The sequence below is a fragment of the Argopecten irradians genome, chromosome 15 (genome assembly GCF_041381155.1).
Source record: "Argopecten irradians isolate NY chromosome 15, Ai_NY, whole genome shotgun sequence".
NCBI lineage: Eukaryota > Metazoa > Mollusca > Bivalvia > Pectinida > Pectinidae > Argopecten > Argopecten irradians.
Window position 1 is genome coordinate 16,897,164 of NC_091148.1, and position 60,948 is coordinate 16,958,111.

Below are 60,948 nucleotides of genomic sequence, written 5' to 3' on the forward strand. Positions count from 1 at the left end.
ACGTGTCCTTTCTCGTACCGATTGAAGTGGTGACCGTGAAATGGTTCTTTGCATCAACTGGGCTCTTTTTATATCATAACTCGTTTATGATTCGATTGTCTATAGGTCGGCTCGCAGCTCCTTGTTACAGATGTTTGACCCTGTCCATAATTAAGCATTACATCTTGTAGCTTTTCGAATTACACCTGTAAAAGGTTTCCATATATAATCCAATGAGCCATTTCCATATGATGGACTGAAGCATAGCCTTACAGTATGTTACGCAATTAAAGTCCTACTCATACATCTAGCCTTATATCTATTCGACCTTTGGCACCAGAATATCAAACTTTCTATAAAATTTCTAAATTTAAGACACCATAGCAGAGTATACGAACACTGTATCGGATGTACCGCCATGGTTCGTTCAAAAACCTGAGACATCAGATGAAAACACCAAGTTCTCTTCTCGAAGACATTAAATTTATCCTTTCGGGAGGACATTAGCATTTCCTTGATCACGTTCAGATCTGCTCTGACGGTTCAAAAGATGTTTTTTTTTCATTTTACATAGTAGTATGATTTTGTATTTCTTTTAACTGTAATATAATACAATTCACAATATGTATAAGAGAAACATCGAAAACTGTAGATTAGTCAAGATAATGGACAATGCGAGGCCCTAAGGGCCGAGCATTGTTCATTATCTTGAGTAATCTACAGTTTGAGGTGATTCTCTTTTTTAAAACATGGCACTCTGACATACAGTGCTAATAATGGCTAATGTGTAACTAATCTACAGCTACAGGTAAGGTATAAAACCACCTCCCACACTAAACATGTCAATGCAGTAATAATCTGTCTACTCTGGTAATGCATGCATTACATGATTTTTTCATGACATTTCGTACTAATGTTATGACCAGAGAATTTTTTTTGTGAGTTTGAATTCTCTTCATTCTGAGTGGGGCATTACAAGAGGCAACATGGTAGACAATGCAGATAAGATCTTTATGAAGTCAAACTATCTAAAATGATTATAAAATTTCCATCAAGGGAGTTTATTTTGTGATATGTTAATTTAACTGCTGTTTGTGTCAGAAGCAGACCATTGAATTTCATATACTTATCGGAAATTCCCAAAATATGGGGGATTATCATGGAAACGTATTAATTTTGAATATACCGCTCTACGTTATGGAATGAAGCAATAACAACAGTTAAAGAATATGATTGGTCGTTTTAAAAACCATAATATCAAAATTTAGTGAATTCTAAAGGAAACTACATTGAAATTCAGTGAAAACGGCGAAGTGGTGAAAAAAAAAAGAGCTTTATTTTTTCTTTATTGCTTTAAACAAGTGGTGAAAAAAAAGAGCTTTATACAACGACATCTGTCCGTTACATAATAAAATCTAATTATCAGTAAAAATCTTTGGTCAACGTAGCGATTGCATTCATGAAATTCAGATTATTTTATATTACAAAGTTTCCGTACAGCACCGTGCCAAACGTGTAAGGTCTACTAATTTTCCCCCAATATATCATGTATTATTACTTACTTTTCTTTATATTATTTTCCATCTTCATAAACCAAAATGTTTTGCATGAAGATATAGAAAAATATCTGCCGTATCAAGCTGAAAAGTATTCACAAATGTTCCCAATGTAAAATTTAAAAAATAACAATTTTTGCGTACCGTTAAATAATTTTATCTCTTTTTATCTCTAACGTTAATACAAATATGATGTTGCATGAGGTAAACAATTTTCCCCAATTTGACAATACACAACGGAAAGTTTGGGCGTTTAACACACCCATACAATTTTGTGCAGATCAGTATGTTAAAGACCCCACTACCTTTCCGAAACGGTTTTTTTAATTTTTAAAAATGGGAAAGTAAAACGAGATCGATATTTTTGTATAGTCGGCTTAAAATATTAACTTACCGTTAATACTATACGTGTCATCACATTCTGAACCAATTTGATTAAAATAAATAAAATATTAATTTTATCATAACGAGGGTCGTCTTATTTGATCCCGCCCGTCATCGTAAATACCGCGCGGTAGTTGAACTATAACAGCGCCAGACAGCAAAACAGCGAAATAACCTCTCCACTGTATTATCAAACAATCACGCAGGAAATCTTTGCATAATGTTTGGTGTTGTAACTTCAATCTTAGGCCATTTGTATATATTTTCTGATGTTATTTAATTGTTTTAAGAAACCATCGTGTTTTCCTCCGGAAAGGTAGCGGGCCTTTTGTAAACGTATTGATCAATTCGATTTAATATGAACAAGAGTTTATTTTAACAAAGAACATACAAATCTGACTCCTAACTGTCGGTATGGTAGTTTAGTATGTACCATTTACCTATCATGAGAATTAGGATACGTTTCCAACATTTGATATGAAGTGTTGGAATAACAATTATGGTTTCCTACTATACAACCAAATTTCCGTTAGTTAACCTTAAGCTATTGTTTCATGCTAGAGAATCCCGGATGCATTGATTCTAACATTTTCCCGGCAACACTGACCGCTGATCCGTGTGGACGATATCCAACAACTGGTCAAGTGATAGCGGCGAATATATGTTAAAAACAACACTCAAAGAATTCCCGAATAAAAAAAATTTGAGTCGAACGAAGTCAGATTTATCTACTTTTTTGGTAGACTTTCTGATATATCACGATGTCGAAATTCAGTAAAGAGTATGTTCTACTGTCTTATGGGGACAGGGGCTAGCCTTGACAGCGTTAACATTGATCTTCATCACGATAGCATATGGTCGCCATCGCCATTTGAGTACCCGGATGTCTTGGTGGATAACGTACACAGTAACTACTCAGGTGTAAATTAAAGTATATGTGCCATATTTTTCATACTTCGACATCAAAAAGAGCTTTTAATATGCTTATGTATTACAAAAAAGTTACACAACATAGTTGATAATAACAGTATTTTCAATGGCAATCGTTTTAATATAACGGGTACGAAAAAAAGAGTTGAAAAATGATTTTGGCAGTTCTGCCATTAAATTATTATATTAACATCTACAGTGAGTTGTAATGAGTACATACGGGCCGGAACATGAAGTCACATTGGTGGTCTTCAATTTTCATTTAACATTCATAATTGCGTTTGATTTCTATATAAACATACATAATGCATGAAAAGACATACAATTTCTACAGTGTAATGTTTTATCAGTACATATGGAGCATTTTGAATAATTTTCGACAGCTTCAATCATCAAAAATTAAAGGTTATCAATAGATTATTGTGAAAAAAACAATAACGTTTAAAATTTTTACCAAGTTTAGGGCATATATAATTTACAAGATGTTCCGCCGCAGACAGAGCATATACATGTACAATAACCTGATAGTATAATAGATGGTTTTAAACGTGTCAAATTAACACATAAAATACATATAAAAATAATTCTTTTTGATTTTGCTTACATGTGCTATCAGTACTTCATTATATAAAGGACATACAATGGTTTTAGGACGCAATTAATTATTTTTTATATTTTCATCTTATAGTGAAATAATAAGCGTTCCTTTTCTAGTAATTCAATTGTGCTAAAAGTAATGGACTTTTGCTGAAGAAAGATTAGAGAAATCGCATGATCCTGTATTTGATAATGAATATATTTTTTAACCGAGGCGGTACATTAAAGATGGTAGCCCAAGGAAGAGGTTTTATCATGTATCGACCCTTATGGTAAATCGTGCATCGTAGAACAACAGCGTCTCGAATCGTGCATCCGGGTAGGCTCCTTGAAGGTGAAATCTTCTCTACAAAAAGGTAGTGGGTTGGGTGAAGGATTCTGAGTAAGAAGAGAGCTTGTCAGGAAGATATCTTGAAGTGTAGATTCTTTGTAAACATGGAGGAAGCATCAGCTTGGCTGGACCTGTTGAGGACTTTTGGATCACCGTAAGATAGTTTGAAGATACGCCGGGAGGAGGTTCGTATTCTAAGTAAATCAGAAAGTTGTACGGTATAGGGTAGCTGGACCTCACAGGTTTTCACCATAATGCAACATTATCTAAGAGCCTCGGATTGGATGTAGTCGAATAAAAATTGTCTAAACACCGGACTGTGTCTGCAACCTGGCTACAGTAAGGTTAAGATTGATCATAAGGGAGCAAATAGGCTGGGCCGACATCAGGACCATGTTTTGAAGGTCTGCACCATTTATAGAATGCTTCTTCAATGTCTCCGCTTTGAAGGCTTTCTGGATTTTTTGGAAGATAATTGTGCAAAGTTCTGATAGTCCTGTTCCAGCGTTGAAAGTTTCCGGGTACCTGCGGTCCCTTTCTGTGTTCCACGTGTGGTTTCCATTTCGTTGTTGCTCCCCCTGTTGTGCTGATTTTCCATGTGGGCGCCAATATGCGAGTGGATGTTCTGTGGAGGTTCGTCGAGCTGAGTTTTGTTGTTCTCTGGGCGGAGGGAGTTCTTGCCGATCGGGGTTGATGACGGTAAGCAATGGAGTTTCTCTGGCGATGAAGTTGATTGAATTCCAGAGGTGACAAGGGAGGAGGAGTATCCCTGGGGGGAGCTTGTCTAGGGAGTCAGTACACAGATACATAATTAGGACTCTGCACATGGATCAGCCCTGGGACCTCGACGGTATGTCAGACTAATGTACATTGTACGCATAAATGACTTTACTCCAGACATTGAAGGAGGGACCGAGGCTTTAATGTGGGTAGGCATAGTATCATTCTCGCAGTTCTTGAAGGGTGGTACAGGTACCCATGTGATGTAGGGGACAAAGTTTTCGAGTTGTTTGGATGTCAGAGGTTTGGAACGGTGCCTTTAGAGATGATTCAAACCGGGGCATTTGGCGTTGTGGTATGTGAGGTCATTGGGGCGAGAATGGGGTTCCAAGAAGTTAGGTTTCCACCTATTCGGTGATTATCGACGTAGTTTACACACTGGCCAAACTTAGTATTCAGAAGCATCATAAGAACTTGTACTGGCATGTGAGACTTTAGACAACGAACTGCTTAAATCGGCACAATATGATGATGATAATGATATGATAAATAATAATTGATGATGATGATATGATGATGATATGATGATGATAATGATGGTGATTCGGAAAATGATTATCATTTGTATTCCCCCCCCCCCCCCCCCCCCCCAATAAAATACAAATATATCTTAATATGTAAAATTTGTCCGTAAACTAAAGTTGATAAATGCATAAAGTGAACGAACGTGTTTAAAGTTCACATCGATGAGTACATGTATATCCAATGTATGCTCTGAGCTGGCGAGTGGAGCATCTTTAGAAGATTTATCTTTCTCGGTGTTTATTTCAGACCCATTAATATATACAGTACCAAATATTTAATTCCATATTTTAATTATACAAATCGTGTCTCATTAGCCAATTATTGGCTGGGCATTTTTTAATCACTGAGGAATATTCTTTAATTTGTAACATGTTGTATAAAAAACTGTATGACACGTTAAAAAATATAGTATAGTGAATATTAATAATGATTATAATTAACACAATCTAAAACACAAAGTACAAAATCGAATTACATTCATTATAGATTTGATGAGTGTTTTTTTTCTCTTTTATTTTAACAGCATGTGACGAAGAAGCGTCTCCTACTCACTTAATCGAATCAATTGCGACGGCCGGACAGCTTATGATGGCTTGTTTTGACACTGCACTGGTGGTGTACCACAAACAAGATCGAATAATCACCTGTAAACTGTGGTCTGCTATCACATGAAGTGACATCGACTAATCTTATATTCTTTGGGGTAGTTGTTTTATATCCACGCTGGCCGATGTGTTACGTGACAGACTAGTATGTGGTTTGAAAATTGAAAATATTCAAAGAAAACTTTTATCAGAGGCAGATCACACATCAGATGATAGAGCTGTGGAACTTTCGGTTGCCATGGAGACTGCTGCAAAGGATGCTATAGAGCTTTGAGGAAACACAGTAACAGCTAACGTTAACAAAATTTACAAGGTACAGAAAGACCAAAGACCAGGAAAAACACATTAAATACACACTCAAACAGTTACTCAAACAACAGAAAATCATGTCATCGGTGTAAAGGAAATCATTATCAGAAACACTGTAAACTTCGAAATGATACATGTTACAATTGTGGTAAACGTGGACACATTAAGAAAGCTTGTAGAAGTAAAGTTCAGAAGACACACTCATAAGAAACTGAATATGAAGGTGATGATGAGTATGAGGACTATATTGTTCACATTGAGTTGTTGAATGTAAACTCTACAAAAGCCGCTGGTCGAGATTCGATTTGGGTCATGCCGAAAATAAAGGGACGGGAACTGACGATTGAATTAGATACAGGTTCCGGCATTCCAGTCATTACAGAGGGTGTGTACAGGAAAAAAAGCACTTGTCAAATACAGACATTCGGTTGAAAACTAACTCCGGTGAACAACTCAACATGCTGGGAGTAGCCAAGGTCATGGTCGACTTCAATGGACAGTCAAAAATGTTGGACCTTTATGTTGTCGCAGATGGAGGAAGACCTTTATTTGGACGTGAATGGCTGCGGAACATCACGCTAGACTGGCTGAACATCCACAGTATATGTGCTTTACAGAAAGATTCAACTCGGGGGTACATGTACAACAGAAAAAACTGAGGAAATTATGTGTGCACATTCCTCAATATTTCAGAACGACTGGGGAACATTTAAAGACATTAAGGCCAGACTTAACATCAAACCGGGTTCTAATCCGAAATTCTGAAAAGCTAGGCCTGTGCCCTATGCCATTAAGCCAAAGGGTGACGAGGAATTAGATCGATTGGTAAATGTTTATGTAACAGGAGGTGTATGGATGGGTTCTTTGTTTTTATATATTTTTGTGTTGTGCTGACATGGGTTGCCGGTCATATGCAGTATCTAACCAGTATAATTAAGGGCTCGCCAGTTCTCTACAGTGCTTTTCATACTTAGCAAATAGTAGAACTTCACTGCAGACCTCATTTATGACCTCAAAGAATCCACCTATGCCATCTTTGGTCACTGGGGGTTCACAAGAATGAGAAATTGTGCTTCATACGAATTAAGGAGAACCAGCTCAACCGTACGCAGAATGTGGATCTGGTGTCTTTTCCATCAAGCCGGGGAAATCTGGACCATCGTATACGATATGCGAATCACTAGGTTGGAAACAGGAAGAGCTCTAACATCCCTGAAGCCTATGTTTCTCATGTTAACTCTGGCCATGGACGGTTGACAAGTTAGAATCACAATGTTAACCCGGTAATGTAATGTCACATCAGCTCATCTATTAGTTGGCGTTTTGCTGTAATAATTCAGTTTGAGACGCTACTAGGCTACACAATTTCGAACATAAAAATGGATTATTTTGACGTCCCACTTAGATATCCAGCCAACTTAAATTCAAATTGGTTAAGATCTAAGTCGCAAATATCCAATCTTAGATACTGTAGCGTCGGCGGTTTGAAAAAAAAACAATCATATGCTCTGTATACCTCCGATGATGTTTGGTAAACCAAATGATGGTATAACAATAATTCTTTTTTGCTTTTCTATATATTTTTGTTGCTGTTTTTACTGCTTGACAAGAGATAAGATAACTGATTACGAATGATCATTTGTTGTTAGGAAACATTTTTGCTGCGTCAAGCAAACTATGGAAAAAAAATCTGTAAATTTATCATTTTTGAGCTTAAATTTTTTTTTTCATTTCCTGCGTAAAAATCACTACATATATTGGATTATTTGGTCCTGCTATGTATTTGTTGTTCTATTGTGGTCATTTTGATACCTCATTTGTCTATTTCGGTCAAAGATGTCAATGCTATGACTATTTTTCATTTTTTAGTGAAATTCGAGATAGCGGCCAGTTTGATGACGTCATAACCGGAAGTTCATCCCAATTTATGCAATGTTCACATTTTAATTTGTGATCAGTGGGTCATAAGGGCTTAGAAAAAAATATTGGTTCGGAGTTTTGGGGAGAGGGTGCATGTGGGACCCTCCTAGACCATGGCCTTTAAATTTAGATTTTATTCGGTTACGAAAATCAAGGACGATGTTTACGGTTTTTTTTTTTTTTTTTTTTTTTTTACATGATAACCGTGTTTCATTTTCCTATTGGTGTGTTGTGATAAAGCTGGAAACATAATTCTATAATAATATTCTTCATCATTCCTTTTGGATTTTTTTTCATTTTTTTTTTTAACACATTAGACAATAAAAACATTTCTCTCTACCAATACACACATGGCCATACAGAAAATGAATATCATGACACGATACGTATTCGAATCACTGACACCAATACTTATAATAAAATAAAATTTTGATTACCAACAAAATGTTCACTTAAAAGAAAAGCTCGTACGAGTTATCGTTCCTGAACCGGAAAACCGGTGATGTCACACGGGGTCACCGGATATGTAAATGCAAATGTTGAATTAATTTTTGTGCGATTTACGATTTAGGATTTTTATCACATTTAACACCCATCATGAATAGAAAAATACATGTAACATACTCTACTCTATTAATGTTTACAGGTGCAGTGATTTTCATGGGCACCATGATATATGGGATCAGGAACATAGATAAAATACGTTATTCTTTCTGGCTTGCCCTAGCTTCCGGGTTCTTTGCCTTGTCCAACGCACTGATGTGGCTTTTGACCCAGCAGACCAAGCGTTTCCTCAAAGAGGCCGGAGTCAACGTTAAACATCTGGAGAAGGGCAAAAAACACGATTGTACAGACTTACAATAGAAGACAGAATTGAGAGAATACCGGCCCGATCGCCATAGGCATGAGCAGGTTTTGTTAGTACAATTAGTAAACTAACATTATTTGGTTAAGGGAGGTCCGTATGCATACCATGTGACAAACCCATTTTATGGAAAGCTATGTTTATCGAAAAAAACTTTTTCTGATAATTAGAGGAACTTTTGAAGAAAAAATCAATTTCCAACTAGAAGAGTCAAATATGAATTAGGTAAAAAAAAATAAGACAAAAAAAGGGAGAAAAATTTTAAAGAGCATTTTTTTCCATCAATGACACCATTTATTATGATATTGTTTTTGTTTTGTCTTCTTGTATTTTCTATTGCTAATTATATGCTAATCATATGTGACCGTGTTTTTTTATACATGAGGACTTCCTTGGAAATTCTACAATCTATTTCCTTAACAAGGTTAGTATTACTTCATTGTCCCATAGCTATCATTTGAAGTAATTCGTACATATCAGTTGTATACGTTTTCTAGGATCTAGTGACCACCGAACATACCGTTGATATTACTGCTTTGACACATACAACTTAATATTAACTCAAGATATGTTATTATCATTATAACCATTCCATTCACGGATACCTTTTGATATTTAAAAGTTTTATCTTTTTTAGATTATTAAGTATATATATTTTTTATCTATTCATTTTAATAATCGGTCTAAGACATTCAAATGATTTTTTTTAAGTTTATATTGTCTGCATACATTTGTATTTCTATACTTTTATACAAAAGTTTTGTGTTCTTTTTCCGACTTTAAATCATCATGAAAAGCGACTGGAAATTATATCTTATAATTTCTTTTCTTTACCACATTTTTTTTCTTTTTTTCTCTCTAATATACTTTTACCCATTCACTGCCTTATCCTAATCGGTCATCCACCCGCCCCTTTTGCCACATCCAGATCGATGACAGCAGAAGTTTCGTCTCCTATTTATTACAGCATAAAGTAAAAATGTAACCCTCAAAAGTTGACTAACCTAATATTCTGAAATTTGATAATTCAGATCCTATACAAACTATTGTATATTTTTCTTTTGCTAGCGGCCTTTTGAGTTGTTCTCAATATACATGAAAGATAAATAATTGCAATTTCTAACCTAATTACATGCTTTAAACATCGAGTAATTAAGCTTGACTTGTGTCCTCTATTTTATTTTTACATTATGATGTTTCAATATGATTAAAATACAGATCCTTATCATCACTACGTTTGATAAAAGGATCTGACAACATCCCAGATGACCTTTAGAAAATGCCAATTAAATCGGCACTGCCAAAATCTTGACTGGGGACGAAATAGTTTGAAAAAACTGTCCGAATTAATTTCGTGTATGTAGTCATCTCGCCCAAAGTGCACAAGAAATCTAAAGGTACATATATACTGGGACGAAATGGCGATATCAATTGACGTAGTAATGTATAAAAAAATGTATGTGATCAGAAGTACACATGGTAAAAAGGTCATCCAAACATAACCCCTTATGGGATGTTCTCAGATCCTCAGATCCGCTATTGGAGTGGTTATAAGGATTAGTATTTTAATCAGATTGATGATGTTTCGTTTTGAAATCGTCTCACTATTGTAAAGGAGTTCATCTCTGTGTGGAGAACTAAAGTGTAGATCATTGCTTTATAGCTGTTGCCAAATGCATGCATGGATGTTTTTTCGTCCAAATAACAGTTCAGACTAAAGTTATATAGTGACAAAGTTAGGACACCTGTTAAATTCTTTAAAAGGCTTTATACATGTCAATAACTACAGTTACTAAAGGAAAACTTTCTTTTATGTAATGTATCAGACCTGTGTTTGGGGGATTACATGTTGTTTGTTTCCACGTGCCGTAGTGTGCAGCAACGTATGTTTCAGGGAGATAAAATTATAAAGTTAAAAAAGTATAGTAATTGTTTAGCTAATAACACAAATACAACGCACCTAGATTCATCCGTTCTTAGTTAATGAATCTTGCAGAGCAATCGCAATAATTCGGAAAAATATCCGTCAATCGTCGGATGTTACCGATAATTTCCGAAGATTGCCGAATTTTTTTTCCGAAATGTTGCGTGTGTTTACAAGAGGTTATGTTCGATGTCTTCTAAGTACAATCTTAAAAAATCTTCAACGTCAAAGTATGATGTTAGATATCTTATAAGATACAGAAGACTGAAGATATTTCTGTTGTACATAGACGTGGGGGCGACCGGAAGCGAGTCATTCATGTTCCGGTGTGGGTACATCCTGGTACTTGGTGTATTGCCATCAGAGAGATAGTTTCATATTGATTGACTTACTGATATAAACAAAAGCTTACCAAGCAGTAACTCCGGATATAGACCAGTGATTCACACATTATCAGTTCGGTATCACTTGATGTGGTGTATAATTAACATCAAAGCTTTTCATCGCGAGTACGGTAATGGCTAGAAAATAAATTTCCTTATTAATAGTGGTTTTATTAAAACTTGTAGGTGTACTGTTGCCATAGGCAATATTTATTCAGCACATATTTGATACTCATTAAGTAACTGTCATGTTATATCCACCTCTGGATTTTATCATATAAAACTGAAGGCAACTTTGGAGAGAAAAAATGACCAATCGCTAGCCTGCAAAGTCTTCCTTTGAAAATTTTAGAAAGAGCGACGCCCAAATTCAAAACAGTAAACAATAGTGCACCATTATTTGATTTTTATGTAGAGTACACCAAAGGACCAAATTACCTGTGTCTTTTGTTGCAGTCAGTTTTGCCATGGCATATTGCAGGGATAGATTTAACGACAGTAATACTCTATAGCAGTTTAAACAACTGCAACGCTACTGATTGGTCATCTCTAACCTATCTTGATTCCGATTGGTTTTCAACTTTGGACTACTTTTTATAGCGCACTAAGTTACATTTATATCATGTAGTTGTTTATTGAACGTATAAACAACATAATATTGGTTCTGTATATTTTGGCACTATATTTTATGGCGAAATGATATTATGTTGCAATCTGTGGTGGTAGGCATCCTGGAATATGACGAGAAACAAATGTTCACAATGGTTTAAAGATAGAGATACAATTATGGGATGAACAAGTTCCCCTACGCTTGACTGTTACTAAGTATTGATTATGTTAATCGAAACTCTCGTTAGTTAGATTTCAAATTTTTAAAAGCACTCGCTAAAACTCGTGGATTTTCAATATTTGAAAATTAACTAACGAGATTTAGCTTGTTGATAGACAAAGTAATCAACAGTCACTCGTTAAGGAACCTCTATTCCAATTGTTTATGTTTGTATAGATGCATATTTAATGCATTTATTTACATTTTTATTAATATATTTCCACAAATAGTGTTCATATATATATTTTTTGCCACAGCGACCACTTCTTTATTGACTCTAGATTAGATTTTCGACCATACCGTTAGGCAATATTCAGGGAGACTTTAAAAAAAAAAAAAAATATATATATAGCTTAAAACATCAAGAGATCTAGGGATAACAAAGAGGCAGCGTTGGCCATGAGGTAAAGATGTGCTGACTTATTATCACAAACCATCCACCTCTATATCATGAAGAGTTTTATGTATATGTTATTGATATACCAAAAGTTATCCCTATTTTGATAATATTATAATAACAATGTACAGGGTTTCATTTTACAGAGACAAATAAGAATTCAAAATGAATCATGGCAGAATTTCCAACATAAATGATATATATGCCTATTTCGTTGCATCCTCGATAGTCCATGGGTTACTATCACTTGCGTTATATCCACTAATAGACTATTTCATTGTAAAATTGAAGGCACCAGAAGATATGTTACAAGTAAATTGATCTTGTGTTCTACAACAAATGAATTATATAACTGTATTCTGTGGTTGACTGTGTTTCTTTGAAGTTTTGCGTCGTCACTGATTTTCTCCTGAAGTGCCTCTAGTTTCTCTATGAGATAGTTCAGGGGTGGATATAACGTCAGTGATAGTAACACCTGGAGTGTCGAGGATGGCTGTGTAGTAAAGTGAGTATAAACGGTAAAACACATAAGAAAGGTGTACAAAATCATTGTCCCTTATTACCTGTTATGTTTGTATCATTTCTTATTACGTGCCTTCTTTAACACGTTTTTATTTTGACATTTAAAGACCATCGAGAGGAAAAAATCTATATTGCTACTAAGACGTTGTACATGTTTGTTGCTGACTTTTTAATTCCTACGGATAAGTTCATCAAAACTTGAGGATTTCAATACATGAATGAAAAAAGTAACCTGTCAAAATTTTTGACCAGATACACAAAGTACAGTTTATTTTCCTCTTAACTTATGATTAAATCAGTTTCTTGATGTGTCATGATGTTATGGTTTAGAACGGTAAAGCTTTTATTAAATCTCTATTCTGTATTTACATATGACAAAGTTATCTGCAATGCCTGATAGGTATTGATTGTGAGGTCATGTGTGTGTGAAATAAACGTCATGCTTTCCGGAGAAAACCAAATGAATTGCGCCCACAAAATAATGACGTAACAATCGATATCTAGCCGCAAGGGAGCTAACTCTGTAATATGCAAAGACAGAATAATCTGAATAATTCACTACTATCTTCAATGTTTTCTGGGATTGTTTGATTTAGTTTTACATACCAATAAAATAAGTAAAGAATACACTCCATCGCCTATTTATGGTGTCTTTTTGTGATAACGGAACTCCTATCCACCCTACGACACTGCTAAGTAGGACATCTAGGTCCCTACCTAAACTGGTCAGTTAATACAGCATTTTCTAAGCTAAATTTTAATACTCAATGAACCCTGCCTAGTCTATAACCTATCATAGAATCACACATGTCAAAGAGAAAAAAATATCAAAACAAATTTTAATGACGATTTTAATATTTTTAGAAACATGTGGCCAGCTAATATTACTCTACCTGATCAACTGCAAATTTTCTTGTTTCTCGACGGAAGGGATATAACTCCGATACAATGTCCATCTCAGTATAACATCAAAACGCATGATTGCATTGGTAAGTCATCACCATTCTTAATATAAGCAATGACCATTTCTCCATGTTTTCAATGTAAGCCGTGGTGTATGACAAATGAATTCCCTTTTTATGTTTTCATCTGTATTGAACTTATGAAAATATGAAGCATCTTGTTAAATGTGAATTATGATTATGTGAATACACTATAAGGAAGAAAAAAAAGTCTGTTGAGGGTTACCCGACCGACCCTAATTTTTTACCCCCGACCCTAATATTTTTTTCACTTTTCAACGAAAAAGAAATTACAAAGTCGGAATTTCGATCCTAGACTCCGGCCATCATTTTAGAGTGAAAGACACTAAAAAAATCCTCCCGACCGACCCTATAATTTTTGTTTTGGCCTATTTATATGGAACACCGTAAAGCCGGTAATTTTTGCGATTCCATTTGAAATTTTTTGGGTCACAAACATAAATTAACGTAACGTAATTAACCTGTCCACATCGACATCTTGTCTATATCAACACCCTACATACAACGACAGTAGCCTATTTACTTATGACTAAAAAGATGAATGCGTAATTCACACTAAACATGGGCATATATCGACACGGACCATAACCACTGAGGAGTTGATGAAATATTTTTAGACAAGAACATGCATCTAATAATGTTACCACAACTGTAAGAGCGATTTGAGTAGTCTATCTAGACAAAAAATGCTTTACTACACAGGCAAGGGTCAGGGTTCGGCATACAAGGCTATGTGTAATGGCGATTGAACATTTCACATACATTTGACTGCAGTGTTTTTTTTTTTTGACATATCACAGTAAAACCAACTAATCTAATTTCCATTAGAACTGGTGTGTTTCCGAAATATGTGCAAGTTTTAATGAAGTCTTAGAGCGAATTGTCCCTTTAAAGGTAAATACATTTTTTTCTCTCCTTTTCGGATGTTGACAGCAGAAGTACACACTAAACACTTCCCAATGCTTTCTGCTATCATTGTCCATCACATTCCTTGCCAAAGGCATCAATCTCCGTTCGCTCCTTGCGTCCTTGAACATACCTTATCACTTTTGCCATCAACATCCGAGAAGATACTGGTATAAAATAGTTCCATAATTGCTGCAAAAGGTTTGTAAATCCGACGTATGAAGTACGTTTATTCAGCGATAAGAAGACATTAATTAGTGCTTTAACTATGCGTCCCCGTTAATATGTAATGGACGTACCTGTTCATCAATAATAATTTATATGAAGTAAAATTCTGACCATCGGGGACAGATTAAAGGCCATAAATATTGGTTTTTTTTATTGTGAGTGCTACGGATAGGTCTTCGTAGATAAAAAAAGTGGCGTGTGACCAAACATAATAGGATATCTTATCCTCTACATATTCAAATAGGAAAATCATAACTTGTGTTTACAATACACATCGATTTCCTTTTAACAAATCTTTTACAAGTAAATGTATATACAAATGTAGGTTTGGATATCATTACACTGTGACGTGATGTTTGATATCTAGCATATCTACTCGATGTTTCCATATTCAGAAACATCGAGTCAATATTTCTATTGGGATGTCACAATATCCCGATATAGAACTACTTAGGAAGACATACTCGAGCAATTTTTCACGAATTCCATATTTAGCATTCGCAATAAAAAGAAGCTGATTTAAAAAAAAAACTAAAAATTAATTACTTTTTATTCGGTTCATGCAGTGTTATATCGCCTCGGTAGAATTAAATAACAACCGAGGGCGTAACCCACGGTCATTATATAATCTTCACTTAACACTATATGGATCTCAACAAAGGTCCGTAATTGACAAATATTGTGTCACTCAAAAGTTTTAATTGCATTCTTTGTTACAAGGTACAAATAAACACGCATATCCCTCGTGTAACAAACGCCCTTCTCCAGCATCCGGTTCTATCGGAAACAAACAAACATATCAACAAATAGCTACGGATGTAAACAATGCCAAGAACACCTTGTGTATATATGAACATTTAGACAAGATAATAGGTACAAAGACATTTATAGTCTTTCGGTGGCAGATTCTTCCATTGCTTTGAGTTTAACCGGATATCCGGTCTGAGTGCCTGTATCCCGGTAACGGGAAATGTGCACGTGTGGTTCTAGTGTAAACAATAGTGAAAATGACATCGATAAACCGTAGTGCAAGGGACATTAAAGTCATGTTGGGGTAGTGCATTGTACTGGCCAGTAGGTCTTTGGTCTTTGAGGGCAGCGTGTCAAGCGACAGGATCTATAGTGGTTTTAACAACGGTAACAATGTGTAATGCATGACATTTTGTGAAATACTTGGGTTAAATAGGCAAGAAGACTGAAATTGAATTCTTTTAAAACGAGAAGTTTGCAGCAGGTCTAGGTTTTTTTATTTCCGGTTTGGACCTTGTGAAGGTAGAAAACTCTGATTATTTATAAATTGTAAAACGGTAATAGAACTATAACAGAACGTCTCTGCACAGTTCAAAACATCTTCAAGATGATTCGCTCATATCAACAACATCGGGATTGCACCGGAGTGTGGATGACACTATTTGAATAAGTGATAATTTGAACCTAAATTAGATGTCATCTTGCTGCAGCTAAAGAGTTATAGACACTCACCCGTTTTATTCGTCTCAATCAAGCATTTCAATAATATAGAGTAATTCTTCACCTGTGAAATGGCGGACAACACTCAACCGATACTTAACCACGACATGGAAGCTCGCCACGAGGCTCTTTTGGAGGCGGCGAACAGATACGAACAGAATCTTCTGACACCTATCATAGTGTATATAGTCCTTCTTATGATTTCCGGACTGGTTGGGAATCTTATCGTACTTTACGTGTACACTTTCCGCTTCCGGAGGTCCAGTTCTCGTACTTTTATTCTGTGTTTAGCCATTCTTGATACGGTGACTTGTTTGTTTGGAATGCCGTACCACATTGTCGACATGACGTATGCCTACACGTTCTACAACGTTATGGCATGCAAAACACTTAGTTACGTCATGGCTTTGTCGCTGCTGTGTTCGATTTACATATTGGTGTTAATCGCTATAGATAGATACCGTAAGATTTGTAAACCATTCAAGAAGCAGATATCGGACATTGGTACAAAAACGTCGAGTGCGCTCGCGATTGTCTTGGCCGCAATTTGTTCCACGCCAAATATCTTTCTGTATGGACGCGCAACTATTGTACTTCCGGAAACAAACATCCGGGGCGTTGAGTGCTTTATCGCCGATACATACACCGAAACGATTTGGCCAATGGTCTATAATGGCTTCTTGTTTTTCATTTTCATCAGCTGTACTCTAATTTTGAGTGTTTTGTACATACTTGTCGGACTCAAGATATGGAGGCAGGGATCGTTTCAGAGGGCGGATTCCAATGGACGGAACAGCCAATGGAAATTCTGTGGTAGCAACTCACCCCAGACCACACAATGCGTTTTGACAGAGTCTGAAAATGCAGGTCTCAGAGTGAAGTCTGTTAGATATCACAAAACAAGTGAAGTCACTCAACCGCCAACTAATGGTGACGTCACTCAACCGCTAACTAATGGTGACGTTACCACACCATCAACTAATGGTGATGTCACCACACCACCAACTAATGACGACGTCACCACACCACCAACTAATGGTGATGTCATCACACCACCAACTAATGGTGACGTCACCACATCCCAAACTAATGGTGACATCACCACACCTCAAATTAATGACGAAGAGACCAAAAAAGGGGAACAGCTAGATATTGAACTATCCGATGATGAAGATGCAGTATTTAGAACGAAAACTACACAGACTTCATTTGTAAGCCGTTCAGCCTCAAAATATATGCAAAGGAAAAATTCGAGGGAAAACAAAAGAATGACATTTCAAGAAGTTCGACTCCACAACTTGTCTACCAGTGATGACGAAGAAAACTTCGGTCGTTCAAACATGAAACAGAACGGAAGTTTTATATCGCGCATGTCATCATACCGCCGTAGTGTTAGCCTGTCCCGGAAACAACGCCGCTCCTTGAAGATCACGTGCATGCTGTTTCTGATCACGTTGGTGTTCGTGATCTCGTTCCTTCCACATCTCGTGTTGATGGTATTAGACGCTGTAGACGACAGCTTCTGGTGGGAGATCACTGATACACAAAATATTGTGTACAATTTTTTTCTGCGGACCTACTTTATAAACAATATGGCGAACCCCATCATCTATGGCATTCTTGACATCCGGTTCCGGTCGGAGGTATGTCTCCTATTTAAAAAGATTGGCCAATGCAAATGTGGATCAATTTTTAACTGACGAATACGATACTATTTATTTCAGATCGCATATTGTGATCAAAAGAGTATCAGCACTATTGTGCTTCTATCAATATTAAGCAGTAGAAGAAGAAAAAAACTAAAAAGTAAAGCAAGTAAAGATCAATCATTACTGACAGCAGCAAATCAGCAAGTGATGAAATCGCTGTTTAATCTCCCCTGCTATATTCTTACAAATGGATGACTTGACTATTAAAATGATACGTCTGTCATTTTCAAACGTTCATGTATATTTTGTATTTATTTTATTCAATTACATGACATTGATGCGCAACCAATGATATGTGTGACGTTCCGATGACTTGTATGATGTATACACTGTCTCATTTATTTGAAAAATTGCCAGAGATCATAAAGACAAAAAATGTAAAATTGTACGAGTGGTTATTGCCATAAAGGTCGAAAATATATGTTTTATATAACGATATTATTGATTAAACCATACTTTCCTACCTGATGAAAATGTTTATAGATAAGCAAAAATGGGAAAACATTGCAAAGCCATCTTCTCTTGTTTGACGACAATGATGTACAGTCAGATACATAGATAGTTGGCGAGTAAATTTGGTTTAACATCACGCTTTTGGCATTGGAAGTTTCTATGAAATAAATTTTGATTTTATGTCATGTTTTGTATAAAATGTGTGTTACCAATCGTTATAGTGCTAGAATTCAATCAGACGGTTAATATGAATATTAATGAAAAACAGCTAAAGAATGATTTGGCATTAGGAATAGATTTCAATTAAGTTTATGTCATATATTTTCAAACATTTATTTAGTTTGTAATCATTTTTTGTATTACGTTACATTAGTATGGAATTACGGGTATTATATTTTATTATTAAGCCGATATCTATCAAATTTATTTTTCATATTTTATTTGCTTTAATGCGCAGTAATGTGTTTGTAGATAATACGGGTATTATATTCTATTGTCATACGTATATGTTACCAAACGTACATATGTATATTCAAATTTATTTCTATGTGATTCGCTGTATTCTTTATAAAGCGACTATTAATAAAGGCTTTATATATTATTTATGATCACAAAAAATAATTTTTAAAAATGTATTGTTTTATGCTGTATCATGTAAAACCCACTACCTTTCCGGAACGGCTTCTATTTCTTAAAATGGGAATGCAGGGATGTTTCGTGTTGTAAACCTCATCTTAGGCCGTCGGCATATATTTTCTGATGTTATTATTGTTTTTTAAGAAACTTTTATGTTATGTTCCGGAAAGGTAGCGGGCCTTTAAAACATATGCATCGCAAATTCAAGATAAAGACAAACTACTATAAACAAACTTGGAATGAAAGATGCTCCACTGCCGACAGAGCATAAATCATACTCATCATATGACCAATAATTTATGTTTAATCGTGTATATATATATGTTTAGTTAACACAAAAATAATATGAAATAAATTATTTTGCTTGTAGTGCATGCGCATTAAGTACTTCATTCCCTATAGGACATAGTGCCACGGATTATTTTCGGGACGCAATTAATTATTTTTGATATTTTTATCTTGAGGTAAAATAAGAAGGTTAAACTTTCCAATGGTGATAATAGTGTAAAAATAAATAACTTTTGTTACTGAAGATTTTTTTTTTCGTGTGCTGTTATTTTTTTGATAAAAAACAATTTGTTAGTGGTGAAGTATTTTTAACGTTTGTTTATTTCATGTCGTGAATAAATCTTTATCTTCAGTCCTGTCACAAAAAAAAAAAATATAAGAAGAATTTGAATTAATATGGCCACCAAATTTTAACATGAGGTGACATTTAATATCAAACAGCATATTTATAAATATCAACATGCACATTGGAATGCAATAGCATAACAAACACATAAGGAAATATATAACACAGAAGGAAAGCAATGTATCAGAAAATGACAATTACACAAAATGAAATCAAAAGCCAGTGTTGGGGTTGCCAACCTTCAGGTTTCCCAGACGTGACAATTACTAATAATACTATCTAGTTAAATCTAAATCATATTAATGCAACAGGCTAGTGACATTAGTTTGACAAAATAAGAAGACAAGGTCATACAAGCTATTTGTTTACTTTCTTAACTAAACAGGATGAAAATTTCGCGATTTTTATCTCAAATGCTAACATGCTTGGGCATCTTGTTTACATGTAAGTAAAAATATATTATTCGGTATATATGTGATAAAACATATATTGCTTTCTTACATCGAACAAGAAGTTTGAACAGTATTGAATGATGTTTTAATTGTGCATTTGAATATCTCAATAAATATAGAAATTAAAATTTTGGCTTTTTTGTTATACGATATAACTACAATACATGTATTGTACTACTAAGATATTATAAACAAATAAACAATAGTCTTCCGCTCATATTTCATATTCCATTGCCATGTTATTGAACTGTCTGGCTACGGATAACTGAACATAAAAATGACGTCTCTGTTTGTAACGCCATCTCTGATTGGCTGAAACAACGGCGCAATCATTTCATACAGATGGTAAATGGATATTAAAACATTAAGCCTAATACCAATGTTTAAAAATTAATTTATAATTAAATATATAGAAATAAGGGGGATTGATGGGGAATTGCATAAAATTACATTTAATGTAATAGTAATAATATAAAAGCGGATCAAGAGAACTATTTTGTGTTTTTTTTTTCAAAATCATTAGTGAGTTTATATGAGTATAAAACTCAAGGAAATAAAAGATGTATTGACAGAAAATTGTCAAGTTATAGGTGGATTACCTGAGGTCTAAATAAGGTGACTTACGTACATAGCAAAGACTAGCGACTGACCTTTCACTGTCATTGATTTTATATGGACTAAATTTAAACGTTTTTGACCAACTTTGTTTCTGCAACAGGTAAATAATAATGATAATGTTCTTTATCTCTTTATAATTTTATCTAAGTTTTCACAAGGCCGTAGACATACGTTAAAGTAACCAGTTATTCGTTATTCGGATAATGAATACAGAATAACTGTCCAATTTTACTTTACTAAATCGTGAATGAATTGTAAAATAAAATCCACAAGAGTGGTATAATACCAATTCGAACAAAGCGAATTGTCTCCAGGTAAGATATGAACAGGGACAACTGTGGAGGCACTACATGAACAAAGAGGTAAGAATTCGTGTATACATACGGTATGTAGTGGTACGTCTCGAGGCTATAGTTATTAACATATGCAATAGTGAAGTCACTATAATGATTACAGAGACCAATACATCATACGAGACGTAGCAATTCAATTAGGTGACATCACAAGATTATTATAATGTCTCACTGATTTACTAACTTTTATAATTAATAAATTGCTACTAACCTGATTTTCGTGAAAAAGATCATAAAAAATAAAATACAAAATAATAAAAAGAAATGATAACAATAACAATAAAAATTGTTACCAATATTTTCAATAAATATTCACATATTGAAAGCTATAATTCCTCCATGTTTTGGAAGACTGCAGTCTATATTACTATATATGTGTCTCCTTATCATAACGGTACTCGCACAATGATTTACTTAATGACAGTGATAGCAAAGCTTCAAAGGTGTCATAAAAATATTTAATATTAAATGGAGGCTAAAGATATATTCTTTATTAATAATTTTCATTGAGACCCATTAATAATTTTCATTGAGACCCAACATTTATATCCAGGTAAAATTAACCTGTAGTCTGGTTTTTGTCATTAAAATTGAAAAGGCGACAAAATTTGAAATATTCATATTTGATATCTTAAAGTCTTTCTTATCAATGGCTCTGAATTTAAATAACTAGACTCGACGCCAACCTCTAGAATATGAAAATGCTTTACATTTGGCTCAGAAATGTTTGTCATTGCGAAACGCCTGAATTCTAAAACTATGGGAGACAATTTTGTATAAATATACATGTACAGCTTCAACCATTGGATTGTGCGTTTGGTATCACCCTATCTTCTTCAGCTTGTTATATGCTTAAAACTTTGCAGAGTTACATAAACAGAACGCTATCACGCGTACGTGTATTGTAAAAGTGATATGAATCTTGTAATTTTTATATAAATCAGCCAAGTAATGTTTCGTTAAATGATAAGAACATGTTTCTAAGAGATAGTGAACTTGTGGTATAATTTTAGATGTTGGCTACCGATTGCTATAAACCAAATTTTTGGCATTTTTGTGTTTTTTTTGCGTAATTTTGATCGAAAGCTAGAACGTCAGTTCAAATGTTACGGTAATAATGTTATACACGTATATATGAGGGCAGTCTTGTCAGTAATAACCTTTGGTGATGAAGACATTTCATATACGCAAATATAAAGTGAGTTACAGTACGTTTGTGTTTCAAAACACGTCATTTTGATATATATTTATTTATTTTACGAAAACAATTATGTAGTTGTAGAAAATAAACATTTTTAGTTTGCTAGCATTCAGGAGTTATTATCTTTATTAGAAATAATTAATTAGTTCTATATTTGTCTTCGTCATTTAGATTGTACCACTGTAATTACAACAAATTCCTTACAAGAAATTAACCTTTGTCTGTCAAATAAACAATACACCTGTAAATTTATCAGAGACACAACATCTCTGTTCCCTTTGCGCATATATCGCCATATCCTCTGGAACAATGGTCGTTAGCGAACTTACATGTTCTTATAATACACATAATATGATATCATATTTGGTCTCGCTGTATTTCCGTGTTTACCTATTTACCAGTTAACAATTAATAATGAATCAAAAATTATGAATCAAATATAATCAATATTCTGTATGAATCCACCAGCAAGTTGACCAGCAACAGACGACTTCACGCTTCGCCAAGCGTCCCATATCCAAAACTCACTCAAGCGTGACGTATTATAGATGATGCATGACATACATGAAATGACAGTTAAGATGTCTGTAAGCTGAGATTTCAACGCTCAAATTAGCGTTTCTACAGCGAGTTAAAGCAGAGGAATAACAGTGAGTCGGATCCAGACATACACAGGTGTTAAAGACCAGGGCACCTGGAACAGAGGGACGGATTTTCAGAACGAACTGTAGCGACAGCCAAATATGGCTGAGAGGACTTTGTTTGTGGGATTTTTGTTTCTCTGTCTTGTGTATCTGGTAACATCTCAGGTGAGTTAGTTTGTTATGTATCATAATTATTGATATGGTATTATCATAATCAGAATAGCGTTCCTCGTTTTCAGAAATGAATAGTCGTTTGGAATTCAATTCGATGGTATTTTTTATATATCATTATCATGAATATAAAATTGCTAACCGTTTTCTGAAGTGTGTAGTCCTTTGGAATGCATTTCAATGGCATCGTTGATATGCTATTGTCATTATTAGGATATTATTATGCGTTTTAAGAAGTGAAGAATCCGTTGGAATTATTTTCAATGGTAATCCTGATCATCATATAAACATCTTTCCCAAAAGTGAATGATCATTTGGAATTAATTTTAATGTCAAATTTAAGAAATTATCTGTACATTGATTATTTGTTTATTTTGCAAAATCTAATTTCCATTTTGGAGACATTTTGACATAATTGCGATAAATGATTTTTATTTATGTATTTGCATACGCATTCATATTTTTAAGCTTGATATTCATTTAGATTATTTAGCATGATAGGAACCGAACAAAGCTGATGCAATATTTAATGTTTAAAAATATACGAAAATTTATACGAATATTAAAAACGTCGAGATGTGAAAATCCTATTTTATTCTGTCCGAGTTCCGTTAAATATTACACAGAAACATATCCATAACCCCCATATTTGATATCTGAAATCGTTGTCTATTTCGACTCTGATATAACAATACAAGAGTAGACAATCACTACAGGAATATAGAAAATAAAGATGAACCATATTCGGTTTTAAAATACATCTTCTCCCCTATTTAGGAAACGAGGAATACGTCACATGTTAAATATGTTTTTTTGAGTACGAACCATCTTGTGGAAGTCCACACGTCCGATTGCGAAGTAAGCGCACTCAAGACTTTGAAGTCAAAGAAATATGAATTAATGTAATATGCGCACACGATAGATATCTTCATACAATGTCAAAATATTATGAAACTTATTGCTATTTTATTTGTCTAATACGTAACTGAATAAACGAGGAAATGAAATTAATTATTTATATCTCTGCAAATTGCCATATTTGTAGCTAAATTACCGAAATTAACAACTTAATTGTTTTTCTAATATGACCGTCATATCATGTTTCTAACGAAATAACTTGACTATTAATACATAACGCTGTTGAATTATCCTCTTCCAACTTTCAGGTAGTCAGATATTGCTATTTTAGCCCGCAAACGTGTTCCGACAATGCTAATAACAAATGCATATGTAAAAGGTAATAAAACCGTCCCCGTCCTTTAACCACTGGTGCATTATATAGGTGTCAACTGATCTAAGGCTTGTAGCGAGTGTAGGGGAATATAGGACTGACAGGCGATAATACCTATATATAAATATATAATATATATAACGGTAAAGCGGACGTCTATCGTCAGAAGAGAATCTCCTTCTATCAATGTACTAAACCGATGACTGCCTGAGGTCAATAGCGCCCACAAACATTCATGTCTTAATTAGTATCTAATCAAACGTGGGACATATGGCGATTAGAACGCGGAACCTAACAGACGTCATATTTGCTTTATTTAATTTGTCAGGTGTACTGATGTATTTGTAAAAAAATCATTTTATAGATTCATGTTTTGCAAATGTGTCATTAAATTCAATCTATTCATGATAAGAAATATTTAACATATAATCGTACATACTCTCATCTTCTGAAAAGGATTTTATATCAGGATGTCTTTAACCGTCAGTCAATCAACTTATCCAAGAACGTGATATATATACGCGAATTAAAGAAAATACGCAACAATAACAAAAGATAAATTCGAAAAAGAAAGAGAATACAAATGTAGGTCAGGTCTAAGTTCAAGGTCGTCAGGTATGACAGGAAAAGTGTCCTACTAGTTGAACTAGACAGTATGATGAATATAGGTCACAGTGACCTAGTAAAAGCTTTCATTCAATTTAAACATGTTTAAAAAGATTAACTTTGATTGATGTTTATAACCTCGTACATTGACAGATTTTCCGAATGATGACAGTGTTACACCCAGTGACCTCTGGTGCCATTATTTTTGGCTATCTTATAATAAATTCCTACAGTTACCTTATTTTAAATAACATGCCACATTCATTTCATCATATTTGCATTTTCACTACAGATTTACTATATAGTCTTACCAAGCGCATTTGGCATTCATCAGCCTATGAACCGCCATCCGCTGCTTATCATGACGTTACGGTGGCAAATTCAAGATGAAGGCTAGCGCGCTTCATAAAATTTGCCGCTGTCAAGTTGGCATTCATACTCCCATGATTGCCAACTGCATGGAGTTCAATGCTACGTAAAACATTATGTTTAAATCATATAACGGCCAAAAGATCTCCATGGTTTGTTTACTTTAATTCTTGATAGGACATATAGTAAATTTTAAATAGCAAGTAAATCGTAATATGTTCATTTTTACATGTGACTCTACATATCACTAACACACCGTACTTGTTTCAAGATCTGTAACAAACTCTCATTCCCTTAAATTAATATTGCGTTTCATAAACCAAACCAGTAATTATCATCTTGCTTAATATTTTTTGCATATTAAATTAAAGTTTCCATGACAACAAAAAAATTATACTGAATGAATTAATAAAGCTACATATATTACCATCGGTAAAAGATATATTCATATTCATGCATATAACAACCAGGCATGGTCGATTAGGTATCCCAGACAAAACGAATCTATAACGCGTTCAATGGAACGTTAGACACTGGTCTGTTAAGAGACCTATGTTTGATGTTGATTGTCTTTATTTTATTCAGTTAACAGTTCATTGACAATGATACTGATTTAAAGGAAACATAAAATTAAGTAGACTTATCTTATTACTCAACGACTATAGCACTTTAAAATCAATAATTAATAAATTAATCAATAAAATAAAAGTTACATGTATACATCTGAATATTTATGACGTCATTACTGACATCCGGTTTTTCAGTAAACATTTTTTTAAACTAATCAAAATTATGGATAATATTTAATATGCTTTATCGGCGGTGGAGTATCTATCAACATTTGTGAATTCTGTAAGACTTACGTTGTGAAAATCATCTATCTGCTGACTCAGATCAAACATATTTGGAAGAGACAACCTCCACTGTAAATCAAGCCTGATAGATTACGTAAGTTAAATATATCGAAATGTCTAGCAGATGGTGGCTCGGTGGTACACATACCTAGACAGTAGTGTCAAAAAGTCAATTTGTCCCAGACAAGATTCTGTAGTTTCATCGTTGTCATTTCTAATAAATCATGAACGCCAAATAAAATTGGTTATTTTTGTGTGGTTTGAAGTATTCATTTCAAGGTCTGTTTGTAAACTATTGTTCACGGTCGTTACTGGTTTTTATATAAATAATTACACTACTGCATTATCGTGACAAGATGTCAGCTAATAACACATTGTCATTTGTATGTAAAGTCATATAGAAGAAAAAAACGACAAATTTTCTTACTTTTGACTCTTGACGTCAATGGAATTCCTGCGACATGGGACACCTTAATTACATATATATTATGTTTTTAATTAGTGTTGGTGTTTCCTTTCGATAGGTCCTATCATCATGTGGTTTGCATTAAGACCTCTCCTGGTTCAAATTTCCTGAAACAAAAAGTTTTAACATATAACAAGAGATGTATTGTTGTTGTCTGAAGAGGTCCAAAGTCATTTTAGTCTGAAACTTAATGTAAATATCCAATATAATCCAAATGTCCAAATATTGAAACATTCTTATTATTGTTGATAAACTTCCTGTAAGGCGATCAGAACTACTAAAATATATGAAAAAAACATATCAATATGAAATTTATTTCTAAACTTATATATATATATAAGAGTATAATACATGGCATATTATTATTTTTGTTACTTATTAATTGTTTAATTAATGTGGTGTTAGATCATCTGAATACATGTAGATAATTAAATTTGATTAGTTTCTGACTAGAAAAGGGCTTATATAGGCATAGCCTCTAGCCCAAATATTTTGATTTATTCAATAAATGTGGTTGAAATTAAAAAGTAAAAAAAAAATATTTCAGTCAGTGGACCTGGTCCAAGATGAACACCATTGTTATGCATTTTATATTTATATTTATAAAAAGAAAATTTACAGGAGATATCTGGTAAGATTATACTCATGGTCTAAGGTGAGATAATATAATTCCGGAATTGTCCTATTTCACTTTTAGTTTATTCCAAAATCCGGAGATTTTTACCGGAAGTGATGCATTAATGTGTAATTATAACGTAATAAAAATGGAGGAACATAACGGAGACGTTGATAATTTTCCCCAAGCAAGAACTACAACACTATATTTGTTCTAGACATAACTATATGTTCAAAGAGGGCGAAGGGTGCCTGGGTGGGTGTATTTTTTCAACATTTACTGGAGTATTACAGAGACAGACACGGAGATTGGTCCTGCGTTTGTCGTATTATCATATGACGTCTTAAATGGTTCTTTGTTATATTCTTTGATAATTTTAATGAAACATAATCAATCACTTATGCAAATACAGATTATAGGAAACAATTAAATCATATGACGATACAGAAAAAATGGAACTTTGTTGAGATCGATAATAATCCTACCGCTACCAAATTCTTCAGTACGGAATGATATCGTCTGATATTATATATATGACAACAACAATTGGGCAACAGGTCAAGTCTCCAATAGTTTCCAGTAGAAATAATACAATACGATGTAAAATGCATGACATATGAATGCTATGACAGTTACATGTGAATATCATAATTTTATAATACCTATGGAAAATGACAGCATATTAATTGAAGCTTGCATTTGCGTTTGTCGAACTGAATCTTTAATGCAATTACAGATTTTAGGAAACAACTTAATCGCAAGGTTAGAAAAATGATAAATTGTTGTAATCTTTAATAATTTTATTTCCATAGAGTTTCATAATACCTACACACGAACACAATATATTAAAAGATTACATGATATCGAAATTTTGTTTTATAACAGATTTATTGTCTCACTACATGACAACATTTACATCCGCTGCTAAAGAATTGAATTCAACAGTCATTATATATGCAATCCTGCCATACGGCTTTCATTAGCAGTGGTCACAGTAAGAGCTGTGGCGACACAATCAACGATAAATCTGGCGGAAGTTTATTTCAACGCATTTATCATATTACTTATGGTAAAATATATAGCTATATATACATAGACGTATATAATTACGAAATACAACTCATATAATATCATCATGTGTATATAACCGAAGTCTCGTCCATTACAAATTATTACACGATTTATAGAGAACCGTGAGCTAAATTGAAATTAGAGTGATGAAATTAAGTTATTATGTTATTGATGTGTAATTGACATTTTATTAAACTATTAAAGGATTTTGATGGAAAAGCCACGTATGTATGCGTCACACAGAAGGAAACAAATTAACAGTGGTTTCGTTTGAGGGCCGGTTTAACAGCGATTCCCACTTAATGTATGAAAGGAAAAACTAAACCAAGAATAAATTTGCCTGAAACTGGTATGTTTTATTCAAATTATTAGATTATGTCAGCATAATCGTTATGTTTACATGATATGTTTCTTCGTTTAACAGTTGTGGTTAGAAAACAAACGAAAATATAATTAAATATGAATACAGGTATAGTCGCCTCTCCCAATTGTTTAACAGCTGATTATGCTAATCAGATGTATTCTATTCTTTACCGTTTTGACTTTCTCAAAGATAATACAATCACAGATTTTCATATTTTCCATATATTTAAAATAAAAAGAACTAATTAAATGAGTATACTATCATCGGACATCTGGGCTTGTTTGTGAAAGTATCTTGCCATTCTGCAAATAACACTCACAAATTTTCCGGACATGTTTGCTTTTCCTCGCGATCCTTTGACGCGTTAGATTATTAAAATGGTGTGAAATAAAATAACTAAAGAAAGATTGACATGTGTCCCATCAGTCTCTAGAATATTGAAATTGTCTCTGAAATTTGCTAGATTATTTTTTTCTCCCTAGATATGTCCGATTCACATTTCAAAACTAAGGGCAGATAATCTAGTAATATTATTAAGATAATTTTATCAATAACTTAAGGTGTTCCATTTTTTCATACTTTTAGTCCTATTGATATACATGTACTAGGCTATTTAAGTACATGTTAGATTTATTATTTGGTGAAAAGCCAGAGAATACGGAAAAAACCCACTGACCTACATACAGAACCTGTCAACTGTCGTCTCGCATGCGTTATGAGCCCGTAACCATGGTATTTACTGATAAGGACTATGTCATTTTTCATTATGATCAGGAAATAAACCTAGAAGGGATATTGTGGAACGAGGGACAGCACATATTTATTATATATTAGTAAAAGGTCAAAGAGCATGGCACGTTACAATGCCAGATACGATGTCAACATGGTCTCATTTACATATAGAAATGTTGATGAACAAACGTTTATGATTTACGACCTCACTGAAACGCCAGTTATAGAATGTCGTATTAAAGGCACAAGGATCGTGGGGTTTATTTACTAAGGCATTCCCCTAGTGTATAATTTGACATTGAAGACAAATTATTCAGAGGTTTTGTCTACAATAAGGCGTTTCTGTGGTGTATAAATTCGTATTGAAAGTACATAATGCAAGAGATTTGTTTACTATAAGATGTTTTAATGGTACATACTTTAGTGTTGAAGACTCACGATGCATGGGAATTATCCACTATTAGGTTTCATAGGTATGAAATTTAGTATTAAAGGCTCATGATTTGTTAGATTTGTCTTCTAAGAGGTTTACCTTGTATGTAATTTCGCATTGAAGGCGAACGGCTCAGAGGAATTGTCCTAAAACTGCAAAAATCAATTAATTACTATAGATGATGTTAACATCTGTTACTGTCCAGGTAAAAATGGATTTTCTAAGTCTGGTAATTTGATTTCGAATAAGGTCACCACACACTAGGAAAAGGGGTCAATCCTCTTTTTCTTTCTGAAGGTAAATACAGTATGTGTAAACTAAATATACATGTGAATAGAAATAATCAAATAATTCAGCAAAATCTTGCTAACCTTTATGTTGGAGCTACCATCTTGTTTGAATTCTGTACCAAAATTGGCCAATTAAAAAGATGTATAAAAATTAAAACCGCAATTTATATACTGTACATCTTCATGTGTCTTTAAAGATGTAAGACTGGTGCTACTTAAATTCCCAACCAGCAGGCTCCGAACTATTATCTTCTTAGTGGATCTTTTACCAAAAAGAGAATTTCTAAACATATACTTTTAGTTTGATTCTGCTGGCAAATTATCAATAGAAACATCTCAGCCGATGTGCTTAAAATGCGCACTTCCCTTCGAAAACCTCTTTGGATGTTTTGTTTGTTTCTGAACATTGCATTTTTTGTTTTTTTTTTTGTCTAATTTTATTTATTTTTTTTTTTTTCATTTTTTATTCATGTAAATAACATTCGTTATTCCACTTACGTACCTAAAACATGATATGTGTACCTTTAACGTATTATGAAGACAATGGCTGACAAGTGATAAGACATATAAGAGGATAACTCTTCCCTAATTGAATTCTGTATGGTAAATTACATGCGAAGGTCAGAGGATTTTATGTAAAAAAATCCCATTAATCACATTTGTAATCCTAGGTAGATTACTAAATATACTTTTTTCCTGACACAATTGTAACGAGCGTATTAATTTTTCAACAGAAGAAGGAAGTAGAAACGTTTTTTTTATATAATATTACCATATTTTTTCTGTAAAATATAAATATCTTTTTAAATATATATGATAGTATTGATGCATATGATTATTTGATGACAATGCAAGCAGGTTACGCTAATAAATCTCATCAAATCATCTTGGCTGTATCTTTAAGCGTCAAAACGTCATTCGTTATTTCACGTTGGAGGGCTCATTTCGACTAAATTGATTGTTGTAGCACATGGAAGATTGATTTATATATGTGATATTGGGATGTTCACATTTCTACAACTGAACTACGTATAACTAATTGAGTTCGAAATAGGGAAAGAATAAGTCTCCTATAAAAATAATTAAACCAGTGTTGATAAACCATTTGAGACATTGTGCTTTCGATAAAAAATTAGCATTTTCATTTTATTTTAGCTATGTATATCTAATTAATTTCGAATCAGTATAAAGCATGAATTTTCTATCAAAAAAATGAATCCAGTGTTGAGAACTCAATAAATCAGTGTTGAGAACTCAATAAATCATTCTGTTTTTTGGAAAAAAAATAGAAGCCTTTTATGTTAGATCATTCCGTTTTTGTTTTGCTTTTTTTTCGTTTCAAGAACATGTACCATATAACATGGAATATTCGTGCGCTCTTTTGTTCTTGGCTTGGAGTTCTGACCTAAATTTGTGGATAGAAAAATTTTGGTTAGTCGATGAAGCAATTGTGACAATGACATAGAAATAGAATTTGGTTCATGTGAAATCATATTATTTTTCGTGGGGTTTTGATTTTCGTTGATTTCAGTTTTTGACCAAAATCAATGAATTTACGTCCCCGCGATATATACAAATTTCAGGAATGTTTCTTTGTTCATAGGATGATCGATATCTCACTGCTTAAAGTCTGTTTCAAGGGGTATTATACAATGCAAAAAGTTCAAAGCACCACTCGAGAAATATTGTTGACACAAAGATTTTTTTCCACAATTTGTTAGACTTTATATATATACTGCTTGATATAAAATATTATTGTGTACTTTCTTTATGGTTGAGAGCTTTGATACCACGAACCACGAAAATAAAGGAGGTTTCTACAGAACGTGTGTTTCATGTTATGTAGTAATCCTTTGATCGAAAAAAAAATCTCAGTTGAAGTGATGAGACGAGTGCGTTAAACACGCGTCTAAGTTGAGTCCTTTCATCCTGTTGCGTTTGTACTAACTTTCTAGGGTCACGTACTGTCGGTAGAGTTCACTTCAATCTGAAACGGTAAACGTTTAACATTATTGACAGAAACTTGTCAGCGAAACAAGAGTCTTTATGACCCGGACATATATTAATACAAACTTCCTGTTTAGTTCTTTCACTGCAACACAATGATGGATAACACATTTATTTAGTGAAAGCTACACGTTGTAACACTGCCAACAATCATGTTTTATGAAACAAAAACATTACAGGTGTAAAATGAATGATTAACGAACAGGTATTTGGTGACATGTTATGAATGTAAAAAAATAACGATGACTGTCACGTTTAAAATCTTACATAATTAAGCTATACCACTTAAGTCATATGAACGTGTTTATGGAGTTCTCAATTAACGCGAAAAAAGATTCTTAATGCACATTTATATCCTTAATTCTTATTTAAGTATCATTTATAATTGAAATTTATTTTTTATAACAATAATGATATTAATTGTAGTTTGACCTAATAAATAAATCAGCTATTAAAATAACACATGCTTACAATACTTATCCCTAGAGCAATTAATGTACTTTGTTTCGTCGCAATCTATTTGGTTCACTGGTAGCCGAACGGATTAAGATGTCACGACAAATTACTACAATCCCTCCACCTCTGGATCGTGAGTTTGAGTCCCATATGGCACAATTGCCAGGTACTGACCGAATGATAACTGTTTTTCTTCGGGTACCCCGGCTTCCCTCCACCCCCTAAGTTTGACAAGTCCTTAAATGACTATGTCTGCTGAATGGACGTAGAAGCCAATTAATTCAACCTTTAATCCACTGATTCCATAGATGATGGTAGACGAAACTGGAAACCTATCAGCTGCATTATTCCATAATAATTTGCATAAACAATTCGTATAAATTTTAGCAGAGATGTCGTAAAGTGGGAAAGGTCAGAAAATCTTAAATGTTATTTAAACTATATGCATGTCTCTTATGTCTTTTCAAACAGTTGTGTATATTTAACTGTGCCACAAAAAGAAAAATTATGCACACGTGTTTCAAACTCATAAGCATATAGCAATAAACATATTGAACAGCATCCTAATTGTTTGTATGACAAATGACTATACACATTTTAATACACCGGATACAAATGAATTTGAATTTATAACGACATCAACCACGAAGAACATACTATAACAACAGAATGTAAATATTATACAAACGTTCAATTCGGTCGTTAGGCTTATTCAACTGTCATAACACCACTTGGACCCCAATCCAGGGTTACAAGTTCAAAACGCACGTGCGGTAGTTGCCAGATTCAGATTCTTTATTTTGAAAAAACAAAATACATGATACAATACTTACATTGACAACCACATCGTGGCATATAGACCTTTTCAACACACATCATTCATGTTCTCAGTATATTCGTATACCAGTGGGGTTTCTCTGCGTACTTTGGCTGAGCTCCAGCTACTACATTGTACATGTAAATTCAGCGCCCACTTTAATGACCTTGACATTTAGGCTTAATAAAATATTGAATATAATAAATTAAATCTATGAATTGCCACAAGGACAAATAAATTCGATAACCTACTTTTCATGCAATGTAAATGTACATTGTTATTCAAGTACTTTTTGTATCAGATAATTTTGCGCTAAATATAATTACGCTTAGTGTATATTTGCTTAGTCTTATAGCAAATACTACAAAAGTGTGAATTCATCGTGCAGAAATGTTGAGATAAAATTTGATTACGACAAAACTGAGTACGATGACAGTATTTAAGAAACGAGTCAATAAATTATTTAATCCAGAGACATGATGCGGTTATTTTTAGCTACAATGAAAGGAGGTGACTGTTCTGACTGAACTTGACCTAAGGCCTGGGGTTACCAGACCAATAAGGGTAATAAGGCCTGCGGAAATGATGAATGGAAAAGGTCATTGGCTCAGACTACGTGTTATTGTGAATTATTTCATCGACGGTACAAGTACACATATGTCCAACGTCGCGCGTTGGTGTGGGTCGCCATGTTTTTTTGGCAGGTCAACATCATGAGACCATGTGTGACGTTAACATAGCGTGAAACCAATTTTTCCGACACCTAGAACAGTTGATGGATATTATCTAGGTTACAGTGACACTTAGAGTGCATGCTGTTCATTACAGCATGATGGTCTAGTTAACATTATAGCATTTTTCTGCATACTTGCGGTTCGCTTGATCTCAGAGGGTCGTGCGTAAAATGAGTATATGCCTAGCATAACATTATAGATAATATCTTTGTAAACTGACGAACTTATCTAGAGCAATCCAAATTTAGAGCAAAAAGTGACGAGCGCAAAGACTTTACAAAACATATCATTTAAAGAAAATGAATTAATGCAAACATTTTTTATGTAGTTGAAATAAAATTACTGCTGATTTTTTACAGTATTTGAAAGATATAACACAAAATCCCCAATGTTTTCGATTAATAGTACATTTTAGATTGAAAATATTTTGACGATATTTTATCGTATGAAACTAGATGTTTGCATTTATTTGAATTACTATTTAAAATAATTTAATTAATTATTATAATTATTCAATTAGACATGGAATGCGAAATATAATTATTTATTCCATTTAATGAGATATAAAAACATCTTAATGTACCCTTACCGTATCATTCATTATTTCCGAGGATGATATCTGTCGCATTTTGGACTAAATATAAGAACGTATTTTTTTTTTATTTTTTTTTTTTTTATTTATTTATTATTATTTTTTTTTTTTGTAATTTTACAATTTTGTGATTTGGGGATAAGGGTATTCAATTATTTTTTTTTCAATTATAGTAATGTCCTAATAAAAAAGTGAGGATATCTCCCTCTCAAAACTAACTTTTTTCCATTGGCGGTACAATTACGCGTATTACACTGCTGTTTCGCAATGTTGTTTAAAACTTTTCTTGTGACGTATATAACGCTAGACTAATGGGTGTTGACTAAATGATGAAAACAGAAGTTATGACACTACCTTCTTATGATGGATGTTATCTGTACTATAATGCCCATTAGTGTTTATTTATTTCAGCCACTGTCAGGCCTAACTTATGTTTATTGTGAAATCATCAACACTTTTTTCCAGATTTACTTTTGGAACAGTTATACAAGTGTATTGCGACTGTCAGACCTAACTTATATTTATAACTCTATTGTGAAATCGTCACCACAGCTTTCCAGAAATACATTTGGAACCGTTATAAAGTGACTGTCAGATATAACTTATGTTTAGAATTCTATGGTGAAATTATCATTTACGTTTTTCAGGTTTACCTTTATTTTTCCGTGACTGTCAGGCCTAAATTATATTTATAACTATATAGTGAAATCATCGCCACTCCTTTTATCATGATTACTTTTGAAACTGTCTCACAGTGACTGTCAGATATACGTTTATGTTTATATTATGTTTATAGGTCAATTATTGGGAAATCACCGCCGCTGTTTCCATAATTACTTTTGAAATTGTTTAACCACGACTGACAGCCCTAACTTATGTGTATAACTCCATAGTGAAATTATCATAACTGTATTCTAGGATTACATTTTGGACTGTTATACAGTGACTGTCAGGCCTAACTTATAGGTATAACTCCATTATGAAATTATTTTTGTGAATAACTCCATAGTGAAATTATCATAACTGTATTCTAGGAGTACATTTTGGACTGTTATACAGTGACTGTCAGGCCTAATTGTTTCCAGAATTACTTTTGAAATTATTTTACTGCAACTGTCAGGCCTAAATCATATTCATAACTCCATGATAAAATTATCACTCCTGTTGTTTCCAGGATTACTTTTGAAATTATTTTACTGCAACTGTCAGGCCTAAATCATATTTATAACTCCCTGATAAAATTATCACTCCTGTTTTTTCCAGGATTACTTTTGAAATTAATTTACTGCGACTGTCAGGCCTAAATCATATTTATAACTCTATGATAAAATTATCACTCCTGGTTTTTAGGATTACTTTTGAAATTATTTTACTACGACTGTCAGGCCTAAATCATATTTATAACTCCATGATAAAATTGTCACTCCTGGTCTTCCAAGATTATTATTTTTTAATTGCTTTACAGTGATTGTCATGCCTCACACATATTTATAACTCCGTGGTGAAATTACTACGATTAATTTTGAATCAGTTTATGTTCAGCGATCGTTAGACCTAAGTCCATAAAATAAAAATTGCGGAATTATCAGAGTTTTGTGGAATTACTTTTTGAGTTTTTGAAACCAATTGCTTACAGGTACATGTATGTATGATAGATGTGTCATCTGGTTTTCCGTGATTGCATAAAGTTTGAAACAGTTTATGTACAGAGAATGCCAGACATAGCATCAGCCTTTAACTCGACGGTAAACGATGTTATCTCCCGTTTTCAAGGATTTACTTTGAAAAACAGTTGATTTGCAGCGATTGCCAGACCATATTGTTTTTATATATATAGAATATTGAAAAAATATTGCCAAATTTTGGGTTGATTATTTTTGTCTTAATACATTGCCTTATCCTAAGTTTCAAACTAGGGGATATAATCTAGTGAAGAACTCAGCTGAGAGAGTCTGATCAACAGCTTAGTGTCGTGTCTGTGTAATATAACACAACAAGCATGGTTGATGGCTGACTAACCGGAAGTAGTTTATTGTCGCTTACCACATCTAGATCCGCTAAACGCTTATGAAATTAACAAAAAGTATAATACATGAATGTTACAGTCTGGTGGTCAGTCTAAAATCCATGTTATAATTGTCATGTTGTTTTGCCAGTATTAATTTTATAACAGTAAGTCAAATATAAGAATAAATGTAAACCAACCAACAACAGACTCGGTTGAGACTGCGTACGTATCATCGCGAAGGTCGTTGTATTTCAAAGAAGATCAAATATATCTGTAAAGACAACCTATTGGACCTAATCGATCTTTTTAAACAGTGTAAATTGTGTTGAAATCGACCATTTGGGACCCTGAAGGAGTGGTCTTATCAAGCAGATGGTCTTGATAAAAAGGTGGTCACTAAGGAAGTTATTATTGACTTTACATTTCTGATATATCTATTTTCTGGTTATACGGTTAGTTTATGACACGCTTGCTATTATTAGTATTTGTTTTTCATTGATAATCGTACGTATAAGCTATCAGCAGCCCCTATAGGATGTTCACTCTAGATAGTACTCCAATAATATTCATTTTGCTGCGATAATAATTTATGACAAATTGACATACTTCCTGATTTCGATTTTTCTATTTTCTATTTTGCCTCCACTCGCCCGATTCTACTATTTTATAGATTATGGAATGTTAATACTTCTACTCTGATTATTTTTTTAACTTTTTTGTAGAACCCCTTCTTGATAGCAGTACTGTGACGGTATCCTGGGTTGTGCAATTTTTCATAATCCTTATACTAAAAAGCATATGGGTTTTATAACACTGAATTATGTATCAGTTTGTTTGCATAAAAATTGTCGTATTACTCATATATAAGTTATTGCCATTTTTCATACGGGGTTTTGTTACCGCAAATTATTTTTAACCTTCCGGTGACTGTTATGTCATAAAAATCACGTCAAAATATGACGTCACAATTACCGGAAGGTAAAATACGTGGGCTTAGACGTACAGAAACGATGTGATTACAGTACTATTTACTTTTTACCACATTTCGGTGGAATGTGCATAAACTATTTATATCCTGTAGAATGCTCAATTCAGATCATTTATCAATGATATCCATTCTGCTGTGGACATGATTCATGGCCAATCGATATTGTCCTCATATGTGTTTTATATTCTCTTTTACACCTCCACTCACTAGATGCTATAGCTTTATGGCCTATATGGTATTTTGTGTAACTATAACTGTTGGTGCGTCCATTCGCTTCAATGCTAATACGGTACTGACTGCATATATATGCCCTACTTGCCACACAGTGCCGTTGGCTCCTTGACGCTCATTGTCTATTTATTATGGCCGATGTTATCAACATCTGTTTGACTAATCTGAATTATCATACAACTGTTTGCTCCAAATATGTTTGTGGCTGCTGTCTACTTGACGTCCGCAATCATTTCCAGACAAACCTGTATTAAGCGGACACCCACGGGACCGACCAATTTCGGCTTCTAAAGATAGTTGGCTGCTTTAACCGGATTCGGTCAAATCATATAGATAATACAGATGATACAGTGATTGACATGTCGTATGTAAAAATGTACTTAATTGCATATAGATGTATATGAAGGTTAATAATTCGTAGAATTTAACCTGATTTTCAAACACTAGCGCAAAAATTAGCAAGACATTATCTAAACTACACCTTACTAGCCTAGTAGTATATATTTAAAAAATCTAAAATCTAGGTAAAAATTAAATTCCTGGTATGAATGAGGCGTGTTGAATGGACCCCTTCTTTGAGAGTGTACAGTTGTATATGTTCTGTTTGTTTGTTTGGTTTTTTTTTCCACAATAATAATATTTTGAACAAAAAATAACCAGACTGCAACAAAACTCACCACGTGATCACCAGGTCTTAAACTTAGACAAGCTGGTGGCCACAATGGCTATCAAAATTTGATTGATATTTTCAGATATTTGATTGAGATATTATTGTAGTTTAGACACATGACAGTTTATTCAATATGTAGTTATTTTCATCGTGCTGCTCATGCACAGATCACATAAAGCAGGTGACTGTTTAATTAAGGTGGTCGTTAAGGCAAGTTTGACTGTATCTAATAGGGGACCTGCTAAGTAATAGGGCTACCTGCCCAATAATTACAACACGTCAACTGTTGCATTATGACAACCGTCGATAGTGCTATCAATGTCAATTACATGCTCATGAACTAGAGGTTGGTACTTTTCTAATGTTGTGGAACAGTCCTATCTGACGGAATATCGCATCTGATCGTGTATATCATAATACGTCACTCTTGACATTGTTGATAATATCAATGAAATACTGATGTGTTGTTTAATATCCGAGGGGAGAAAATCTCGCGGTTTCCTCTTCGATACATATCAGATGGGAGCAATTTTCGCGAATTGTCATTTTCTAACAGTGAAAAGGTATACAGGTTTTCGTATTTGTCATTTTATCAAATTAATTTGTGGGTATTAAATTCGAGAAGATGTCCGTCACCGCGAACATAGGAAAATGTGCCCCCCCCCCCAAACAAACAAACAAAAAATAGATAAATAAATAAAAGCTACTTAAAGAATATATACGTGGAAACAGTCACATCTCATCGATGTTTGATTCCAAAAACATTTAATCTCATTTGTGAGCGGAAATTGTTTTGAAAGTCACCCCCCAACACCCCCCCCCACCCCCCACCCCAGAACGAAAATATTATATTTTATATTTATGTAATCGCTAGGGTCATGGTACACCATGGTTGACCGGCTATAGTCTATAGAAATAAATTATCACTAAATATTTGCTTGATTGTTTTGCCTAAGTTTTCTATTTTTTAATTTTTAACGAGAGAGAGATAATTCAGTAATAGAATTCAGCTGGGTAAGTTCTGAGTAAGGATCTGGCGACCAGTCTATGTTCGTCATTGCAATCTAACTTTTTTTTAAGAAAAAAAAACATTGTTGTATATATCAGACAAAAATAATGAAATATATGAAACCTCTGTGTAGATTAAAATATGTTTTTCCTTTTTTCTACAGTGATCAGATTCAGAATATTTTAATATATATTTATAAAATAATCAATTATTTAATTCATTTATTCATTTTTCTTGTTTTTTGCATTCGTTCAATTAATGTAACTGAATATTAATATTGAAACGCCCATTCTTCGGATATTTAGAAAATTTGATATGTAAAGCAAATGGTTTCTGAAATGTCATGGATGAAGAAAAAACCTATCTATGGCATAATGTATTGCCCGGAAAGGCGCATAAATCAGAAATTAAACTTTTTTGTTTATATCATATTAGTGAATCATTGCAAAATGAAATTAAATTATTGGTAAGTGTCAAAGACTAATATCAAATCTTAAAGTCATACACATATAAGAAGCTTAACTGGGATATTTTAATGCGAATTGCGATAATGATATCATGATATTAATTCAACTGCAAAATCCATAATTTATACACCCTAGTTCGAGAATTTAACATTTCCGTAGATGACACTTTCCATAAATATGCCAAAACCAGGTAAATGTTTAATATAAATGCACTTATATATTTTCTACATAAAGTTGGAGCAGATATTATAACGAACATAATTTCAATGGTTGCCGGAAATGGTTGGAAAACTAAACAGAATTGATCCCTCTTAATTCGGATAATAACCTTAATTAAAGTCGGATGATGCAAAGATTAAAGCACCTTTTCATTCCTATGCTGTAAGTCAACGTATTTTCGTGGCGACATATTTTTTTTTCATTTGGCTATATTTTTCTGCTAAACCTTCGTTTGCAAAATGTTGTGATGATTAATTTTCGTGAGTTACAATCTTCCTTAAAATTCGCATAATTTCATCACACGCGAATGCAAGTTTGTTAATGGTACTTTGTTTAAACGTCGTGTAATAGTTATGATCAAACCATTGATCAAATTTTTCGGTAGCGAGCAATTTCATTTTTTTTAATATTGACTTTATCAGCCATGACGTCACGGATAAGTGACGTCACAATGGTAACGTTTGTAGTTGACTATTATAACGGAGTACTGATGTTAGAAGTGGGGAAACAAATAAAATAAAGGTAAAGTTTGAAGAGATTACCTATAGTATATATAATAAAAGGGTTAATTTGAATATATTTGTATGCTATGGAGATATATAACACAAAAATGTGAGCTCTCTCATTAACCGCGTTGCGGTTTATTTAGATTACATTAACATTTTTGCGTTATATCTCTATGACATGCATATATATATTCATTAAATAAACATAATCAACCTGACAATTTCCGTAAGATAACTAATAAAATCAATTAATTCGCTTACTCTTTATTGCTTAAACAATAAAACCAATAATATGTGCTTTCATGATAATCTTACATCTAATCTGTATGTACTGCACATATCATACGAACGATGCATACTAATGATATAGATTCTTATGAATGTCGCGAAATAGCTAAAACCTTTCCACATTATGCTACGAAAAAACTAAGCTCTAGTTTCGAATAGAAACTGACGAAAGAACAATTGTCATTTATCGATAGCTAACAAAGAGTGATAGAAAGAATCTGTCTTGTATGCACTAAATTTTGACAGGCTCGACAAGCGAACACGTTTGTACAATGGTCTTGGTGTGGAGCGGTATCAATTATTCTGTTTGATATTTGATCAACTTTGATTGAAAAGGGAATGATCAAGCGAAAATTTGATTGATCGTCTTAAGCCAAAAAATCGATGCAGCGGGATCATATCCTTTATCCGCTAGATTTTCCACAAAAGTTAATGTTAAACAAACTGTTTCCTCTTCGTATATTATAACGTCCACAGAATAAGAGCAGGCACCAAAAATATTGGATGATCCCAAATTATGGCAAATTATGTGGCAAACACTGAATCCACCTATTCATAAAAATAGCATTACGATATTATATAAAAATGTAGAGTAGCAGGTTTAAATTTGATTATACAAAACAAAAACAACCAAACATATCAAATAACAAAAGGAAAACAATAAAACATAAATATATCTAAACTAGTTGCTGAAAAAATGAAAACGTTGACACATATATCTGTATTACAATTCTTGCCGCAACATAACTTCACATTTCTACTATTTACTTGTTTAACGCCAGGAGTTGATTTCACAATTTAGACTGATAAAATTCTATTTAATCCATTTCTGACATTTGTTGGTCATTTATTTTATGAGAACAAGAAATTTAACTGCAGAAAATAGTTGGTGTACATTATCCTGTCTTTGGCATACCGATTTGACACTTTTCTTAATTGATTTAGCTTATGCGCACGTATATTTACATGTACGTGTTGAAATCCAATACAGTAGTCTTTTGCATCAATAATCATCACATTTATCTCCTACTAGTATATAATGAACAATGTTCCACAATACAATTAATTACAGACAAAGGCCTCATTTTATTTTTATTTTAGAAATTCAACTGCATGATATTACGCTTGTAAAAATTGAAATCATCAATGTTTTTCATTTACATTGTATGTGCATTAAATATACAAAATAAAAAATGCCCATCATACAAATCCTCATTTTTATTTAAGAATTTTCATTGCATGCTATTACGCTTGAAAAAAAATGAAATATTAGTGCTTTTCATTTTACATTTTGGCTGCATTGTATCCGTAGAACCTCATAGCGAAGAAATGTGTTCACACGTTTAACGAATTTTATGAATACGTGATGCTCTACATAATAATGCTGTTCCATAGATTGAAGACATAGTTTTGTGATTCAGTACATAATTGTTAAATAATTCCCTGAGTCACACATGATAATGTTAATTTGTCATCTCTGACATCGGGACACCGTGAACTAAGTTAAGCTCAAAAGAAATCTATTTCATCAGAATGACGTCCTCGTTATCCTAATTAATTAAACATATCAACAGGCCTCCGGGGTTAAACAAAATTGATATTTTCATATGCTTGTCTTAGTGCAATAACTATGATAGAATGGGGAAACATGAAGTCATTGGAATTACATTCATACAGATGAAATATGGTTTATATATGGAAAAAACTTGTAAATGTGATGTAAACAATATATTTAATGCATTTGCAATGAGGTGCCATGGGTTAAGAATTAATTTCAATTTGGCTAGTCATCAAAGTTATTTATCACGCATTTAAGTCATTAATAAAGAAATATTTTTTAAGGCGCTGTGAATTGAAATTCCACGTCGCGGATAATCTGGTACTTTATGTAGGTTTATATAGGCTACGGTCGTGAGTAAGGTGATTTAAAGACTCATATTTATTTATAGATGAAGGAGACTAAAATTGAAATTTGAAAAATAAAAATCAATAAAAATGCTAATATGATTGATGAGGAAATGCAAATTTCTAATTAAATAGGTAATTTAGAAGTTAATTTCAATAAGCGTAATGCTTTAATTTCATTACCTAAAACTATGTATGTTCATATCCGTATAGCTGGTTATTTGCAGAGCATCACAGTGGTCACGAACATTTTATTCATTAAATACATAAATGTGTTAATAAAGGGATGAAATTCATATTCTCGTGGAAATTTGATGAACTTAGATTAATATCGTCTAGGCGTAGGAAAATAACCTTCGATACGGTATCCCCGTTCACTATTAGAATGTCAAATTTGACAAGTTTAAATTGTATTTGTGAGGCACATGTTCAACCTTTAATGTTTTAATCCTTAAACATCAGCAATATCTATCATAACTTCATCAAAGTGTCATTTTAGATTAAGACAGTGAAAAATAGTTATCATTTAAGTACGATACCAAGTAATCTAATCCTTAGATAGATTGGTTTATATGAACGACATCAAAATTTGATTTATATAGTATTAAAATCGATTTATCACACGAAATATTTTCAATAACATGTATATTCTTTGGCAATATATTAGTTTGGTTAGTTATGCTACATAAAAACCACTCTCTATTTCGCTTTTGATTAAGTGAACGAAGTGACTTCGCTAAAAATGAATAACGTTTGAGCTATAATGTATAGCCATTGAAAAGAACACAGTATCATTCTCACTAAGTTGATGGAAATGTCACTCTCATTGACATCAATAATGCCTTTCAGTGTTTCCTGATTGCATAACAAAAGTTAGAAAAATAAAACAAAAGTGTTGGTCTGACAGTGGTATTTACTTTGACGTTTTGACGCATATCACAAGCTGACGTAGGTGTCAACTGTCGACGGATGGCGAGACATACACCGAAACATTTTAAAGTACAATTTATTCAATAAATCATTACGCAAATATTTGTTCATGGCGACACAAGCAGCGAAAAATAAGTTATAACTATAATAACATCAACATATTAATTATGATGGTCTGAATATAGGCATAAAAATAACATGAAGTATGAATGTTTAGGGAAATTTATGCCATAAATATGTAGGAAAATATTTATAAAACATAAACAACTACTAATTGGCTAATATAACTGTGCTATGACGAACTTAAAAAATATTTTATTGCAAATTATTATTTCTTACAGATAGCTTTTGACATCGTTACTGACAATTAGTATTATATTCTAATTATATTGTTAAAGCTAGTACGTCGTAAATTACAGCTTATAATTGTTTTAATTTTCATGAGCAATAAAATCACTCCATTACCTCTCATAAGATATAATTGAGGTGCATGGAATCACAAAACACTCTTGCTAAACGTACATGAATTATATCATCGGTTATAAAATACCTATTATTAAGATAATCGGATGCGTAAACTAACAAAAGAATTAATTAATTAGATATGTTAATGAAATAGTTCCATATAAATAAAGCTGTAAATGTCAATATCATGTTGTATGTTAATGCGGTACTAATTTACGTATATATGGAATTTTATTAATTATTGTCCTAGAAAGTAGTAAAGTATATATACATATGTATATTTACTTATATCTACAGCTGTAGGTCAGATGGTAAATCAATAAAACCGGTTAAAGCCTGTTATTTAAGCGGTTCGAAATTTTCGTGATAATATCTGAAAATATGGAAACAAAATATAAACGGTCTTTAAATTTTGCGATCTGGCTTTCATAGTTTTACAAAATAAAAGAATAAATCATTTTCCATATTTTGCGGATGGAATTTTCATGATCATAGCAAAGTCCCAGGAAATCGCGAAAAATATCATCCCCGCGAAAATAACAGGCTTTACGGTATAACCGGGGACAGACTAAATTTATGAAGTTGTTTATTGTTTAGAAATTCAGACAAATTATAATATAGTTATTCCAGGTGAATTTCCATTGTACGCAAACAAATGAAGATTCGTGTCTAACGGTTCCATTTCTTTGATTATCTGTGAACATGTGCATTGATTATATAATCAGCTGATATCTGTATTTCTTTTCATTTTTTTCACCTTTCAAATATGATTAATTGCAGGTGTAAAAAGGTAAATACATATTCAAATTTTATTTTTTATCATTTTAAAGGTGACTACAAAAGATAAATAAACATTTTAATCAGAATTCGAAATGATAAAAAATAAGATAAGGTTATTAATTATCCATGCAAGATACACATAATTGACTTACAAATAAACAATGCGTTGTTATTTATAGCACAATGTATAAACAAAACTGATTATGCTATAGGTTAAACAGAAGGCAAACAATTTACGACTATGGCAAATAATACACATGTTCATGTGTAAGAGATACAAGACAGAAGTAATGACTCAATATAGCTTATGCTGTTCCTACCACTATAAAGATATTCTTTAGTTTAAACAGTATTTATTTATATATCGATATATGTGCATACAAAACATAGAATATTTGGGAATAGGACATCAAGCTAAGAACTAAGTTTCTTTGTGCCTTCAACACCACTGACATCAAAGTGGGCTCCTCCAATGCCTAAACCATATAGTTTTAAATTTCGTCGGTAATTTTCAAATAACGAATAACAAACATTACCTTGATATTTTGATATTACTCATATAAACCTTTGTCTCACTTATGTTTCCTCCCTTGATGTAAACATGTATTTAAATCTACAAATTAAACCCCTTGGCCTTAATCCATGTGTGTGGCTCGGTTAATCTAGCAAGCAAGTTATACTTTAAACTAAATAAAACGTCATTTAAAACAGGAATTCGCATGCAAATGCTATATTTGTACTTCTGTAAGATTTATTGAATTATTCCAAATTAGTTCGTGGAATAAATGTATATTTTTAGTTTGCTTTATGGCTTAATTTACCCTTTAATATACGATGTATGTAAAAGCACTCTTCTTCTATACTTAAGTTATTTTAAGGTGACTACAAAAGATAAATAAATAACACATAATTAATGATCCATGCAAGATACACATAAACTTACAAACAATGCGCTGTTATTTATAGCACAATGTATAAACAAAACTGATTATGCTATAGGTTAAACAGAAGGCAAACATTATACGACTATGGCAAATAATACACATGTTCATGTGTAAGAAATACATGACAGAAGTAATGACTCAATATAGCTTATGCTGTTCCTACCACTATAAAGATATTCTTGAGTTTAAACAGTATTTATTTATTTATCGATATATGTACATACAAAAACATAGAATATTTGGGAATAGGAAATCAAGCTAAGAACTAAGTTTCTTTGTGTCTTCAACACCACTGACATCAAAGTGGGCTCCTCCACTGCCTTAACTATATAGTTTTAAATTTCGTCGGTAATTTTCAAAAAACTTCTTCTATACTTAATGTCTGTAATTAATAATAATGATATGCATCTTGTACAGTTTAGTATGATTTTATATCGTTTTCATGTTTTACTTGCAGAGTTTTCGGGCAAGTTTCTCCAACAAACAAAATCCAAATGCAAAAACGCAATTTTCTGGAAAGCCAACCAGCCGAGCATTTTCCGCGAAAAATTCAAGATTTACTCGTCGCCCATCAACGTTCGGAGTCCCTCGGGCTTTAGCACAAGGATTTCATCGAACCCAATCGACTGTCACGACCGCTCCCTTCCGTCGACAGTTTCAGGCGAAAAGTAGGGGTCCGTCGTTTTTTGGGCGTCGGCAACAGATGGCAACAGATCCACCTTTTAACAACCGACAACAGACAAAGGTTCTGATGAGTTTACCTTAAACTGACCATACTCAGAAACCATACACTATCTTGTAAATCATTATGTTTGTATGTATAACGCAAACGGTGATGCCATTTTTTCTTTAAATGGTTTATGAGGTTAATCTTGAGCCAATGAAATCTCTCGTTACATGCATGTTTGGCTAACATTAACATACTTTACGTGACACCGTTGTATTTTTCTTTTACAGAATTCATGGGTCAGTCCAAACACAAACAACCAAAGATCAAACAACGGACAGTTCCGCTCGAATATGAATCAACAACAGAACGTTATACAACCACAGAAGAACAATAGAAACAACGGTTTTCCAACTTACCGCCCCGTTCTCCGACAATTCAATCAACCAATGCAATTTAAGAAAGAACCAATAACAACACAAGCGCCATCAGGTGCAGCATTCCGAAGATTCAATCCTGGATTTGACTTTGGTAATGCCAATTCACCGCCCTACAGGTTTGAACCCTCAGCCCAACCACAGAGTCAGAGACAGGGAGGATTTCAAGGCAGAAATCAGGGAAACAACCAGGTCCCACAACCACATCCAATGGCTGATAGTTTGATAAAGATAAATCCTCCTCCGCCACCATCTCGAAAAATGCCACAGAATCAAGGAGGAATGGGTGGAGGTAAACCAAGAGGACAAAAAAACAATTCTCTAAAGAAAATCGGAATGAACAACATAATGAATAATCCTCCTCCACAATTGTTAGCAAACAAAACACCATTATTCAAGAAACCTACAAAACCAAACAATGGTAACTGGCGTAATAATCCGAATCCAAGACGGCAAGGAGGCAATCGCCGAGTGAATGGACAGGGCAAACCATCAAACTGGATGAAAAGAAAACAAGGTGGAAGGAACAAACCAAGACAACGACCAATGCCTGAAATGACAACACTACAACCATTTAACCAGCAACCGTTCGAACCACAGGCGCCATTCCCTGGTCAACCACAGTTCCCCTTCGCTTCTATGTTCAACAATCCAGGTCAAGGCCAAGCACCTACCCCTCCACCTCCGCCACCGTCTGCTCCTTCCAACCCACCAATGTTCCCTCCAACAGAACCGTCTCCATATGCCCCGACATTCCCACCCCCGACAAATCCGTTTTTTGTACCCACATCCCTGCATCCAACCACTGCGAATACGGTGTCAACGCCACCGCCACCAACACGGGCTCCTCCACCGCCTAAAACAACAATTGACGGTATAGGACGTAAATGTCTTCACACGGCGGAATGTAGCGCGGGATGTTGTTTTGATTCATCAGGGGTAATGTTAGATACAGACACATATGGACCAAACGGGCTTAGAAATGGACTAGGTATGTAAAGAAAATCCAAATTCCAGTTAGATAAACTTCAGTTGTTGTAGATATCCATATAAATGTATAAGGCCCAATGCTAGTTAAGGTACTTTAAAAAGATTTTTTATACTCATTTTCGTTGTAGTAAAACATTTGTAGGCTCTATAATTAACCTAATTACGGTTATTTTTGCGATCTCAATGGAATTTCATTGATTCGTGAAATGTTGAAAATTAGTTGAACCATTAAAACCTGTGAAAATTTATAGGCGTTGGAAATGAATTTCCTTTTCCTTTCCGTTTTTAGTTTATATTTTGACCCACTAAAATAACCGGGTGTATTGATTATTGCAAGTAAGCATGTCTTCAACACCATATATCTATCAATGTGTAACATTTGATGGTTTCACAAATCGTTGACGACATTTCTTGGGGAAAATTATCTAAGTCAAGTAAACGTAATTTATAAGATAAAATGTAGAGAAATTTCTAGATTACATCTTTTCTCTAATGGAACGATGACAATAACCAGTGACCATGTTGATAGTATATCTATCTAAACATTGTTAAATATAGATATGTATCACTTTAAAAGTAGTGAACACGTTGATCAGTTCTTAGAATTATCTTCCTTATATCATTTAGAAATAAAAATGTTACCTCTACCTTCCAGTAACCGGTATAATAGTAAATATTACCTCTACCTTCCAGTTACCGGTATAATAGTAAATATAACCTCTACCTTCCAGTTACCGGTATAATAGTAAATATAACCTCTACCTTCCAGTTACCGGTATAATAGTAAATATCACCTCTACCTTCCAGTTACCGGTAAAATAGTAAATATAACCTCTACCTTCCAGTTACCGGTATGATAGTAAATATAACCTTTACCTTCCAGTTACCGGTATAATAGTAAATATAACCTCTACCTTCCAGTTACCGGTATAAAATTACCGGTAAATATAACCTCTACCTTCCAGTTACCGGTATAATAGTAAATATAACCTCTACCTTCCAGTTACCGGTATAATAGTAAATATAACCTCTACCTTCCAGTTACCGGTATAATAGTAAATATAACCTCTACCTTCCAGTAACCGGTATAATTAGTAAATATAACCTCTACCTTCCAGTTACCGGTATAATAGTAAATATTACCGGTAAATAGTAAATATAACCTCTACCTTCCAGTTACCGGTATAATAGTAAATATATCCTCTACCTTCCAGATACCGGTATAATAGTAAATATAATCTCTACCTTCCAGTTACCGGTATAATAGTAAATATAACCTCTACCTTCCAGTTACCGGTATAATAGTAAATATAACCTCTACCTTCCAGTTACCGGTATAATAGTAAATATAACCTCTACCTTCCAGTTACCGGTATAATAGTAAATATAACCTCTACCTTCCAGTTATTGGTATGATTGTAAATATAACCTCTACCTTCCAGTAACCGGTATAATAGTAAATGTTACCTCTACCTTACAGTTACTGGCATAATAGTAAATATAACCTGTACCTTCCAGTTACCGGTATAATAGTAAATATTACGTCTACTTTCCAGTAACCGGTATAATAGTAAATATTACTCTACACTCCAGTTACCGGTTTAATAGTAAATATAACCTATACCTTCCAGTTACCGGTATGATAGGAAATATAACCTCTACCTTCCAGTTACCGGTATAATAGTAAATATTACATCTACCTTCCAGTTACCGGTATAATAGTAAATATAACCCCTACCTTACAGTTACCGGTATAATAGTAAATATTACCTCTACCTTACAGTTGCTGGTATTATAGTAAATATTACTCTGCGTTCCAGTTACAGGTATTTTATTAAATATAACCTCTACCTTCCAGTGACCGGTATGATAGTAAATATAATCTCTACCTTTCAGTTACAGGTATTTTATTAAATTTAACCTCTACCTTCCAGTTACCGGTATAATAGTAAAAATAACCTCTACATTCCAGTAACCGGTAAAACAGTAAATATAACCTTTACCTTCCAGTTACCGGTATAATAGTAAATATAACCTCTACCTTCCAGTTACCGGTATAATAGTAAATATAACCTCTACCTTCCAGTTACCGGTATAATAGTAAATATAACCTCTACCTTCCAGTTACCGGTATAATAGTAAATATAACCTCTACCTTCCAGTTACCGGTATAATAGTAAATATAACCTCTACCTTCCAGTTACCGGTATAATAGTAAATATAACCTCTACCTTCCAGTTACCGGTATAATAGTAAATATTACTCTACCTTCCAGTTACCGGTATAATAGTAAATATTACCTCTACCTTCCAGTTACCTGTATATAAGTAAATATAACCTCTTTCTTCCAGTAACCGGTATAATAGTAAATATAACCTATACTTTCCAGTTACCGGTATAATAGTAAATATAACCTCTACCTTCCAGTAACCGGTATAACAGTAAATAAAACCTCTACTTTCCAGTTACCGGTATAATATTAAATATAACCTCTACTTTCCAGTTACCGGTATAATAATGAATATAACCTCTACCTTCCAGTTACCGGTACATGTCAAATGAAACAGCCTGGATTGGGAGAGACGTGTGATGACCTCTGCGCGTGCAAGCAAGGTACTGTATTTCTTCCCCGATCTAATACATCAGAGCATAAAAGACCTACATCCTAAATACCCTAGGGGTTATTATCACCGTCGTTATATCCAATCCTGAACTATGGCATGGCAAAGTCGAAGGCTCTGTCGCCGACAACGGATAGGTTGGTAATTTGGTCTTTCTACAAATGTATGTGCATCAAAAGACAAAGAATCGATGTATATTGACTATGTTTCTTTGTATTCTTCAAAGGGTGTCTCTGCAGTCCTGTTATTGGTTTGTTTTGTTCTCAAGAACTGCCTTCAGTTTGCCATGGCATAGTCAAGTAATGGCTATAACAACAGTGATGGTAACCCCTGTAATAAAGAGGATGATAAATCCAGGGCTGCTGCGATTTAAAATTCATGTCTATCGCAAAAACGCTTTTCTTGCATTCTTTGGCGAAAAAATGCAACCACGCCACGCGATTTTTGTTTTCGTTCTAACTGAAATATGTCAAAATATTCTGAAATGTTAGAAGAAATGGCATACTTTTAAATAAACCTGAAACAGGGATGCAAACAGTGAAACTTGTTTTACCCAATCTCAAATACAATTGGAACTGTGTATTCCGGATTTGCATATTACAGAGCTATCTGCTTTAGCGGGTAGGTATTGATTGTGACGTCTTGTTTTGTGCGAGCGTAACGTCATATTTTTCGAAGCAAATGACGTGAATTGCGCTCACAAAATAATGACGTAACAATCGGTACCTACCTGCAAGGGAGCTAACTCTGTAATATGCAAAGACGGAATAAAGATTACTTGTTTTCAAGACCATCTTTTCTCTGTCCCTTTGGCGGTCTTTACAATGCTGTTGTACATTGCATTAATTTGTTTCTGCTTCAAAAAGTAAGATTTAATTAACACTATGATGATTATGAAAGTAAGTGTCGAGCAACATATTTAGTACTAGCTTGAAAATTGCATCGTCCAAAAGCTGGTAAATATATATACCACATGGGGAATGGTATTACCGTGATTCATCCCAGACAATAAGATGTCTACACTGACCTATCCCGTATTTGCATATTACAAAGTTATTAACCTTTGCGAGTAGGTTTCGATTGTTACGTCATTATTTGTTAAGGGAATTTACGACGTTTTTTCTTATTTTGACGTAACGCTCAACGCTCACAATTGATTTAACAATCAATACCTACCCACAAGGGCAAATATATGCCAACGCAAAATATACATTATTGCGATAGGCCCATCTTTAGACTGGAATATATTCTATGATCCATGTACTATACGTAAGCGAGAGCTTATGCCATTGTAGACTATAAAAGTCATATGCACTTAATTATCTCCTCCATTCATCAAAATAACATTTAACATTTCCATTCGTTTGCTTAATGCATGTACTATATAAAGTGCATGATAACATGGATGCATCAACCTGCTCATATGTCTAGACACCAATGATCCATTAGGGAGCCTTGTAATAGAATTATTTTGTTTACTAATGGAAAATGACAACTGTGGAATATACAGTTGTCGTCATATTTTCTTATATATGTGTCAAAAGGTTTTGTGATAAATGACGCACTTAATCTAAGCACAGTTCTTTTAAATATATTTCATCTTTGCGTATACAAGAGTTATCTGCCCTTGCGTTTAGGTATTGAGTGCGATGTCATACGCCAAACGACTTCAGAGTTATTATTTCAGAGTTTCGCTTTCAAACGAATGACGTCACAATCGATACCTTCCCACAAAGGAGATAACTCTGTAATATGCAAAAATAGTACATTTTAACTCTGTAAAATTTTAATATTTCAGAAATACCAAGTACCTTCGATATTTTTTTTTTTTTTGGTATTGTGTTTCATGCGTGTTATCTGCGTAACATACATTGGTGTTCAGATCATCACACTATCCATTTTCTTTTAATTGGCTTACAAGCGTATAATTGACCATGCTTTCAAAAACGTCGACGGCCATCTTACATATTTAGGTCATTTTATTGCCGTCGTGCGTCTTGCGCTATTCATATTTTGTTAAGCATTATTTGGAGAGGAAAATCCTGTTGGATAATTTGACTGAAGGCAATGCCTAAAGATAATTCAAGTAGGCCTAAAATAACTAACATTACTTAAACGTTTGCAAATAAGAGCGATAACATAAAGCTTATGTCTGATAAAGATTACGTTCACCGGAATCATAAGAGCGTTTGGCCGCTTTGGAATATAATGGGCTTACACAAACTTTGAATTCTTTTATTCGTATATCTGATATCCACAGCAAACATACCTGTACTATATTTTCAAATTCAAATATTTTAATTTACCAAATAAATGTACAAATACATTTAAACGTTCTTTTAGATATAAAGGAGCTTATGTTTGGAACATTTTACCAGACCACATAAGAAATAGCACCTCTCTTTTATCTTTAAGTAAGCAGCAAAGGATCTTTTTTGTGAAATAACTTGATTCGACATGTAGATGTTTTATTTTATATCCTCTTTATGTGTTTGACATATTTCTTATTTTTTGTATTTATCTTGACCATGTGTAAGACGAGCTGCTAAACTCAACATGTTATCAAGTTTAAATAAAGTCTATTATCATTATTATTATTATTACTTCAAAGTTTTTTTACTTGTCTTTACCTTATGAATCCAATATGGTCCCCGAAAACGTTACTTGTCAGTGTGTAGGCCGGCCAGAATGTTGACGATTGTGTTTTTGTATTACATTTCACGTATGTGTTACTGTAGAAGTGCTTTGCACCTCGTGCCCCTCGTGCATTATACATGAGATTAGTCCGACTCTCATTTGCGAGCTGGCGGGAACCCGAATAGGGGATATTGAATACTTTGTTTAACACCATACCCCTCGATGAGTTGATTATACTCAGATGTGGTGTGTAAAACCATCTAATAAAGACAACTCTATGTTATATAAATAAATCAAGTCCGATCACAAGGGGCTTTTAAACACACAGTTTGAAAGTTACACTCGGTATAAAATTAACATTTTTATATTTTGTATAATAATCACATATTATTTTCTGTTGTATTCAGGTTTCGAATGTTACCGCCGATACAAACCTAACTACAAACAAGGAAAGATCATGGCCCAGAATCCCCTGTACGAACCGCCTTCTCCTCCGTCTAAACCAAAGCGGACTTGTATGCGTAAAGCTGTAACTCTGGCCGAACGATGGGCTTTCTGGAAATGCTACTTTGACACAGCCTGCTCTGGACCACTATTAAAATAAACTCAAAAACTAATTATTTCAAACTTTTGAAAATTATATATATTTTTTAATTTGTTTGTGATACATCAAGAAATCTGACATTTTTCCACAAGAAGTCAATGGCGATATCTACCATTCCGCCTTTGCAGGAAGGTATCGATTGTGACGTAATTAGTTTGTGAGCGAAATTCATTGTGTTTTCTCTTAAAATGACGTCACAAGTTATTAGGATTAACAAAATTGGCTTTATGTGACAGGAGCACGTCAGATATATATAATGTACAAATATGATTGTATACGTAAGTTACATGAGAATTATTGAACTTCAATCATCAACATTCACAATTATGAACGAGATGATTTATTGAGTCAATTCGAAAGTGCAACGGACCGTAACCATTTACGGATTGTTGTCTAATTCCCTGATGTAGCGATGTGATAATTGGGATTTGATTTTGATATTATTGATTTAAACGTATTTCGTCTTCGCATATTTCAGAGTTACCTCCCTTACAGGTAGGTATCGACTCAATCTCTCCCAGGGTTCATTGCGGTCCCCAAATTCACAGTAAAATTGTGGGAATCGCAATGCACCCTGGGAGAGATTGGTATCAACTGTGACTTTATTACTCTTTGAGTAATTCTCTTTGAAACGTACGACGTTACATTCAGAGACACGTGCCGTTACAATCCCTACCCGTTAGCGTAGATAACACTTTAATATGTGAAACGAATATATTTTAGCCATGCTGTTCTAAAATTTGGCAAGTTGTACGCCAAATGCTTTTCACTTGATATAAACTTTAAGGAATACTATCCTTAATATTAAACAGTTCTGGACTTAACAGTCTTAATAAGGGATACTTATACTAAGAGGTATGCGTATACGCATTTGTATACGGAAATGCATACTTATACCGAAATTTATCGGTATCCCTATTACAACATTTGGGATTTCGCTGACCATCTCAACATTGAGATATGTACGTGTAGATTATGAAGTATTTCACGTGTGCCAATATCCAAGACGTGTCAACTATATCAGAGCGAAATATAACACACACGAATGAGGGTTTTACAGTTAATGTGAATTATAACTATAGTATAATGTTATAACATTATGAATTATCACGATATCATTATATTTGTGAAAGGTTTTAAATAAAATCAATGCTCACCTTTCAGATTAGATTTCATATAAGAAAAAATCACGTGTGCTTACAAATGATACATTTTATCAGTTACAATTTATGTAATGGTGAAAAACTTTGCTGAACAAAGATATAATGTTGATATATATTGCAATTGCACCAACAAGTCGAGTTGATATTGACGTAAGTATTATTCTGTCTTTGCATATAACAGAGCTATCACCTTTGTGGATAGCTATCGATAATGACGTCATTTCCTTGTGAGCAAACATCATTTCATTTATCTTAAAAATATGACGTTACACTCATGCAAATATGACGTTATAGTCAATACCTTCTCGAAAGGGCAGATAACTCTATGATATGCAAATACAGAATAACAGAAGGAATGTTTAATATAAAATTGATGATATTTCTTTACTCGAACGATCACTTTGCATTTATTGTCTTTCATAACAATCGCCTGTATCTCACATTATCAGCAGCATCATGTCAAACTGAAGTCAGTCGTCTGGCAGAGGATAATATACAGCTGATGTAAATATTTCGTCTTTGCATTTTATAGAGAGACACCTCCCTTGCCGGTAGGTATCCATTGTGATGTCATTATACTAAGAGCAAAATTCGCGTCGTTATCTCTTACATGTAATATAATGGCGTTACGGTCGTAAATAAATGACGTCAGAATCAATACCTACATTCAAGGGCAGATAACTCTGTGATATGTAAATACGGAATATTTAATGTGAGTTTATGATTAGGTTAAATGAGAAAGGGGCAGTTCAATAGTGTATGACATTTGTTATCAAATATGAATGTAATTTTATGGTGGAGCATTGTATTGATTATACTTATATCAATAAATGACACAAATAATATAGAATATTTTTGTTTGTTTCGTTGTGTGTTTCAAGTCACTGAGAGAGAATCGCAAAAACATACAATGTGGTTCACTACAATACAATACAATGTATTAAGTGAAATCTAATAATTCTTTAGTTACATGTCACTAAGAATAGTAAAAACGTATAATACTGTAAAATACAACTCGATACAATGGAATATTATACAATTTTTTATAGGAGCTACAAATCACTAAGAATGGCAGACAAAATACAATACAATGTAATTCAATACGGTGAAATGTTACAATATATAATCGGGAAGGACAAATTATTATACCATACAATGTTATATAATTTAATAAAGTAAATTCCGTAAAGTGAAACGCTATGCTATACAAAACAAAACTTGTTTGTAACAAAGCACTAAGAATGATAACATTAAAAATAATACAATGGAATTCTTTACAATACAAGGCAATGTGATACGTTTCATTGGAATACAATACATTGAAATGATATTCAATACGATACAACACAATGAAATAATCACAATTGATATCAATACTAAACTGTGTAATCACAAACATAACCTACCCCGGAAACCATGGCGATGACCTTGTTGCTTTCTGATAAATCAAAGTTTCTTCCTTTCATTTTAATACTGACGATTTGAAACGAAGGGAGGTAACTCTGGGAGATCGGAATGCCTTATAACACAAAGATAACAGCTATAACGTTTATTTTAGTTTACTTTGCCTATTCCGTCTTTAACGACTTATCTCCCTTTTGTAAAGGTTTCTATTGTAACGTCAGTAATTTATGTGTAAATATTGCGCCATTTTCTCAGGACAAATAAGACGTTAAGATCGCAAGTACGTGACGTCACAATCAATACTTCTCCTCGAGATCTGATAACTATCTAATATACAAAGACAGAATAAACAGTTATGACGCTTCCGTTTATGTGACGGGTCTAATTAGGGAAGGCATGTCTGTTTGGTAGACTGCTGTAAACGAAATAATTGGGTCTGCTTGTGATAGAGAATCCTATTTACTAAACAGCGGTGCATCACTGCGGTATCCAAAATGAAAATGTTTAGTGCCATTTACCTCCAGAAGATTAACATCATCCTGATAGAAGGTCAAAGTAGAAATTGGAAAAGGAATGATCTTGACAGTGATTATGTGTTCCAGTGGACAATCGGCATGCTACAAAACACATGATTACATATCATAAGCATCATATCTATCTGTTTCAAAATTGGCGATTACCAATTTTCAATTTTAGTTACAAGGTGATTGATATTTAGAATCTTTGATTGTGTTTTGATCATAGTCTTATATATGAATTTTTAACTCTTATTTACGGTATTTCTTTTTTTTAAATATACATGTACATTGTAATATCAAAATTGCCTATTCTTTGCATTTTTATTTTAGATTAAGATTTTTTTGTGGAAAGCATTATTCACGGAAAAAAAATAACGATAAAAATAAGTGACGTGTTTCCTGCTACATCCTTCTCGGTCTATAACGGTTCTGAAGTGGTTCGTAACATAAGTTTGTATCCGCTATTTTACTCGTACCAAACTGACAGTATATTCAGTTAGTAACACACCGTCAACAGTGGAGAACTACGTGCGGACATATATATAAGGTAACACATTTCTTTATTAAGATATATATCATCAGGTTTATATAATATAAAATAGGTATCAGTGCCTTAAAATATAAGATGTATTTTGATGAGGATTGTTTTGTCTTTCTAAATTAAGCAAAAATGCAGAATATTTTTTAACAAAAAATGAGACAATGTTGACTTTTTATCCTTCAACAATACATAAACTGATATCTGAAAGGAACCAGCAACGATGAAAAAAAAAATGTTCGTCTTTCAAACAATGTTTCGGCTCTCAGAGTTTGTATTTCGACAACACCAATACTGGCTGCATGGTACTGCATAAATGATATGCCGTAATCAGTTGTTATGAAAAACAGTGTTTGATAGACGGGCATATATTATTATGTGAAACAATACTGACATATTCAACTTAAACATGCTGTTTTAAGAATATTGCATAATAACACATATACATAGGCAGTATCTAAACGTTTGAGCTTTATTTTTTTCATCGTTACAGAAAGAAAAAAAAAGCTTACCATTTTCTTTTTTAACCCTCGTCACAGTACAGCTTATGATTCCACGCACTGACTGTTTATTTTTCGGAAACGTATAGGGCTTTGCACAGGATCCTATTATGCATTTCATTGTGTGTGTATCATGTCTTTTTCTTTTCTACATGGTATTTCATTTTTGATGTTTGTTTATTAGTCTGTTTGTTTGTTTTATAATTATTATATATTAATCTATTTTATTTTTATATAATCTGTTTTTAATTTTTTTTTTTATTTCATTTTATTCATTTTTATTTTATACTTATCTATTTTTTATTTATTTTATTTATTTATTTATTTTTTTTTTCGGGAATAAAGCTAGCTATAACTTGTTCTGGCATGTATATGTGTGTCAATCTTTTCTGTAGTTTGACTCCTTCATCCCTTGTTTTTATTATTTTACTTTCCAGCTATGGCGCTAGCTATTGGTGTCATCGTCTTTTTCTGGTTGCTTGCTGCCGGATCTTTCATTGGAGTGATCATTTGCAGTATTTGCTGTTGTTGCCGACGAGACAAAACAACAATCGTGATGCCACAACAAGCTGGCCCGACTGTCATAAACAACAACAACAACAACAACAACAATGCGATGAGTAAGATCATCTTTTATCTCTATATACTGTAAAGTGCTTTATTTTGCAGGGTCTGTATTTCGCAATATTCGTGATTTGTTTAAAGCGCGAATTAAAACCCTCGCGTCAATCAATACTTAGTGAGCAAGCATCGATGTAACGCAAAAATAACGCTAAAACTAAACATAACGAAATTAAAGCACTGGAACATTCTTCTGCGTTAAATAATTTCTTGCGATTCGTGTTTGGTTCGAACGCAATAATATTTCATTCGAACGCAAAACTATTTTGCCCCTACGCTATCATTCTATCTATAGTATATTCATGTCCGCCACCGTATACAAAACAAATTCGCGTAATTGTCTCCACGCAAAATGATACAACTATGTAACGAACTAAACGTAGAGTCATAATTTTGCAATTACATACAGGTAATTTACGAATCTCTAGGATGTTAAATTGAGGCATAAAATGATATTTTAAAATAAAATAAACAAATTAGATAATTGAATGTTAATTCTGGCGATCAAAAAAGACAAATACAAAATAAGTACCACAGAAAGGAACTTTCGGTGTGTAAACCCCGTTTATTAACGTGGAATATATAAAAATATCTAATATTTCAGACTTAATTATAATAACTCTTTTTTGGGGTAAATATATCCATCAGTCGTATTACGACCAGATTTCTAAAAGGATCCATGATCCGGCATTGGTAATATATCTCAATATTCCAAGATGATTATGTCGACAAATTGTGTTATTATTTGATATGTCAAAATAATTGTCTGCTAAAATTAGGTTACGCTAATGCAACTCAATATAGAATTGATGGTTCATTTATATAAAGTTTGTTTAAATATATAATTATAAAGTATTATTACTATTAGTCACAATTCATTCTTGTACATAACTATTTCTTTTAGTGCAACAAGGCGGTTTCCAAGTACCACAAACTACACATATGCAGAATCCGGGATACCCTCCCCCACCTGGACACCCGCAGAATGTGGGATACCCTCCCCCACCTGGACACCCGCATAATGTGGGATACCCTCCTCCAACGGGACACACGCAGAATGCGGGATACCCTCACCCATCTGCGCCCACGCAGAATGCGGGATACCCTCTCCCACCGGAATACACACATAGTGCGGCATACCCTCCCCAATCCGGAGAGGTCCCTAATACTGGATACTCTAATACAACGAATGTTTCTCAAACTCCCGAATCAGCACAATCTGAAAAGCCATCCGCAGGGAACCCACAAACGGCTGTACCAGCTACTTACTACAAGGAAGTTCATTCCTTTTCCAGACAACCCGTTTTGGAAGAGACATCACCTCCCGAATACAGTGAAGATTATACCGACACAACTCGATTAATCGACTGCTAACCTCTTTCCTAACCGTTTGTGTATATAACTGTTTTATATACAATCTTTCTTTCAAAAATGATATGTCGGTATAGAATATGCCTATATTAATTACATATTAACATATACATTGCATTGGATAAAGCATTAGAAAGCGCTTTTTAGAAAATTTTGGTAAATATATCCAGAAAACAGTTGCCCTTGTTTTAATTCAAGCATACATTTTCTAAGACACCAGAAAATTCGAAGAAAATACGATACAAAATAAGAACAAAAACTTTGTAAACAATGTTAAAAGAGTATTTGTAGACTTTACTAGAATATAAACTGATTTACTAGTAAAAGTTAATCTGATTAAGTATTTAAGCATCAACTTGACATAGATCAAGGTTTACTTTTAAGAGTTCACTTCCCGAGTATTCATATTTACGTACATTACAAACGTGTCACTGATTAACACGATATTAGAACAAACCACACAGAGCTCCTTACTAAAACCGGAATGGCTTAAAATGTTTGCAAGCTTACAGCAATAACTACCATGTTCTGTTCT

The 60,948-nt window shown here is 33.5% G+C and overlaps 1 protein-coding gene and 1 pseudogene across 1 annotated transcript; both read left to right on the top strand.

The window, feature by feature from the left end:
* Nucleotides 1-16,494: 16,494 nt before the first annotated feature.
* Nucleotides 16,495-18,078, top strand: LOC138309405 (uncharacterized; annotated as a pseudogene).
* Nucleotides 18,079-22,985: 4,907 nt separating this feature from the next.
* LOC138309276 (uncharacterized) lies at nucleotides 22,986-56,293 on the top strand. Its single transcript, XM_069250446.1, has 5 exons — nucleotides 22,986-23,288; nucleotides 46,800-47,087; nucleotides 47,300-48,437; nucleotides 50,978-51,049; nucleotides 54,102-56,293. Exons 1-5 carry the CDS (start codon nucleotides 23,223-23,225, stop codon nucleotides 54,296-54,298), a joined length of 1,761 nt encoding a protein of 586 aa, XP_069106547.1. The 5' UTR covers nucleotides 22,986-23,222; the 3' UTR covers nucleotides 54,299-56,293.
* Nucleotides 56,294-60,948: the final 4,655 nt, after the last annotated feature.

Bases quoted from the DNA above. Each gene is read 5' to 3' on its own strand.
- LOC138309276 (XM_069250446.1), top strand. From the start codon at position 23,223: ATGGCTGAGAGGACTTTGTTTGTGGGATTTTTGTTTCTCTGTCTTGTG. The intron at 47,088-47,299 runs GTTCTGATGAGT...TTTCTTTTACAG, and splicing joins ACAACCGACAACAGACAAAG to AATTCATGGGTCAGTCCAAA. The intron at 48,438-50,977 runs GTATGTAAAGAA...TCTACCTTCCAG, and splicing joins CGGGCTTAGAAATGGACTAG to TTACCGGTACATGTCAAATG.